This window comes from Salmo trutta, chromosome 12, assembly GCF_901001165.1.
Source record: "Salmo trutta chromosome 12, fSalTru1.1, whole genome shotgun sequence".
NCBI classification, from domain to species: Eukaryota; Metazoa; Chordata; class Actinopteri; order Salmoniformes; family Salmonidae; genus Salmo; species Salmo trutta.
In genome coordinates, this window is record NC_042968.1 from 53835420 (window position 1) to 53907508 (window position 72089).

Below are 72089 nucleotides of genomic sequence, written 5' to 3' on the forward strand. Positions count from 1 at the left end.
TTTTGTACAGCGCGACTCAGACCAGAGCTTACCGGACCTATTCTCTCTCCATATCCCCGGATTTCTACCGCAGGCTCTGGACATTTACACCTGAATCTTGCAGCTAGCTAGCTGCTACCTGAGTGACTATTGGCAACGTAGGTCCCGGAGTTAACATAAATTATCACTTCCGGATGCTGGAGTGAGTAGTCGTGCTGTTCTTCGTTCCAGGTCTCCGGCAGCCTCTGGAACTTCCGGTCTGCGGCCAACAAGGCAGAGTTCATCTCAGCCTATGCTACCCTCCAGTCCCCCGACTTCTTGGCGCTGACGGAAACATAGATTACCACAGAAAACACTGCTACTCCTACTGCTCTCTCCTCGTCTGACCACGTGTTCTCGCATACCCCGAGAGCATCTGGTCAGCAGGGTGGCGGGACTGGAATCCTCATCTCTCCCAAGTGGACATTCTCTCTTTCTCCCCTGACCCATCTGTCTATCTCCTCCTTTGAATTCCATGCTGTCACAATCACTAGCCCATTCAAGCTTAACATCCTTATCCTTTATCGCCCTCCAGGTTCCCTTGGAGAGTTCATCAATGAGCTTGACACCTTGATAAGTTCCTTTCCATACATAGGATGGCTCACCCCTCACAATTCTGGGTGACTTTAATTAACCTGTTGGGGATAGGGGGCAGTATTTGCACGGCCGGATAAAAAACATACCCGATTTAATCTGGTTACCACTCCTACCCAGTAACTAGAATATGCATATACTTATTAGATATGGATAGAAAACACCCTAAAGTTTCTAAAACTGTTTAAATGGTGTCTGTGAGTATAACAGAACTCATATGGCAGGCAAAAACCTGAGAGATTCCTTTACAGGAAGTGGCCTGTCTGACCATTTATTGTCTTTCTTTGACATCTCTTTCCAAAACAAAGGATCTCTGCGGTAACGTGACACTTCCCACGGCTCCCATAGGCTCTCAGAGCCCGGGAAAAAACAGAATGTCGTCATTCCAGCCCCAGGCTGAAGCACATTATCGCCTTTGTCAAGTGGCCGATCAGAGGACAAAGGGCTTAGGCTCGTGCACTGGCCGCCCCCGTCTTTCTTTTTTTCCCTCTATTTACCGAATCGCAGATTCTCGGTCGGAATATTATCCCTTTTTTACGAGATAAATTGCATAAAAATTGATTTAAACAGCGGTTGACATGCTTCGAAGTTCGGTAATGGAATATTTAGAATTTTTTGGTCACGAAATGCGCCATGCTCGTAACCCTGATTTACCATTTCGGATAGTGTCTAGAACGCATGAAAAAAACGCCACTGTTTGGATATAACAATGGATTATTTGGGACCAAACCAACATTTGGGACCAAACCAAACCACCTGCCCTAGAGAGGGGAATTTACTAACAATTTACTAAATTACTCACGATAAACGTTCACAAAAAGCATAACAATTATTTTAAGAATTATAGATACATTACTCCTCTATGCACTCGATATGTCCGATTTTAAAATAGCTTTTCGGTGAAAGCACATTTTGCAATATTCTAAGTAGATAGCCCGGCATCACAGGGCTAGCTATTTAGACACCCAGCAAGTTTAGCCTTCACCAAACTCCGATTTACTATTAGAAAAGTTTGATTACCTTTCCTGTTCTTCGTCAGAATGCACTCCCAGGACTTCTACTTCAATAACAAATGTTGGTTTGGTCCAAAATAATCCATAGTTATGTTCCAACAGCGGCGTTTTGTTCGTGCGTTCAGGACACTATCCGAATGGTAAATAAGGGTCATGCGCACGGCGCATTTCGTGACAAAAGATTTCTAAATATTTCATTACCGTACTTCGAAGCATGTCAACCGCTGTTTAAAATCAATTTTTATGCCATTTTTCTCGTAAAAAAGCGATAATATTCCGACCGGGAATCTGCAATTAGGTAAACAGCCGAAAGAAAATATATCACTGGGTCGACTCGGGCACGCGCCTAATTCCTTTGTCCTCTGATCGGCCACTTGGCAAAGGCGATTATGTGTTTCAGCCTGGGGCTGCCTCGACATCGTTCAGGTTTTTCCCGGGCTCTGAGAGCCTATTGGAGCCGTAAAGTGTCACGTTACAGCTAAGATCCTGACTCTTCAATAAACAGAGGCAAGAACAACAACACCTTGTCAGACAGGCCACTTCCTGCATGAAATCTTCTCAAGTTTTTGCCTGCCATATGAGTTCTGTTATACTCACAGACACCATTCAAACAGTTTTAGAAACTTTAGGGTGTTTTCTATCCAAAGCCAATAATTATATGCATATTCTAGTTACTGGGCAGGAGTAGTAACCAGATTAAATCGGGCACGTTTTTTATCCGGCCGTGTAAATACTGCCCCCTAGCCCTAACAGGTTTTAACAACCCTCCAGACGAGCTTCAATGCCATTCAACTCTCCTTCCGTGGCCTCCAACTGCTCCTAAATACAAGTAAACCCAAATGCATGCTCTTCAACCGATCGCTGCCTGCAACTGCCTGCCTGTCCTGCATCACTACTCTGGACGGTTCTGACTTAGAATATGTGGACAACTACAAATACCTAGGTATCTGGTTAGACTGTGAACTCTCCATCCAGACTCACATCAAACATCTCCAATCCAAAGTTAAATCAAGAATTGGCTTCCTATTTCGCAACAAAGCATCCTTCACTCATGCTGCCAAATATACCCTAGTAAAACTGACCATCCTACCGATCCTCGACTTCGGCGATGTCATTTACAAAATAGCCTCCAATACCCTACTCAACAAACTGGATGCAGTCTATCACAGTGCCATCCGTTTTGTCACCAAAGCCCCATATACTACCCACCACTGCGACCTGTACGCTCTCGTTGGCTGGCCTTCGCTTCATAATCGTCGCCAAACCCACTGGCTCCAGGTCATCTACAGGACCCTGCTAGGTAAAGTCCCCCCTTATCTCCGCTCACTGGTCACCGTAGCAGCACCCACCTGTAGCACGCGCTCCAGCAGGTATATCTCGCTGGTCACCCCCAAAGCCAATCCCTCCTTTGGCCGTCTCTCCTTCCAGTTCTCTGCTGCCAATGACTGGAACGAACTACAAAAATCTCTGAAACTGGAAACACTTATCTCCCTCACTAGCTTTGAGCACCAGTTGTCAGAGCAGTTCACAGATCACTGCACCTGTACATAGCCCATCTATAATTTAGCCCAAACAACTACCTCTTCCCCTACTGTATTTATTTATTTTATTTATTTTATTTTTCTCCTTTGCACCCCATTATCTCTATTTCTACTTTGCACTTCTACTACAAATCTACCATTCCAGTGTTTTACTTGCTATATTGTATTTACTTTGCCACCATGGACCTTTTTGCCTTTACCTCCCTTATCTCACCTCATTTGCTCACATCGTAAATAGACGTATTTTTCTACTGTATTATTGACTGTATATTTGTTTTACTCCATGTGTAACTCTGTGTTGTTGTATGTTGTCGAACTGCTTTGCTTTATCTTGGCCAGGTCGCAATTGTAAATGAGAACTTGTTCTCAACTTGCCTACCTGGTTAAATTAAGATGAAATAAATAAATAAAATAAAACGGTTGTGGGTTATTGGTCTGTAACTGTTCCAACTGTAATGTCTGCCACTGCCTAAATCTATGCTTTATAGATTGTAATCTTTTCAAAAAATGATATTGACAAGCTTTAAATTAATTTCTTAGTTCTTCCTTCTTTTTATTTCCTTTTCACGTTAGAAATCTTTCTTCGCACAACCTCAACTATGACCACAATGCATCTGTTTACTTAGTCCAGAAGGGTTTACTTATTATTTCTTTTTTTCTGGATGCATTTACATATTTCTCCTTAAAACTTCTTAGGGATCAGCGTCCCGTCAACGGGACAGTTGTAAATCATGCAGTGCCTTATGTCAAGTTCGCAGATTATAGAGAAACAACAAATGTCGGTACATATAATTGTCTTATATCAGCTGACAGTTTAAATTCTTGTTAATATAACTGCATTGTCTAGTTTACAGTAGCTATTACTGTGAAAAAATGCCATACTATTGTTTGAGGAGAGCTCCTAAATGTAGGTGCTAACCTTTTGCGACAGCATGCCTTTTCCTTTTGGACAAAATTATAAGAATATTCAGAGTTATGAAGTTATGAAAACTGGTTGTTTTGCAAATGTTGAACTTATAATATGGCTACTAATACTGAAAAAGCTAAATCAAAATCCAAGTATACAGATCTGTCTCCTTCACGATTTGCCAAATGGTTCTGGGTGACTTCACACTAAATGTCATGGACAATGCTCATACTTCAAGTTATCCGTCTGAAAATTTGCACATACACTGCTGCCATCTTGTGGACACCATCGGAATTACAATCAGAGTTATGGCTAAAACTGGGACCTTTCTCTTGCATTTCAAATATGGTGGTAGAAAAAAAACTTTTTTTTTCTTTGTATTTTCTTCTACCATATCTATTGTGTTATATTCTCCTACATTCAATTCACATTTCCACAAACTTCAGAGTGTTTCCTTTCAAATGGTTCAAGAATATGCATATCCTTGCTTCAGGGCCTGAGCTACAGGCAGTTAGATTTGGTATGTCATTTTAGGCGAAAATTGAAAAAAGGGGGCTTAACACAGTATTTTAACAAACCTAAACAATAGTAAATCTAAACGCTCGTGTTAGCGCTATAGGTCCGGGGGTGTGTCAGAAATATTTGTTGCTATTTTCACAGCAGGAATTATGAACGGAGTCTGGCGGTTGTGTGAAAGGGCTGGGTTTTGATGAATAAACAAGTTCTAGGTGTGCGGAGGGCTTTCCACTCACTGGCCAATCAATGCATTCCATGTCTTAATACTGTTGACCAATTTTGTCTCAAGTTCTGTAGGTTATTGACGGTCTTTGCATTGTCATCAAATCCAATTTGGCAGGAGGCAGAGAATATTCCAGTCCTGGTCCATTGTGGATTGATACTACAGCTTAATAAATAGGCTACAGTAATGAGTAATAGCAACAGTAAAAAAAAAAATCATCCAGTGTTTGCTTAATAGCCAATGTTTGCAGGTAACATTGTTGTTATTGTTTTCAACAAGCCTAGCCCACGTCTTTACACATCGCACTTCTCCTAAAATACAAAATACTAGGCTCCCGTAAATTGTATTGTTTTTGTGAGGCACGTTCTCAATAAGCAAAATATAGCCTAGGCCTACCATGATACTACATTAAATCAATCAATCAATCAATCAATCAAATGTATTTATAAAGCCCTTCATACATCAGCTGATGTCACAAAGTGCTGTACAGAAACCCAGCCTAAAACCCCAAACAGCAAGCAATGCAGATGTGGGAGCACGATGGCTAGGAAAAACTCCCTAGAAAGGCAGGAACCTAGAAGAAACCTAGAGAGGAACCAGGCTCTGAGGGGTGGCCGGTCCTCTTCTGGCTGTGCCAGGTGGAGATTAAAATAGTACATGGGCATTAAGGTCAGATAGTTCTTCAATATGTTCCAACGCTCATAGATGACTAGCAGGGTCAAATAATAATCACAGTGGTTGTAGAGGGTGTAACAGGTCAGCACCTCTGGAGTAAATGTGACTGACCGGCTCAAATCGGTCTAATGTTGCAAAATTTGAAATTGGGTTTTTTACATTGGATAAAAGTAGAGACTCAGAACTACAAAATGATATATCATACACTGCATTTTTGAGGAGCAATGGGAAAGTAATTCTGCTTTGAAAGTTGATAAACTTGTAAACTCACTTTTGAGAAAATGGCCTTTGAATGTTTTGGTATCTAGTGAAGAGCTCTTCTTTGTCTACACCCATTCAGCATTGTTCACACCCTCTCAAGCTTTAGCCCCATCCAACTTCACTCTCGGAGCGTTCAGAGTGGACACTTGACACTCTGGCCGATGATTTGTTTATGTCTGGATAACATGAAAACAGCCTAACCAGCTCTGCTGGCAGTAACTTAATTTATCTTTTTTGCCGACGTTTACTGACAAAACCCATTCATCAGTTATTCTGCGCTCTGGCATACTCAGACTGAATTTACAAATGCACCCGGAATGGTTACTTGGGGATTCGATCTTGCAACCTTTTGGTTGCTGGTCCAACGCTCTAACCACTAGGCTACGCTGAGTAGGTGGTGGAAATATTTTTGCTTTTACATAGTCATATACCATTATCCAGAGCGACAGAGCTAGCTCGGTAGACAATGTGCAAGATCATACACGTCACATAACGTTGGCTAGCGAGCCAGCCAGATAAAGTTAGCTTGTTAAACAACAATGAACATAGCGCCAAATCATGTTGTTCCTACCCTGCATGAATCTGCTGGGAGCTAACCAACCAGGTTCAATGTTAGCTAGCTAACATTAGGCTCTAACTAGCCAAACAAACGGCTCTGGGATACGAATAATAACATCATACATGTAACGTTAGCTAGGGAGCCAGTCAGCTAAAGTTATCTAGCTAGCTAACAGTACACTTTAGCTTAAGACATATAGCTAGCTAGCTAGGTAAACAATTAACCTAGCTAGGTAAACAATGTGTAAGATCATACACATCACGTAACTTTAGCTAGCGAGCCAGCCAGCTAACATTAGCTAGTTAAACAACAACGAATAGTGCCAACCCATGACGTTACTACAACTTGCATGACTTTCCTGGTAGTGGTAGCTAACCAACCAGGTTGGATACGAATAATAACATCATACACGTAACGTTAGCTAAGGAGCCAGCCAGCTAACGTCAGCTTGCTAGCTAACAGTACACTTTACCTTGAAATGAAACTACTTTCTGTCAAAATTAGAAATGTGTAATATCTGAAAATGTAGCTAGCTAGACTATCTTACCTGTATACATCATCATGCATGATGGACACATCTCCCTGTCCCGGATGAAATGCCATGGTTGCCCTTAGTTTGAAGATCTAAGGTCAATGGCGACAGGTGTTTTCTCCATCTCTTTAGCCATCATACTGTAATTCCACTGATTTCAAACTTGATCCTCCAGAAAGTGGAGATCAACACTTATGCAGCTCCACTACTAGATACATTAATAAAAGCAGTGTTTGACAGGATTACCAACACAAACTGACCAGCTCAAATATATAAACTGACCACCTTCTATATGGCAGACCAATCTGACCTCCCAACTCGGCATGTCCAGCCCACTCATTATCTAATGGCTAGTGGGAAGGTTGCTGACTTTTTCTGTGGCTTAACCAACTAGGCTCATAATTTAACAATTTTATTCGTATTTACAGATGGCATACAAGTTTGTTATTAAGGCACATGCAAGTTCACATGTTCCAGAAGGCATTTCTGCCAAAGAAACACATTTTGATTAAAAAAAAGTTTACATTCAAATGGTTCTCTTGTGAAGTAGTGACCTGCGAAATACACAGAGTTTCCTGAAAAGAGTCACAAATGTCAGTTGGCTTTTCATAGCCGGTCATTCAGAGGTTGAGACAGCAGGTCCGGGAAAAGGTAGCATGTCCGGTGAACAGGTCAGAGTTCCATAGAACAGTTGAAACTGGAGCAGCAGCACTAGCAGTTGGACCGGGGACAGCCAGGAGTCATACGGCCAGGTAGTCCTGAAGCATGGTCCTAGGGCTCAGGTCCTCCGGGAGGGGAGGGAGAGTGGGAGAGAGAGAGATTTAGAGGGAGCATACTTAAATTCACACAGGACACCAGATAAGACAGGATAATTACACCAGATATAACAGACTGACCCTAGTCCCCAGCACATAGACTATTGCAGCTTAGATACTGGAGGCTGAGACAGGGGGGGTCGGGGGACACTGTGGCCCTGTCTGAGGATACCCACTGACAGGGCCAACCAGGCAGGAATAACCCCACCCACTGCCAAAGCACCACTAGAGGGATATCAATAGACCACCAACGTACTACCCTGAGACAAGGCTGAGTTTAGTCCACAGAGATTTACTCCACTGCATGAGCCCGAGGGGTCGCAAGACTGGACAACCAACTCAAGTCGAGTATAGCGCAAAAAATCTTGGCACGACTGCACCCCTCCTAGGGATGGCATAGTAAGCCAATTTCTCAGCCCCCATCATAGGGTCAGAGGCAGAGAATCCCAGTGGAGAGAGGAGAGCCGGCTAGCAAGGGCAGTTCGTCATTCCAGTGCCTTGCTGTTCGCACCCCTGGGCCAGACTATACTCAATCATAGGACCTACTGAAGAGATGAGTCGTCAGTAAAGACTTAAAGGTCGAGACCGAGTCTGCGTCTTTCACATGGATAGGCAGACCTTTCCATAAAAATTGATCTGTATAGGAGAAAGCCCTGCCTCCAGCTGTTTGCTTAGAAATTCTAGAGACAATAAGGAGGCCTGCGTCTTTTTACCGTTCCATACGTGTAGGTGTACGGCAGGACCAAATTAGAAAGGTATGTAAGAGCAAGTCCATGAAATGCTTTGTAGTTTAGAAATAACACACTGAAATCCCGGGACGATTGAACTAACGTAGGCTAATGCGATTAGTATGAGGTTGTAAGTAACAAGAACCTTTCCTAGGACATAGACATATCTTATAATGGCAGAAAGCTTAAATTCCTGTTAATCTAACTGCACTGTCCACTTCACAAAAGGCACATCTCTCTTCCATGGGCACTGTGCGTCATGGCTGGATAGGCTCAGTCCTTTGCGTTATATTGTCACGCTGGCATAAATGGTCGGGAGACAGGCGCAGGAATGCGTAATATATTTTTTTATTTCTTGACCCAAATTACAGCGTGCCGTATACAGACACGGGGACGAAGACCAAACAAACACGTTACAAAACACAGGGTTGAGACCCAAACAAAAGAGCGAGGAGTACCTTGAATATATACACAATCGCACAATGATTATCACACGGGACGAGACCCGTAATCATCTGCACAATACACGTGGCACGAAAGCCAAAACAACACCGCACAGGTACTCACACAACCAACGGACATTGTAACAATAATGACAGCCCAATGGTGAACCAAAGGGCACATTTATACAATACAATCAGTGGGAATGGGGACCAGGTGTGCGTAATGACACAGTTCCGGAGGGATCTGTGACATATATCCCTCCTCCGCGACTCTCTGCTACCAGCATCAGGACCAGATGGAGACCGTTGCATCACTCGTCCACAGTGCTGTAGAAGTTCTTCCCGGTCGGGATCTCCTGCAGAAGAGTTCTGAAGTTCAGAGCAATGAGTCGCTCCGACTGTGACTTTGCCGATCATAGATAGACCCTGCTAAACCTTTCGTTGCTCCTTAGCCTTTGTTTCTGCCGAAGGGCAGCCACTTTCTCCTGGACAGAGCATAGTTCCATGTATGCGAATGTGTGCGTCATTTTTGTGTGCATGCATTTGTGTGTGTGTGTGTGTGTGTGTGTGTGTGTGTGTGTGTGTGTGTGTGTGCAGGTGAGAATGTATGTGTGAGTGTGTGTGTGTGTGACACAGGAGGTTGGTGGGACCTTAATTGGGGAGGGTAGGCTTGTGGTAATGGCTGGAGCGGAATGTGAAATGGTATCAAATACATCAAACACATGGTTTTCAGGTGTTTGATACCATTCAATTTGCTCCATTCCAGCCATTATTATGAGCTCCCCTCAGCAGCCTCCTGCGGTGTGTGTGTGCGTGTGTGTCAGTATGAGAAGCGTGCGTGTGTCCAATTGCCCATCCTCTGGCTTTCCATCACACTGTGTGACTCTGGAGCTGTAACAGTGTGTGTGTGAGTCACCTGGTGTCTGCACTCCCAGGGGCGATTCTAGGATTGTTTTAAAACTTCTTGGGGCTATGTGGGACGTTAGCGTGCCACCCGTGGCACACCCTATCAACAGCAGGTGCATTTCAAGAGCGGCAAATTTGAAACCAAATAAATGTCAAAATTCAAATTTCTCAAACATACAACTAACTTACAGCCTTTGAAAGATAAACATCTCCTTAATCTAACCACGTTTTCTGATTTCAAAAAGGTTTTACGGGGAAAGCATAAAGTTAGGTTATGTTAGGAGAGTACATTGACAATAGCTGTGTGTAGTGTATTGTCGATTCAAAGACAGGCGTCACCAAAATCATAAAATCAGCTAAAATTATGCACTAACCTTTTACAATCTCCATCAGATGACACTCCTAGGACATTATGTTAGACAATGCATGCATTTTTAGTTCTATCAAGTTCATATTTATATCTAAAAACAGCGTTTTACTATGGCGTTGATGTTCAGGAAATCGTTTCCCTCCAATACCGGCAGTCAAGTCATGACAACAAAATAATTAATTAATATTAGAAAACATTGGTAAAATATTATATTGTCATTCAAAGAATTATAGATTTACATCTCTTGAAAGCAATGGACTTGCCAGATTTAAAATTAACCTTACTGGGAAATCACACTTTGCAATAATCTGAGCACTGCGCCAGAAAAATACGCATTGCGATACAGACTAACCGCCATGTTGGAGAGATCTAAAATCGAAAATACTATGTAAATAATCCATTACCTTTGATTCTCTTCATCAGATGTCACTTCCAAAGAATCCCAGGTCCATAACGAATGTAGTTTTGTTCAAAAAAGCTCATCATTTATGTCCAAAAACCTCCGTGTTGTAGCACATGATCTAAGCCAGCCGGACTTCACTTCACTTCAAGAACGGAAAAAATATATTTACGTTCGTTCAAACATGTCAAACGTTGTATCGCATAAATCATTAGGGCCTTTTTTAACCAGAACATGAATAAAATTCAAGGCGGACCATTGGGTTCTCTTTTAAAACGTTTCGGAATGAGAGTACCCATCAACGCGCGCGCCAGGTGTCTAATGGGCCATCACGTTCCATGGCTCTTCTTCAGTCAGATCTCACTGTAGAAGACTCAAAACACTTTGTAAAGGCTGGGGACATCTTGTGGAAGCAATAGGAAGTGCCAAAATATTCCTCAGCCCCTTTGTTTTTCAATGGTATAGGCTTAAAGTCAATTCAACACATCAGGTATCCACTTCCTGTCAGAATCTGTCTCAGGGTTTTGCCTGCCAAATGAGTTCTGTTATACTCACAGACACCATTCAAACAGTTTTTGAAACTTTAGGGTGTTTTCTATCCATATATAATAAGTATATGCATATTGTAGTTACTGGGTAGGATTAGTAACCAGATTAAATCGGGTACATTTTTTTATCCAGCCGTGAAAATACTGCCCCCTATACCCTAACAGGTTAATGGGGTGGCCAATGGGAGACAAAAAAACAGGTGGCCATGGGAAAATAGAACACTGTATCATATATACTTTGAAAATTGGCTTGAACTATTGAATAACTATAGTATTGAATAACTGTTTCAACTGTTAATTTGTATCTGCACTAATTTATTCAAATAAATACATTTCAAGAGATTGATATTAATCCATATTCAAGTTAGATACATGTTCACTGGTAACTTCCCCTCCAAGGAATGTAAAAGCTCAAAAATGCGATTTGGACAACAGCAAAAATACTGTAACTCCAGTCATTATCTTCATGGCTGCTGTTGCTTCATTCACCTCTGTCGATAAGGGACATGCATAACATTCTAGAACAAACTCATGCCATAGCCTACAGCAATTACCTATTAGCTAGCTCAGCACCGAGATTAAAAACTGGTTTAGTTTCCTGTCAAGTCAAACAGCAGCTACCTAGACATCTTCCACCTTTGCACTGCTTTCGTCAACTCAACAGAGAGAAGTAGCGCTGTTCGATCACTGCAGCTGTATTCTTAAAGCCAGCCAGCCAATCCAACAGCATTCCCGCCGGCTCTGAGACTTCCGCATGGTGCTGAAGCAGTATTTCCTAACTCCGGTCCTCGAGTACCACCAACAGCACACATTTATGTTGTAGCCCTGGACCAAAACACCTGATTCTGGAGGCCACAGATGGGGCTTGATGATTAGTTGACAGGAATCAGGTGTGCTTGTCCAGGGCCACAACACAAATATGAACTGTTGGGGGTACTCAAGGACTGGGAAACACTGTTCTAAAGCCATCCTTCTAAAACCGCTAAAATGCGAGAACAAAATGCACCGTCTTTTCTCTAAAATCTGAGCCAGATTGACAGTGCTCTGACCCAATGAGAATGGGGGGACACTAAGGATAGCCAATCATATCTCAAAGGTACTTGTAGTTGTGAGGAAATAAGAATGTCTTGGAATAAAGTCATATCGTCCACACTAGTCTTGTTACTCCCAGGACTGTTGTATTGTAACAATTCCACTTGAAGCTGTCATGACTCATGAGTGTAATGCAAGAGATGTCGTACGAAGTCTTACTAGCTGACTTTGATAGCCTAATTCTGTCATTTCAGATTAAAATACTAACTGACTGCGGCTAGATGACAGGTTAGCGAAACAACTAATCTGTATCATGGCCTTGTTGAATAAGATATTACTGATGGTAGTATAAAGACAACGCCATATTCCTACTAGGTTTGGGGTTAATTCCATTTCAGTTTACTTCCAGAAATAATTTTGATGGAATTGACCCCAACCCTGATACCTACACACTTTTGTTCAGTGTTTTTACTACTTTCTCTTCTGAAAGATGAAGGTATATTCCTATCATGGTCTGAGGGATGCAGTGGCCATCATTTTTCACAGGAAGCCATTTTGCACTGTGACAATGCTGGTCCCAACATCAAGATTAGTCACCAAATATTAATATGCCCCCTCCCCATTATCTCTAAAGGACATCTTATTTCTCATTAAAACATCTGTGGCCACCAGCTTTTCTATTCGCCACTAGCGGGAATGTAAGGTCATGTTTTGAAGTCTCATTTTATCTCTGCTTTTGTAATTTACAGATTAAAATACCAGACAATCCTTCCAGTACTGATGCTCAAGCAGACACTGCTAGAATATTAAACACTTATCTGCATAGCTGTGATGTTTCACAGCCCAAAATGGGCTAGCTATCAAAGCAGCGAACACTCTGACTTGTGTTCCTCTTGTAGGGATGTCTTTTCAGTTTTGGACTAGTCTCGCATTGCCATACCGCCAAAATGACATTGCTGTTATGCCTCCCTTGGAGGTCTGGATAATTTTTTTATTGCAAAAAAGGTTTGAATGGTCCGTTTTTATTGGATGTTACATTTCAAGAACCCTCCCCCCACACGCCCATAGAAGGGGTGCTGTGTGTTATGTGTGTTATGTGCGTCACTGTTTGTTGTTGCCTATAGTAGTTTCAAGTGTTAGTTTTGAACTTATCAAGTGTGGCCGACAGTCTGCGATTGAAATTGATTTAAATTTAAAGTGGATTACACTGGTAAAGACAAAAGTCACAACATGTTCTAAACCGCTCTAGTGACAGACATTTTCCTTGTTTCCATTCATACACATATCTGCTGGCTGCGCTTTGCTATCATAAAATTTCATTTAGATTGCCCATTATTTTGTTTTTATAAGGTCCCAAAAAAGAGAGAACCTATTCAAGTAAGTAAGCACATTTTCGAGAAAAAAAACAAAACAATCTGTTATTAGCTAGCTAGCTAAGGTAGGGCACTTTGTAGGCTAACTCAACTGAGCTGCTAGCTCAGTTGATTTACACACTGTCAGCTAGGTAACTTCCTATTAAAGGATGTGGACAGCTGCTCGTCTAACACCTCATTCCAAAATCATGGGCATTAATATGCACTCTTCTGGGAAGGCATTCCACTAGATGTTGGAACGTTGCTGTGGGGACTTGCTTCCATTCTGCCAAAAGAGCATTAGTGAGGTCGGGCAATGATGTTGGGCAATTAGGCCTGGCTCGCAGTCGGCATTCCAATTGATCCCAAAGGTGTTCGATGGGGTAAAGTTCAGGGCTCTATGCAGGCCAGTCAAGTTCTTCCACACCGATCTCGACAAACCATTTCTATATGGAGCCCACTTTGTGCATCTGTGCGGCCGGCCCATCTGTGCAGCCGAAGTGGCTTGTGGCCAGTTCCTGATGCTGACAGTGGCGTTGTGAGGAACTGGTGGTCGGTTCGGAGCATGAACAGATGGCCATATAGGTAGAGGTGCCACCTTTCGCACGCCCAGACACAGGCCAGTGCTTCTCGTTCGCCCACAGAGTACCGTTGTTCTGTGGGGCTCAGGGCCCTTGAGGCGAAGGCGACAGTCCTCTCAATGCCCTTCTGCAGCTGTGAGCGGACAGCTCCTAGTGCTCCAGCTGAGGCGTCACATGTGACAATGGTGGGGCAGACGGGGTCAAAGTGAGCCAAGACTGGGGCTGTGATGAGCTGGCTCTTCAGTGAGCGGACCGCGTCTGAGCAGGCTGCCGTCCAGGCCCATGGCTCATCCTTCTTGAGGAGCTGGTGAAGGGGCGCTGTGGTCTGGGAGTAGTGGGGCAGAAACCGGAGGTAGTAAGCTGTCATGCCCAAGAATGAGGCCACCTGAGAGGCTGAGGTCGGTTCCGGAATCCAGTGGACAGCTTCAATGTTCGACATGAGTGGGGCAATGCCTTTGGCCGACAGGCAGAACCCCACAAACTCAACGGCTGGAGCTGCAAAGGTGCACTTTCCAGGTTGTTCTGCAGGTTGTTCTGTAGTAGAGCGCTGAATACTCTGTGGAGTCGATAATCATGGATGTGGAGGTCAGGGCCGTGGACCACGATGTCATCCAGATAGACCGCCACCCCAGTTATTCCAGCGAGGATGGCGCTCATCACCTTCTGGAAGCAGCTGGGGGCGGAGCTAAGTCCAAAAGGCATGCGTGTATATCTGAACACGCCAGCATGTGTGACAAAGGCCATGAGGTCTCTACTAGCTGCATGGAGGGGTACGGTACATGAAGATAACCCTGACGAAGGTCAAGCTTCGTGAAGATCGTGGAGCCATGGAATTGTGCGGTCAGCTCCTCAGCTGTAGGCAAGAGGTACTTATCCGGGACAACGGCCTTGTTCACAGCACAGAGATCCACACAGGTCTGGATTCCACCTGACTTTTTGGTTGCAATGACCAAGTTTGAAATCCAGGGGGCAGCGTTGACTGGCTCAATGATGCCTGCATCCAACTGTGCCTGGAGATCTTTTGTGACGTCATCACGCAGTGCAAAGGAAATGCGCCGCAGGGGCTGCATGACTGGGGTCACTTCTGGATTCACTAGGGGCCTGTGAGTAAAGGCTGTGAGGCAGCCCAGTCCATCAAACAGAGTTGGCCAGTTCTGTTGCCATGTGCAGGTAACCTGGTGGATAGCTGACCCACTGTCATCTCTCTCAGTGTGAATCCCAAGCCTGTGAAGAGGTCGAGGCCCAAGAGGTTGGCACCCCGCTTTGCAACATGAAATGTGAATGATGGCAGATGCTTGGTGCCGTAGTGTACTGGGACCTGGAGGGTGCTTACAATGTCTATCTTGCATCTACCGTACCCACACAGGGCAGTGGAGGGCTGTTGGAGTGGTCGGTGACTGAAAAACTTGTAGTAAGTGGCAAGGTTGAGCAATGACACCGCAGCGCCAGTATCCAGCAGCAAAGGCAAACCCACCTCACCCAGCTGCACAGTGCATGTCCTGAATGACACATGGTTGGTGGAGACAGTTCAGATTTCCGTGTGTTCATGTTGAGAGTGAGATGAAACTAAGGGCCTGTGCTGGGTGGAGCTAGTAGCTGGGGCAGAACGACACACTTTCGCAAAGTGATTGTATTTTGAACAGTTCTTGCATATTTTCCCACGGGCTGGGCAGTTTGAAGCCCTTGAATTGTGAGAGCTAGCCCCACAGGCTGTGCGCAGCGCGTGATCATTGTAGTGCGCCTGCTCGGGCTGAAGCTGCTGTGTGAGAATGGCTGGGGGCCGAGTGTATGCTGCAGAGCTGTCTGTTAGCATAGAAGAGCATTCCAACGCCGCTTCAACCTGGAGTGCTATTTTAATAGCTCCATCTAGTTGTAAATTATCCGATTCCAAAAGCAGTTTCTCCCTTGTCATTTCACATAACGTCCCCTCTATCAACTGATCCCTGATGATCTCGTCCTGAAGTGTCCCGTAGTTACAAGAGCTAGCCAAAGCCCTCAGATTAGCAAAGTAGCTTTGAATGGACTCACCTGGCCGTTGGTGTCGGGTACGTTTTTTATCCGGCCGTGAAAATACTGCCCCCTACCCTAGAGAGGTTAATCCGTAAAGCAGCACACTGTCGTAAACCATAACAACGTACAGTATGACGTACAGCACGTCGTACCATACATAACAGCAGGACTTTAACCTGTTTGGGATAGGGGGCAGTATTTTCACGGCCGGATAAAAATCGTACCCGATTTAATCTGGTTATTACTCCTGCCCAGAAACTAGAATATGCATATAATTAGTAGATGTTGATAGGAAACACCCTAAAGTTTCTAAAACTGTTTGAATGGTGTCTGTGAGTTTAACAGAGCTCATATGGCAGGCCAAAACCTGAGAAGATTCTATACAGGAAGTGCCCTGTCTGACCATTTCTTGGCCTTCTGTAGCCTCTTTATCGAAAATACAGGATCTCTGCTGTAACGTGACATTTTCTAAGGCTTTAATTGGCTCTCAGAAGGCGCCAGAATGTGGAATGATAACTCTGCAGTCCCTGGGCGAAAAACAGTAGGGGTTTTGGAGAGTGTCCTACTGAGAACAATGACACTGGTGCGCGCGTACATGTGACAACTCCATTTTTCTTCTTTCAGTGTTTGAACAGATACAACGTCTCCCGGTTGGAATATTATCGCTATTTTACGAGAAAAATTGCATAAAATGGATATGGATTATTTGGAAACAAGACAACATTTGTTGTTGAAGTAGAAGTCCTGGGAGTGCATTCTGATGAAGAACAGCAAAGGTAATCCAATTAATCTTATAGTAAATCTGAGTTTGGTGAGTGCCAAACTTAGTGGGTGTCAAAATAGCTAGCCATGATGGCCGGGCTATCTACTCAGAATATTGCAAAATGTGCTTTCACCGAAAAGCTATTTTAAAATCGTTTTTAATCCGGCCGTGAAAATACTGCCCCGTCGCACTAAGAAGTTAAACTCACAGACATCATTTTAACAGTTTTAGAAACTTTAGAGTGTTTTCTATCCAAACGTACCAATATGCATATCCTAGCTTCTGGGCCTGAGTAACAGGCAGTTTACTTTGGGCACGCTTTTCATCCGGACGTGAAAATACTGCCCCTTACCCAAGACAGGTTAACTTGTCATGCTTCGGGCGCGACAATATCGCTCATCTCTCAAACATTGTTCGATGATCTCAAAAGAGCTTTGAAGCCAACTAAACATTGGTTAAAAGTGGAACGATGCGAAAAACAACTCTTCCAGGACGTATCGCTCATTCACCCTGTCTATGTTACCAGCCTCAAATCTGTACTTCTGCTTCTTGGAGCAGACTTGATGGATCGGTTACTCCCACTGATGGATTGGAAAACCAACCAGATATGGTCACAGGCCACAGTGCCTTCTCCACTGACCACACTGTCTTCCCCTAACGCTAGCTGCAATGCAGTCATTCACGAGGGGTATCTGTCGAAAGCACCCCTTGGGAGGAAGACATTTAGAAACCTCTTGGTGCAGAATCCGATCCAAGGAGATATTACGATATCTCAACACATTCCATCAGCCAACCTGATTGACAATTATTTTCATGATTTCGAGCCAGCTGTCTCTGTGAATGAGCAACTTCCCTCCTCCTTGCAGTCGTACAATACGGTAGTTGAGATGAACTTCTCTTGCCTTCGGACACTTCTGCAAGCACTGCGGCCGTCTCAGCAAGAAAAACATTGATGCGCAGAGTATACTCTGCTTCCGATGATACACCTTCCGCTTTGTGGGGGACTGTCACCCCTTACAATGACACTAATGGCATCAGCCCAGCAAATGACCCGATGACTCCCACTGGTGAAACACTTTGAGATATCACAGACCAATATCCTCGTCTCAGTTCACAGGTACTGAAGAGGTTTCCTCACGCGGACGCGGTGGAGACTGACAGGCCTCGACAGCCACTGAGCGTTTTGAAGCACAAACACCAGGAGATTTGGTTGAAAGGTTACAGCCGTTCTCATAACATCTCGGCCGCTGACAACTCGTACATAGGGTCCAACCTTTTCGTTTGCGCCTCGGATACCAACACCACCCACTGGTGGGGGGGTCCCGAGACACAAAAGGGGGGAATAGTAGCCCAGACCCATGATGAGCCTCATCGAGGCCGGTGGGGGGGGGGGGGGGGGGGGGGGGGGGGGGGGGGGGGTGTCGAAACTACGGGCAACACTGTACGAGGCCTGCAGAGCATAAAACAAATCTAGTTGTAAACTCCCCTTTGAGAACAGTGAGGAGCAGACAGGCCCCAAAACGGGGATAATCTTAGAACAAATCTAAGATATTACTGAGTTGTACCACACAAACAAATGGCAAAAAAAGAAGAAAAAAAAGTCATGCCTTGCCATGTGTAGGTTCAACTACAATACAACTAGTAAAATATTCTAATCATGTGTTCTGGTATGATAAGTATTCAGAATAAATCAGTAGGATAACTGGTCCCCTTGAGTACCAGTACCAATACCAGCAACAGTCAGTCCAGCTACAATCAGTAAGAAGGTTAGAGACCTAACCAATCAAATTACCCTTGACAACAGCAACATAGGAGTCACTCAGAGTCCAACACGGGGAAGGGAATCTCCAGTGCACTCTTCCAATGGTTAACCCACATGCCACTAATAAATAGAACCCTCCATTCAGGAGGAAAGTTATGGAAGTCATGAACCATGATCACACCACGTACGACTGGTCCAATACTTAACCTGTTTAGGATAGGGGGCAGTATTTTCACGGCCGGAAAAAAAACGTACCCGATTTAATCTGGTTATTACTCCTGCCCAGAAACTAGAATATGCATATATTGTTTGATTTGGATAGAAAACACCCTAAAGTTTCTAAAACTGTTTGAATGGTGTCTGTGAGTATAACATAACTCATATGGCAGGCCAAAACCTGAGAAGATTCTATACAGGAAGTGGCCTCTCTGACCATTTCCTGGCCTTCTATAGCCTCTTTATCAAAAACAGAGGAACTCTGTTGTAAAGTGACATTTTGTAAGGCTCCCATAGGCTCTCAGAAGGCGCCAGAACGGGGAATGATGACTCTGCAGTCCCTGGGCGGAAAACAGTAGGGGATTTGGATAGTGGTCGATCTGACAACAATGACACGGGCGCGTGCGTGAAGAGTCCATTTTATATTTTCAGTCTTTGAACGAAAACAACGTCTCCCGGTCGGAATATTATCGCTATTTTACGAGAAAAATCGCATAAAAATTGATTTTAAACAGGGTTTGACATGCTTCGAAGTACGGTAATGGAATATTTTTAATTTTATTGTCACGATATGCGTCGGCGCGTCACCCTTCGGATAGTGTCTTGAACGCAAGAACAAAACGCCGCTATTTGGATATAACTATGGATTATTTGGAACCACAACAACATTGGGTGTAAAGTAGAAGTCCTGGGAGTGCATTCTGACGAAGAACAGCAAAGGTAATCCAATTTTTCTTATAGTAAATCTGAGTTTGGTGAGTGCCAAACTTGGTGGGTGTCAAAATAGCTAGCTGTGATGGCCGGGCTATCTACTCAGAATATTGCAAAATGTGCTTTCACCGAAGAGCTGTGGTTTTGGTTTTTGTGACATTATATGCTAACTTGAAAAATGGGTGTGTGATTATTTCTGGCTGGGTACTCTCCTGACATAATCTAATGTTTTGCTTTCGTTGTAAAGCCTTTTTGAAATTGGACAATGTGGTTAGATAAAGGAGAGTCTTGTCTTTAAAATGGTGTAAAATAGTCATATGTTTGAAAAATTGATGTTTTTGCATTTTTTTGGAATTTGTAATTCGCACCACGCTATACCAGTTGATATTGGTGAGGCGTTCCGCTAGTGGCACGTCTGTCCCTAACAGGTTTTAAACAAAATGTCATTTTCAATTAGTCGGAAAAGAGAAGTTGTAATCTGTATAAAGGCAAAAAGGCCATTTTTGAACAATGGATGAGCCTTTCTTAATAATCTACTGGAGAACCATTTTGGGTTTAAGGATGACTTACAATTGAAGGCAGAAGTTTACATACACTTAGGTTGGAGTCATTAAAACTTGTTTTTTCAACCACTCCACACTTTTCTTGTTTACAAACTATAGTCGGTTAGGACATCTACTTTGTGCATGACACAAGTAATTTTCCCAACAATTGTTTACAGACTATTTCACTTATACTTCACTGTATCACAATTCCAGTTGGTCAGAAGTGTACATACACTCAGTTGACTGTGCCTTTAAACAGCTTGTAAAATTCCAGAAAATAATGTCATGGCTTTAGAAGCATCTGATAGGCTAATTGACATAATTTCAGTCAATTGGAGGTGTACATGTGGATGTATTCCAAGGCCAACCTTCAAACACAGTTCCTCTGCTTGACATCATGGGAAAATCAAAAGAAATAAACCAAGACCTCAGAAAAAAAAGTCTGGTTCATCCTTGGGAGCAATTTCCAAATGCCTGAAGGTACCAGGTTCATCTGTACAAACAAGAGTACGCAAGTATAAACACCATGGGACCACGCAGCCATCATACTGCTCAGGAAGGAGACGTGTTCTGTCTCCTAGAGATGAATGTACTTTGCTTCGAAAAGTGCAAATCAATCCCAGAACAACAGCAAAGGACCTTGTGAAGATGCTGGAGGAAACAGGTACAAAAGTATCTATATCCACAGTAAAATGAGTCCAATATCAACATAACCTGAAAGGCTGCTCACCAAGGAAGAAGCCACTGCTCCAAAACCGCCATAAAAAAAGCAAGACTACGGTTTGCATCTGCACACAGGGACAAAGATCATACTTTTTTGAGAAATGTTTTGGTTTGATGAAATAAAAATAGAACTGTTTAGTCATAATTACCATCGTTATGTTTGGAGGAAAAAGGTGGAGGCTTGCAAGCTGAAGACCACCATCCCAACCGTGAAGCACGGGGCTGGCAGCATCATGTTGTGGGGGTGCTTTGCTGCAGGAGGGACTGGTGCACTTCACAAAAAAAGATGGCATTATAAGGATGGAAAATTATGTGGATATATTGAAGCAACATCTCAAGACATCGGTCAGGAACTTAAAGCTTGGTCGCAAATGGGTCTTCCAAATGGACAACGACCACAAGCATACTTCTGAAGTTGTGGCAAAATGGCTTAAGGACAACAAAGTCAAGATATTGGAGTGGCCATCACAAAGCCCTGACCTCAATCCCATAGAAAATGTGTGGGCAGAACTGAAAAAGAGTGTGCGATCAAGAACGCCTACAAACCTGACTCAGTTACACCAGCTCTGTCAGGAGGAATGGGACAAAATTCACCCAACTTATTGTGGGAAGCTTGTGGAAGGCTACCCGAAACATTTGACCCAAGTTAAACAATTTAAAGGCAGTTCTACCAAATACTAATTGAGTGTATGTAAACTTCTGACCCACTGGGAATGTGATGAAATAAATACAAGCTGAAATAAATCATTCTCTCTGCTATTAATCTTACATTTCACATTCTTAAAATAAAGTGGTGATCCTAACTGACCTGAGACAGGGACTTTTTATTAGGATTAAATGTCAGGAGTTGTGAAAAACTAAGATTAAATGTATTTGGCAAAGGTATATGTAAACTTCCGACTTCAACTGTATGTATGAGTGAAGCTTTTAGTGAGATATTTAAAGCTTTAATATTTAATCATTTTATCCCCCAAACTCATATTAATTATATAAATAGGCACGTTTAATTTTGTCTGGTTTAGCATTCCAAATAAAATGACATATTTTTTGCTCATATGATTTAAAAAACAAGTTATCTTGAGTAAAATGTGTCATTAGTAAGTAAGTAAACTGTGATAGGACCGAAGAGTTAATCAATGTGATTTTTTCATAAATAGACAAGTATTTACCTCTCCATGGTTGCAGAATCTTATACATTTTTGCTAATTTTCTATTGAAACTAATTGTGGTAAGTTCATTTATATTTTTTGAGATATGAATACCAAGTATGTCTACTTCACCATCCGCCCATTTTATTGGTAAACTACAAGGTAGTGTAAACACTATTTTTTAATGATCCAATGCGTAATATGGTACACTTGTCATAATTAGGTTTTAATCCAGAGAGGCTAGAAAAGTGATCAAGATCTTCAATGAGACTGTGCAGGGATCCAGATTGCGGACTTAAGAAAAAACTAGGAGTCATCGGTATTCATAGACACTTGTTTTTATCCCCAGGATTTTTAATCCCTTAATGTTCTCATTGGATCTAATTTTAATAGCTAGCATTTCAATGGCCATAATAAATAGATATGGATACAATGGACAGCCTTGTTTTTCTCCTCTTAAACACTCAATACTTTCTGAGAAGTAACCATTGTTTACCATTTTACATCTGGGATTCCTGTACATAACTTTAACCCATTGTATAAGAGATTCACCAAAATTAAAGTAATCCAGGCATTTATATATAAATTCTAGTCGTGCTTTTTCAAACGCTTTTTCAAAATCTGCTATGAAGACCAGGCCTGGTATCTTTGATGTTTCATAATGTTCAAATGTTTCAAGTAATTGTTGTATATTATCTCCAATATATCGTCCATGTAAACCTGTCTGATCAGGATAAACAATATCTGGTCAAACCTTTTTTATTTTATGTGCTATGCATTTCGCCATGAGATACAATTGACTGCTGTATTCGCGTAGTTAGGACAGTTTAAATTTTAAAATGCAGAGATTTTATTGTCTCAGAAATCCCAAGTCAACAAACCAGTGCAGGCATGTTGTGGACTGGGTAATAAGGAACAGTTACACTTTGTGTAAAACACAAATTTCTGAAGCTCAGGCCAATGAAAACATCATAAGATACAAATATAGACCAATCAAATATATATTTTATTTATTCCAAATGGACCCATGAATGTCTTGATTTAGTGAGACTACATAGGATAGGCAATATTTTGAGCTAAACAAAGCAGTAGATGTGAATAAATGCCCAATTGCATTGTCCAATCCATTTTGAAATTGTGTATTTTTCTCCAGTGAAACAATTGACTGCATTTAGATAACGCGTTGAAAAATCGGTTTCTCTCTTCACTTATTTCTCCCTTATTCCCACATCCCTTCATTCACTCATTCAACAGGAAGTGTGTGTGTGTACGTGTGTGTGCTAACCCTATCTATATATCTCTGTACTCTGGACTATTATAAAGGAGCCAGACCTTAGTGTCCTGAGAAGGCCTGCTGTCCCACCCCTGTATCTCTCATAGCCCCTAGAACTACACACATCTAATGTAAACCAGGCTGTACTGTAGACAGCTCTGGAGTAAGGGGGAATTGAGGGGGAGGTGGGAGGTTTTAGGCCTGATATAGACTCTATGGTGGGAGAATAATGCTGCCGTCAAAATGTCTGTGGGAGTTGGCTACATTGGGGGCTTGGAAGGTTGGGAGTCTGCATTCTCTCATTGGATAGAGTGGGTCACAGGGGATGGAGGAGTTTGGCTATCTGTGAGGGTTAGGAAAGGTACCAAACATACCTTGGGGTTTGATATTCGGAGTCTCATTTTTGATTGGATATTCATTTAGCGTCTTGAATGGATGTAACTAGCTATCGAGGGATGTCTTAAGCCTGTAGCTCGACCTATATACCAAAAAAGTAAACGAGAAAATAACTAAATATTCAATCATAATCGGCCTTTGTCTTTTTCGGTTTTTAATGACCCCCCCTAAATTAATCCACAAAAGAGGGAGACGGGGGATGGGGTGGTAGTGAGTTTGTGTGAAGCAGCAGGTTGCGTTAGCTTGGATTAAAGAGGTACTGAGGCCCCTTTGGGTGTGTGTATGTGTGTGTGTCTACCGTATGTGTGTGTACAGTGTGTATGTGTGTCCCTACCCTGTGTATACAGTGTGTGTGTGTACAGTATGTGTTTGTGTGTGTGTATGCGCACGTGTGTCTGTGTTACTAGGGCTCCGTATGGGCCTGGTTTCGATTTGGGGGCTCCCAGACAACGCCGCTGTTGCTTTCCACTGGAAATTCTTCTTCTTTTTTTTTACCTGTTAGGGACAGATGTTCCGCTAGCGGAACGCCTCACCAATATCCAATAGTATAGAGTGGCGCGAATTACAAATACCTCAAAAAAGCAAAAACGTACATTTTTCAAACATATGACTACTTTACACCTTTTTAAAGACAAGACTCTCCTTTATCTAACCACATTGTCCGATTTCAAAAAGGCTTTACAACGCAAGCAAAACATTAGATTATGTCAGGAGAGTACCCAGCCAGAAATAATCACACACCCATTTTTCAAGCTAGCATATAATGTCACAAAAACCAAAACCACAGCTAAATGCAGCACTAACCTTTGATGATCTTCATCAGATGACACTCCTAGGACATTATGTTATACAATACATGCATGTTTAGTTCAATCAAGTTCATATTTATATCAAAAAACAGCTTTTTACATTAGCATGTTTTGTTCAGAACTAGCATAACCACCGAAAACTTCCAGTGAATTTACTAAATTACTCACGATAAACGTTCACAAAAAACACAACAATTATTTTAAGAATTATAGATACAGAACTCCTTTATGCAATCGCGGTGTCCGATTTTAAAATAGCTTTCGGTGAAAGCACATTTTGCAATATTCTGAGTAGATAGCCCGGCCATCATGGCTAGATATTTTGACACCCACCAAGTTTGGCACTCACCAAACTCAGATTTACTATAAGAAAAATTGGATTACCTTTGCTGTTCTTCGTCAGAATGCACTCCCAGGACTTCTACTTCAATAACCAATGTTGTTTTGGTTTCAAATAATCCATAGTTATATCCAAATAGCTCCGTTTTGTTTGTGCGTTCAAGTCACTATCCGAAGGGTGACGCGCCGGCGCATATCGTGACAAAAAAATGCTAAATATTCCATTACCGTACTTCGAAGCATGTCAAACGCTGTTTAAAATCAATTTTTATGCAATTTTTCTCGGAAAATAGCGATAATATTCCAACCGGGAGACGTTGTATCCGTTCAAACACTGAAAGTAAAACATGGAGTCGTCACATGCACACGCGCACCAGTGCCATTGTTCTCAGAAGGACCACTCTCCAAAACCCCTGCTGTTTTTCGCCCAGAGACTGCAGATCTATCATTCAACGTTCTGGCGCCTTCTGAGAGCCAATGAAAGCCTTAGAAAATGTCACGTTACAGCAGAGATCCTGTATTTTCGATAAAGAGGCTATAGAAGGACAAGAAATGGTCAGACAGGGCACTTCCCATATAGAATCTTCTCAGGTTTTGGCCTGCCATATGAGTTATGTTATACTCACAGACACCATTCAAACAGTTTTAGAAACTTTAGGGTGTTTTCTATCCAAATCAAACAATATATGCATATTCTAGTTTCTGGGCAGGAGTAATAACCAGATTAAATCGGGTACGTTTTTTATCCGGCCGTGAAAATACTGCCCCCTATGCCTAACAGGTTTTAAAGACCAAACAAAATAAAATGTGAATGTGGTCGCGGCTACAGTGGAAAAATGTTGACTACCAGCGTGGTTACAATTTAGAACGAAACAATTACAGATTAGCTCAACATGGCTCTCGCAGGACTAACTCCAGTTAACAGGAGCAGAAATGAGCTAGAATGCAGATTCAGGGGTCATGTCGAAGTGGACTTGTTTGGGGTTAGCAGACTGACTGGCAACAACAAATAAAGGTTGCTCAAGCGGATGCTCAATTAAAAACAAATTCTGCTGCAGTAGTGGTCACATATTGGCCCGGGATATTGGTAGGAGATGCTGAACACTCAACTACAGAAGCACCAATATTTTAGACAGGGTACTGATTGCCAAATTCAATATCTGTCAATTCATTCTGTGCAAAAGAAACTACTTAACAGTTTTCTATCCTACAAATAGATCAAATTAAGGGGCCATTTGATCTCTCAGTTTCAATGTACATAGTACCGGAGTCTAACTAATTCATTGTAGTTTAAAAGGAGCCCCTTAAGAACAAGGTTATGTAGGGATTTAGAGTAGGCCTGTTTTTTCAAGCAGCAAACCCTTGACATAAGCTCACGAAGCAGTGTGGTTACTACTCCTCTGTCCCTGATTGGCTATACATTGAACCTCCCCGCTTGAGTCCTCTTCATTGATTGGTCCTCGAGGTGTTTGAACCGCAGTGTTCATTCATTGATCAGTGAGTTATATTCACATCAAACCCACCGACAGCAATGAATGTTTATCGCAGCAATCAGCTTATGAAGGGAGGAGAGAGGATCCAACTGGACTTCTGTCAAACCAGGGAGATAGGAAATATGTGCACTACCTTTCAAATGTTTGGGGTCACTTAGAAATGTCCTTGTTTTTGAAAGAAAAGCAAATTTTTTGTCCATTAAAATAACATGAAAAAAGGATCATAAATACACTGTAGACATTGTTAATGTTGTAAATTACTATTGTAGCTGGAAACGGTTGATTTTTAATGGAATATCTACATAGGTGTACAGAGGTCCATTATCAGCAACCATCACTCCTGGGTTCCAATGGCACGTTGTGTTAACTAATCCAAGTTTATCATTTTAAAGGGCTAATTGATCATTAGAAAACCCTTTTGCAATTATGTTAGCACAGCTGAAAACTGTTGTCCTGATTAAAGAAGCAATAAAACTGGCCTTCTTTAGACTAGTTGAGTATCTGGAGCATCAGCGCAAACTGATCGGCTATGAAAAGACAACTGACATTTACTCCTGAGGTGCTGACGTGTTGCACCCTCTGCAACCACTGTGATTATTATTATCTGACCCTGCTGGTAATCTATGGTCCCGTGTGGCTCAGTTGGAAGAGCATGGTGTTTGCAACGCCAGGGTTGTGGGTTTGATTCCCACGGGGGACCAGTATGGGATTTTTTTTTAATGAAATGTATGCATTCACTACTGTAAGTTGCTCTGGATAAGAGCGTCTGCTAAATGACTAAAATGTAAATGTCTGTGAACGTTTGATCATCTTGGCCATGTACTGTTATAATCTCCACCCGGCACAGCCAGAAGAGGACTGGCCACCCCTCAGAGCCTGGTTTCTTCCTTGGTTCAGGCCTTTCTAGAGTTTTTCCTAGCCACCGTGCTTCTACATCTGCATTGCTTGCTGTTTGGGGTTTTAGGCTAGGTTTCTGTACAGCACTTTGTGACATCGGCTGATGTAAAAAGGGCTTTATAAATACATTTGATTGATCAGCATTTCTGGGTTCAATTACAGGCTCAAAATGGCCAGAAACAAAGAACTTTCTTCAGAAACTTGTCAGTCTATTCTTGTTCTGAGAAATGAAGGCTATTCCATGCGACAAATTGCCAAGAAACTGAAGATCTCGTACAATGCTGTGTACTACTCCCTTCACAGAACAGTGCAAACTGGCTCTAACCAGAGTAGAAAGAGGAGTGGGAGGCCCCGGTGCACAACTGAGCAAGAGGACAAGTACATTAGAGTGTCTAGTTCGAGAAAAAGACACCTCACAAGTCCTCAACTGGCAGCTTCATTAAATAGTACCCACAAAACACCAGTCTCAATGTCAACAGTGAAGAGGCGACTCCGGGATGCTGGCCTTCTAGGCAGAGTTCCTCTGTCCAGTGTTTTTGTTATTTTTCCCATCTTAATCTTTTCTTCTTATTGGCCAGTCAGAGATATGGCTTTTTCTTTGCAACTTTGCCTAGAAGGCCAGCATCCTGGAGTCGCCTCTTCACTGTTGACGTTGAGACTGGGGCGAAGGTTCACCTTCCCACAGGACAATGACCCTAAGCATGCAGCCAAGAAAATGCAGGAGTGGCTTCAGGAAAAGTCTCTCAATGTCTTTGATTGGCCCAGCCAGTGCCCGGATTTGAACCCGATTGAACATCTCTGCGCAGCGACGCTCACCATCCAACCTGACAGCACTTGAGAGAATCTTAAGAGAAGAATGGGTGAAACTCCCCAAATACAGGTGTGGCACGCTTGTAGCGTCAAACCCAAGAAGACTCGAGGCTGTAATTGCTTTTATTTTTTTTGCAAACATTCTAAAAACCTGTTTTTGCTTTGTCATTATGGGGTATTGTGTGTAGATTGAGGACAATTATATATATTTTTAATCCATTTTAGAATAAGGCAGTAACGTAACAAAATGTGGATAAAGTCAAATGGTCTGAATACTTCCCGAATGCACTGTAACTCAGTTCTTTCTCCTTGGCTAAACTAGGCTTGTAATTAAATGTTTTTATTCATATTTACAGATCACATTTCAGTTTGTTATTAATGCACATGAAAGTTAAAATATTCAAGAAGGCTTTTGTTGTGTATTCTAGTTTTGTCCCTTTAGGGCACCTGTAACCCCCCCTTGCTTACCTATGTTGAAATGCTTGGAAGGTTCTTCCTGTGAAATGCATTAAACAATGCTCACGTTAATTTCTACTGTCTCATGTCCTGTCCTTATATTAGTTGTATAAGTAATACAGTGTGCTAAACAACAGCTTTTTTTCTCAATTGTCCCTACTGTAATGTAGGAACTAGCGGCAAACGCCCACCTTCCTGAATCCGGTCACATTTGTGTGTATCTGTTGGTGTGTGCCTTTACGATGTGTTTGTGTGTGTGTGGGTGCGTGCGTGCGTGCATGTGTATGTGCACGTATGTGCATGTGTGTGTATTTGTGTGCGTGTGCATGTGTGAATCTTTCGAATTTGTGTGTGTGCCTTTGGGATTCAACTTCACGTTTGTGTGTTTAGGATTCTCAGTGGCTTCCATGTATGAGTGTGTGTGTTCATCCACCTGGACGGGAACAGTGGCCCTCAGAGTACAGCCAACCGTCGATGGTTTCTGTCAGAGGCTCAAACTCACCGACAGCGTTGAATGTTCCCCGAAAGCACCGGAGTTATAGCTAGCTCTCTGCACACGGAATCAGAAGCTATTCTGTGTCACACCCTGATCTGTTTCACCTGTCTTGTGATTGTCTTCAACCCCCATTACCTCGTGTATTTATATCTAGTTTTTCTGTTTGTCTGTTTCCCATCAAGTCCTACCAGCGTGTTCCCGTGTTTCCTGTGCTGTAGTTTTTTACCTTTCTGCCTGTCCCTGATCCTGCCTGCTGTCCTATATCTGCCTGACTCTGATTTGGATTACAACTCTTTGCCTGCCTTGACTACCCTTTTGCCTGCCCCTTGTACTATAATAAACTCTGAGAATCGTACTATCCACCTCCTGTGTCTGCATTTGGGCCTTAGCCTGATCAGCTGTGTATTCGGTTTACTCACTGTGCTGAGGGCTGATCCTGGATCTGTTGTTCGGTCCATATGGCCTGTTTTACTGTATTTCACTTTGCTAGGGCCGTTCTTCGATCTGTTGTCTGTGACATTGATCACTCTCAGTGTCATGGTGTACAGTGCCAAACCTAAGAATAGGTTGTTGTTGGGTCTCTAGGACCTCTGTTTTACTTTATTTCACTATGCTAAGGCTGCTCATAAACCTGTTGTTGGGTCTATAGCCTCTCTTACTACGGTTTACTGTCCTGTACAGGCTTCCTTTCCATTATAACATCAGGCTCTCTGACAACAGTCACCAGGTGTTTGTGTCTATGCAAGTATGTAAGTGTGTACGTGTGTGTGTGTTCAAGACAGAACTATGAATTAGAATGGTCCTCCTTCAGGGATCTCTCTCAAGGTGTCATGGCCGACCCATTGGCACGTGCTGCATTGTAAACGTTCCCTCATGCCAACAAACACAACCAAGAGATACCATCTGGAAAGAAAGGGAAACAAAAAGAGGAGGAAATACATCAATGGAATACTTATTTTCCCCCAAACATCCTCACAATTACTGCCAAAGGACACACTGCGGCTATAATTGTGTATATCCTAATATAGAACACATAATTTAGCATGTTTTGGTTCTTAGTTAGGGTAACACTTTTCTCAGTAGGGTATCACAGTCATTTGATCTTCATTGTTGCATTGCAGTTAGATTAACGAGAGTCTTGTCTTTAAAATGGTGTAAAATAGTCATATGTTTGAGAAATTGAAGTAATAGCATTTCTAAGGTATTTGAATATCGCGCCACGGGATTACACTGGCTGTTGAGTAGGTCCTAGCCCATAGAGGTTAACCTCCCCACGTCTACCTTTGACTCATTCCTCTCTGCCTCCTTCTTTCCACTCCTCTCCTCTTTTGACCTCACCCTCTCACCTTCCCCCCCCCCCTACTCACAAGGCAGGCAATACGCTTGACCTCATCTTTACTAGATGCTGTTCTTCCACTAATCTTATTGCAACTCCCCTCCAAGTCTCCGACCACTACCTTGTATCCTTTTCCCTCTCGCTCTCATCCAACACTTCTCACTCTGCCCCTACTCGGATGGTATTGCGCCGTCCCAACCTTCGCTCTCTCTCTCCCGCTACTCTCTCCTCTTCCATCCTATCATCTCTTCCCTCTGCTCAAACCTTCTCCAACCTATCTCCTGATTCTGCCTCCTCAACCCTCCTCTCCTCCCTTTCTGCATCCTTTGACTCTCTATTTCCCCTATCCTCCAGGCCGGCTTGGTCCTCCACTCCTGCTCCGTGGCTCGACGACTCATTGCGAGCTCACAGAACAGGGCTCCGGGCAGCCGAGCGGAAATGGAGGAAAACTCGCCTCCCTGCGGACCTGGCATCCTTTCACTCCCTCCTCTCTACATTTTCCTCTTCTGTCTATGCTGCTAAAGCCACTTTCTACCACTCTAAATTCCAAGCATCTGCCTCTAACCCTAGGAAGCTCATTGCCACCTTCTCCTCCCTCCTGAATCCTCCTCCCCCTCCCCCCCTCCTCCCTCTCTGCGGATGACTTCGTCAACCATTTTGAAAAGAAGTTCGACGACATCCGATCCTCGTTTGCTAAGTCAAACGACACCGCTGGTCCTGCTCACACTGCTCTACCCTGTGCTTTGACCTCTTTCTCCCCTCTCTCTCCAGATGAAATCTTGCGGCTTGTGACGGCCGGCCGCCCAACAACCTGCCCGCTTGACCCTATCCCCTCCTCTCTTCTCCAGACCATTTCCGGAGACCTTCTCCCTTACCTCACCTCGCTCATCAACTCATCCTTGACCGCTGGCTACGTCCCTTCCGTCTTCAAGAAAGCGAGAGTTGCACCCCTTCTGAAAAGAACTACACTCGATCCCTCAGATGTCAACAACTACAGACCAGTATCCCTTCTTTCTTTTCTCTCCAAAACTCTTGAGCGTGCCGTCCTTGGCCAGCTCTCCTGCTATCTCTCTCAGAATGACCTTCTCAATCCAAATCAGTCAGGTTTCAAGACTGGTCATTCAACTGAGACTGCTCTTCTCTGTGTCACGGAGGCTCTCTGCACTGCTAAAGCTAACTCTCTCTCCTCTGCTCTCATCCTTCTAGACCTATCTTCTGCCTTTGATACTGTGAACCATCAGATCCTCCTCTCCACCCTCTCCGAGTTGGGCATCTCCGGCGCGGCCCACGCTTGGATTGCGTCCTACCTGACAGGTCGCTCTTACCAGGTGGCGTGGCGAGAATCTGTCTCCGCACCACGTGCTCTCACCACTGGTGTCCCCCAGGGCTCTGTTCTAGGTCCTCTCCTATTCTCGCTATACACCAAGTCACTTGGCTCTGTCATATCCTCACATGGTCTCTCCTATCTTTGCTATGCAGACGACACACAATTAATCTTCTCCTTTCCCCCTTCTGATAACCAGGTGGCGAATCGCATCTCTGCATGTCTGGCAGACATATCAGTGTAGATGACGGATCACCACCTCAAGCTGAACCTCGGCAAGACGGAGCTGCTCTTCCTCCCGGGGAAGGACTGCCCGTTCCATGATCTCGCCATCACGGTTGACAACTCCATCGTGTCCTCCACCCAGAGTGCTAAGAACCTTGGCGTGACCCTGGACCCTGTCGTTCTCCACTAACATCAAGGTGGTGACCCGATCCTGTAGGTTCATGCTCTACAACATTCGCAGAGTACGACCCTGCCTCACACAGGAGGCGGCGCAGGTCCTAATCCAGGCACTTGTCATCTCCCGTCTGGACTACTGCAACTCGCTGTTGGCTGGGCTCCCTGCCTGTGCCATTAAACCCCTACAACTCATCCAGAACGCTGCAGCCCATCTGGTGTTACACCTTCCCAAGTTCTCTCACGTCACCCCTCTCCTCCGCTCTCTCCACTGGCTTCCAGTTGAAGCTCGCATCCGCTACAAGACCATGGTGCTTGCCTACGAAGCTGTGAGGGGAACGGCACCTCCGTACCTTCAGGCTCTGATCAGGCCCTACACCCAAACAAGGGCACTGCATTCATCCACCGCTGGCCTGCTGGCCCCCCTACCTCTGAGGAAGCCCAGCTCCCGCTCAGCCCAGTCAAAACTGTTCGCTGCTCTGGCACCCCTATGGTGGAACAAGCTCCCTCACAGCGCCAGGACAGCGGAGTCAATCACCACCTTCCGGAGACACCTGAAACCCCACCTCTTTAAGGAATACCTAGGATAGGATAAAGTAATCCTTCTAACCCCCCCCCCCCCTAAAATGATTTAGATGCACTATTGTAAAGTGGTTGTTCCACTGGATATCATAAGGTGAATGCACAAATTTGTAAGTCGCTCTGGATAAAAGCGTCTGCTAAATGACTTAAATGTAAAATGTAAATGAGTTCTGTTATACTCACAGACACCATTCAAACAGTTTTAGAAACTTTGGAGTGTTTTCTATCCAAAGCTACTAATTATATGCATATTCTAGTTTCTGGGCAGGAGTAATAACCAGATTAAATCGGGTATGTTTTTCATCCGGCCGTGAAAATACTGCCCCCTATCCATAACAAGTTAACCTGTTATGGATAGGGGGCAGTATTTTCACGTCCGGATAAAAAACGTACCCGATTTAATCTGTTTATTACTCCTGCCGAAACGAGAATATGCATATAATTGTTTGATTTGGATAGTAAACACCCTAAAGTTTCTTAAACTGTTTGAATGGTGTCTGTGAGTATAACAGAACTCATATGGCAGTCCAAAACCTGAGAAGATTCCAAACAGGAAGTGCCCTCTCTGACCATTTCTTGGCCTTCTTTAGCCTCTTTATTGAAAACGTGACACTTTCTAAGGCTCCCATAGGCTCTCAGAAGGCGCCAGAACGTTGAATGATGACTTTGCAGTCCATGGCTGAAAAACAGTAGCACATTTGGAAAGTGGTCGATCTGAAAACAATGAAACGGGTGTGCGCATGCACGTGAAGAGTCCATTTTACATTTTCAGTCTTTGAACGAAAACGTCATCTCCCGGTCGGAATATTATCGCTATTTTAAGAGAAAAATCGCATAAAAATTGATTTTAAACAGTGTTTGACATGCTTTGAAGTACGGTAATGGACTATTTTGATTTTTTTTGTCACGACATGCGCCGGCGCGTCACCCTTCGTTACCCTTCGGATAGTGTCTTGAATGCACGAACAAAACGCCGCTATTTGGATATAAGTATGGATTATTTGGAACCAAACCAACATTTGTTGTTGAAGTAGAAGTCCCTGTAGTGCATTCTGACGAAGAACAGCAAAAGTTATCCAATTTTTCTTTTAGTAAATCTGAGTTTGGTGAGTACCAAACTTGGTGGGTGTCAAAATAGCTAGCCTGTGATGGCCGGGCTATCTACTCAGAATATTGCAAAATGTGCTTTCACCGAACAGCTATTTTAAAATCGGACACCGCGATTGCATAAAGGAGTTCTGTATCTATAATTCTTCAAATAATTGTTATGTTTTTTGTGAACGTTTATCGTGAGTAATTTAGTAAATTCACCGGAAGTGTTCGATGGGAATGCTAGTTCTGAACGTCACATGCTAATGAAAAAAGCTGGTTTTTGATATAAATATGAACTTGACTGAACAAAACATGCATGTATTGTATTACGTAATGTCCTAGGAGTGTCATCTGATGAAGATCATCAAAGGTTAGTGCTGCATTTAGCTGTGGTTTTGGTTTTTGTGACATTATATGCTAGCTTGAAAAATGGGTGTCTGATTATTTCTGGCTGGGTACTCTCCTGACATAATCTAATGTTTTGCTTTCGTTGTAAAGCCTTTTTGAAATCGGACAGTGTGGTTAGATAAAGGAGAGTCTTGTCTTTAAAATGGTGTAAAATAGTCATATGTTTGAAAAATGGAAGTTTTCGGATTTTCGAGGAGTTTGTATTTCGCGCCACGCCCTATCATTGGATATTGGAGCGGTGTTCCGCTAGCGGAACGTCTAGATGAAGTTAAACCGTTAATGTGAGAGAGTTGTATTCCCTTTAAAGTTGAACTAAGTCATTGGCCCACCCCCATGAGCACAGACATGATCTGCCTCCTGGGACAGCCCTTTTCTACCGTTACGAATAAAACCCCCACCTGAAAAAAATCCTCTTCAGACCATGCATATCTTGGTCAGCTGAGGGGCGAAGGTTTGAGCAGAGACCACAAAAACCTCAGTATAAGCTAAGGTTGTAATGGTTTCCGTACCACGTGGAGCCTTGTCTACACGGATGGAAATGGTTAAACTCTGAGACTATTGATCCCGACTGAATAAGAGCAAATCTTAGATACTAATTACTAGTCTGCAGCTAGAAATTATGTACCATGGGATGCAAAGACCCACAACCACCGAAACATCTATCCTATATGAACTTTTCTGAATGGTTCTCTGAAGTATCCATTCTAACCACAAAAGACTTCAGGGGAGCAGAGAGAGAGACGAACGTTCCAACAGAAAGACGGACGATTCCAACAGAGATCACGACGACACACTGAGCGTAAATATATACTGCTCAAAAAAATAAAGGGAACACTTAAACAACACATTCTAGATCTGAATGAAATAAATGATCTTATTAAATACTTTTTTCTTTACATAGTTGAATGTGCTGACAACAAAATCACACAAAAATAATCAATGGAAATCCAATTTATCAACCCATGGAGGTCTGGATTTGGAGTCACACTCAAAATGCAAGTGGAAAACCACACTACAGGCTGATCCAACTTTGATGTAATGTCCTTAAAACAAGTCAAAATGAGGCTCAGTAGTGTGTGTGGCCTCCACGTGCCTGCAAGACCTCCCTACAATGCCTGGGCATGCTCCTGATGAGGTGGCGGATGGTCTCCTGAGGGATCTCCTCCCAGACCTGGACTAAAGCATCCGCCAACTCCTGGACAGTCTGTGGTGCAACGTGGCATTGGTGGATGGAGTGAGACATGATGTCCCAGATGTGCTCAATTGGATTCAGGTCTGGGGAACGGGCGGGCCAGTCCATAGCATCAATGCCTTCCTCTTGCAGGAACTGCTGACACACTCCAGCCACATGAGGTCTAGCATTGTCTTGCATTAGGAGGAACCCAGGGCCAACCGCACCAGCATATGGTCTCACAAGGGGTCTGAGGATCTCATCTCGGTACCTAATGGCAGTCAAGCTACCTCTGGCGAGCACATGGAGGGCTGTGCGGCCCCCAAAGAAATGCCACCCCACACCATGACTGACCCACTGCCAAACCGGTCATGCTGGAGGATGTTGCAGGCAGCAGAACATTCTCCACGGCGTCTCCAGACTCTGTCACGTCTGTCACGTGCTCAGTGTGAACCTGCTTTCATCTGTGAAGAGCACAGGGCGCCAGTGGCGAATTTGCCAATCTTGGTGTTCTCTGGCAAATGCCAAAAGTCCTGCACGGTGTTGGGCTGTAAGCACAACCCCCACTTGTGGACGTCGGGCCCTCATACCACCCTCATGGAGTCTGTTTCTGACCGTTTGAGCAGACACATGCACATTTGTGGCCTGCTGGAGGTCATTTTGCAGGGCTCTGGCAGTGCTTCTCCTGCTCCTCCTTGCACAAAGGCGGAGGTAGCGGTTCTGCTGCTGGGTTGTTGCCCTCCTACGGCCTCCTCCACGTCTCCTGATGTACTGGCCTGTCTCCTGTGGTCTGTGGTCACCACCTGCAGAACCACTCCTTCATTGGGGGTGTCTTGCTAATTGCCTATAATTTCCACCTGTTGTCTATTCCATTTGCACAACAGCATGTGAAATTTATTGTCAATCAGTGTTGCTTCCTGAGTGGACAGTTTGATTTCACAGAAGTGTGATTGACTTGGAGTTACATTGTGTTGTTTAAGTGTTCCCTTTATTTTTTGAGCAGTGTATATTGATTGCAGTTATTCCCAAATGTTTGAACGTTCATGTGCAAAGGATTAGAATTTCAATTAAAATAATTATCAACTGTGTAGTGACTCTTTTGTCTTTCCCGCCCTTTTCAGTCCACACTCACTTCCCTTTGTCCACCAAGCCGTCATATTGGCTTAGCCCACTATGGAACCTCCCCTATCATTTCCTTGTAACCATATCCACTGTTTGTTTGTTTATGTGTTTCTGTGATTATTTAGTTAGTTAGTAAATAAATGATTAGGAAAATTGGTGTATGGATGATTCATAGTAAAGGCTGGGTTCGTGCAGATAACCAACAATTTATGAGGTTTGAAATGAGACCAATGTGAGGTAAAGAATAATTCATAAATTAGAAGACTAATTGATCAGATATTAAAATATCTGAAGAGTTATATTAGGGAAATTATAACTTTGTAATCTGAAGATTTTCCTTGGTGCCCCAACTTCCTAGTTAATTACATTTACATGATTAGTTTAATCACGTAATAATAATTACAGAGAATTGATTTCATAAAATTACAGTCTTCAATTTAATGATGCCAAAGACACGACAGTGTGATTGCTGATTATTTTTTCTATCATAATATACATTTCAAATTTTGTTAGTATCAAGACAATTATTTGTGGGAAAAAAGTTGAGATTGTCCCATCTTTCAAGAATCCATGAGCTCTAAAAGTGTAGCATTTTGTCTCAGGCTCATGGCAAAATAGCATGAGATTAGCTACGAAACTGCATATTTTTCTCTGTGCCCCATGGCTCTGGTCCTGCCATACCACCATTGCCACCACACCCGTTTACAGTCTACACATTCAAAAATGAGCTTTCTCCCTCTTTTCCTCCATCTTTCTCTGGCTTCCTCTTCTGAGAGCAGTCAGTGGCATCCCACCAACAATGCTACACTAACATGCCATGAATGAGAAGAGGGAGAACCTAGGAGGAGAGCCTCCTTGGAGACAGTTGGAGTTTGCATCAGTCCCACTCTTTGGCAACCAGCCCCCTACCTCCTAACCCCCCTTCCAAACTTGGCCCCCTGCCTCACACTAACAAGATTGTATTTTTTCTTCTTCCCCAGAAAGCACCCCCCTTCCCAAACCACTATGGCTTCTTTCCTATTTCTTGCATCTCCTCATTTGCATATATACCCGCCCTGCTTTCTCTGAGTAGTATCATGCTGGCAGAGTCTGCAGATGACTCGAGTTGTCACTGAGCTTAACTCCCAGGTAGCATTTGAACTTTGCCTATTGGCCCCTCATAAATAAAGTGAAGAATGGGCACTAAGCAGAGGGCTTTGATAGGCCTGCATCCAGCAGAGCTGCATGGAAGGCCCGACCAGCCAGCTTGGTGGAGGCCAGCTACCGCCAGCAACAAAGCCGTGAGGGTGGAATAAATAAAAAGTCTGCACCATCAGCGGATTCCGACTGGCAGACAACAGCAGACTGCAGGAAGCAACACCAGCAACCCGCAAAGTATTTTTTCCCGCTTTTTTCACATTGACCCTGTTTTTATCTGAGCACTGTGCAGTCCACTTAACACTCACAGGGAATAAGCCTGGGACTACTCTCAGCTGCAAATGGAGTCTCCCATTGCCCATTTTCTTGTACTGCCATTGAACCCACGCTGTAAGTTTTTTGTCATAGTCTTAACTAAAGAACAGGGAGGGGGGGAGAAAAGCAATGGGGAAATGTTCCTGAGAGAACAATACGGCACCTTATGGGGGGAGCGTTTTATCCTAGCTGTCCCAGTAGCTGAAAGTGTGCAACTGCAGCACTACTGCCCCAGTGACGGATCATTTGTCAAAGTGGACAGGGAGGGAGAAAAGGTAGCCCGACACTGGCTGTCCAAATAGTCAAGATGACAGCAAGCAAAAAAATGACCATCGCAGAGGAATCCATTCTAACCCCTGACCCTGGCCTCTTACATCATCCCACTAGCGACTCACTGCATTGCGCCTGTTTCTCCTGGACCACCAGCATCTAATAATGCTCATTCGCAGAGCCCATGGACTCTGAGGGGGGCATGAGATACATTCTATGATGTGAGGCGTAGAGTCTGTCCTAACCCCACGGCATGGTAAAGCCCTGTCGGGTAAGTCACACTGATTTCTGATCATGCACCTTTATCCTACAGCTTTAGAAATACCGTAACATTTTGCCAGTTATCAAGCGGAATCAGTGTGTTATGGCAATCTTATCACTTGGCACTCTTAACCCCTTCAGAAAATTATTATGTGGGAATTTGACTACCTTGGACCAAGCACTAACTAGGCCCATAACACTTTATTCCCTCACCTATTTGCGCCTTTCAACTAGTAACACATACACATTTCTGTACATTACTCAGGTCTCGAAGTTGCACCAACAACATACAGCAAAATGATTGGCCATAGCTTATACATTAAGCAGGATGATGTGATACCTCTGTAATACCTGGTGTTTTAAATTATGTTGAAATAGACCCTTATACTAAGCTTCTACCTGGCTTAGAGAGAGGGAATGAGACTCATTAGACACATTTTAAACCAGTCTACATTGCTTCTAAACACTCTGGGTAAGCCAGATTAACGTTTGAGGATTGGATATGCCGAGTACAAAGGAATGCTCGGCCATATGATGGCATCCTTTGGATCTCATATGTGGAGGCGTTTCTTTTTCCTTTACTCTTTTCCCCCTGCAGAAGAGGTCAGGTTTATAGGTTGCCCTCAATTTCCTTCAAAGCCTTGATATTGTTGGAGCTTCAGAGGCGAAATCCTCAAGAATGGTTTAATTCTCTGAATCATGTGGCATGACACACCACTTTATTCTTGTCAAAAGCTCTTAAGAGGGGGAGGGCAGCAAAAGGGACTGCCCCCTCTATTCCTGGATTTTAATAATGCAGTGGGGATCCTCAATAGTTTCAGGACATATCTCACTTTGAATTAGTTCACTGGGATATCGCAACTGCCAATGTTCACAAAAAGATCAACTCATAGTTGTTAGAGCAGGTTGCTAATGCCTCTTAATAAACTAGAACCATTTTGTTTTGTGGATGACTGCACATCATATAGGCCAAATTAGCATGAAAAAATATATATGTTATGGACTAACATCTATTTAACAAATTTGAATTGAAATTACTTATTTTTTCCAAATCCCTTTTTTAACATATTCGCCACCCTCCCACTGCGGGAGCGATATGAATAGGCCCACAAGGGCCTGCTGTATCAAGCAAAAGGTTGTACGGCACTTGTTTGCGATTTGCCTAATCCACAGGTTTTAATCTCCTCAGCAGATGATGACCTACCGTATAGCTCTACGTCCAGCTGAAAGATAATTATCTCTGGACGGCCTTCAATGGTAGTAATAACCATAATCTTAATAATTATTAGAATATTGGGGCACTAGGGCGTTCTTTCCTGACCTCGCTCCCTGATGGGAATCTGGGATGGGACTGCCCATGCGTGGGGAGTAACTATCTTTCAGCAGAAAGGAGGTAATAGACCAGTGAATTGCGGTTGTTGCAGAGCACAACAACTTGTCCTCCCTCACAGGCTAATTACAAACGCAGAGAAAGACAGAGAAAGCTGCACTATGTTCAAAAAACAAATCCCCAAATCCTTGAAAATATAGCCTGTACTCCGAGCTAGACCGAGTGCTCCATTTATCACTTCAGCTAGGTCTTGGGGCCTATGGCTGATGGAATGTAGGCAGAAGAAGAGGGAGGCGGTATAGACATGTGGGTGCATGCAGGGTGGGGTGGGACAAGGGGGTTGGGTGGGGGTAGTGTGTGGTGGTATTGTTAGTCCCCGCAGCGCTGCCTGCCCACTTCTTCATCTTCAGCTTCACTGTAAATCGCAGTGATGGCCACTGACCCGGAAGTGGTGTGTGTGAGTAAGCTGCGGGGGGCTGGAAGGGGTTGGGGTAGAAGAGTGTGAGTGTGGTGTGGAGGGCAGGGGCGGGGGGCAGCCTCCTCGTCACTCCGTGTATAAGTAAAAAAAGAAGGCGGTCATATTAGGCCGAGCTGCCACTGCAGTAGCAGCCCTCGAGCCAGCGCTTTAGTGCGTGTGTGTATATGTGTGTGGAAAGGAAGGGGCTGAGAATGGGGGGGTGGGGGGAGTTGTCATGCCCCCATATCAGAGCATGGCCAAACCAGAGTGATAGTGCAGGCTCTGACGAGAGGCTCAGCTGTCAACTCGATGTGCACGCTCCCCTGTCTCTTTCTGGGGCCATTTCGAAGATTCACAAAGTGAGGTTCATTGGGGCTATTGCTGCTGCACAGGAGCCAATCTAACTCGGACTCTGATTCGGACTTGCTCAGCATTTTGGTTCGCTTTCCCTTAACCTTTGCTCAAACTCTTAGGACTTCACCGGACTGACTACTGACAAAAAGGAATTGTGGGTGCTGTCTCATATTTGCGGTAGTTCCATCTTCATCTGTTTTGAGTAAGACTTCTCTGCGACATCAGATTGAATCAATATGAGTGCTAAGAGTTGTTTAACCCCTCACAGCATACTAGACGCCATGCACTCATTATCCCTATCACAAGGTTCCAACCTGTCAATTAGCAAATCCCTACTAGACCAATGAAGCCTGATTGTTTTCACTATTACATGTGTTTGCTTTAAACCCCCTTTTATCCAAGTCAATCTTTTTATAGCTTGCATCTAAGGGTCAGTCTCCCCAAAACTCCAGAAATGCAGCAAAAAGTGGGGCTTGAGTCTTATAACAAGACTGTTAAACATGCAGACTGCTGTTCTTTCTCTTCCCCCCTCTTCCAGAGTCCCTATTTCTCGCTCTTTCACTTTCTCTCTGTTACTCTCTCTCTCTCTCTCTCTAGCCGTCATGCGGAGCATTTCTCCTTCTAAAACTCCTGATTTATTATGTACTAATCTGTCACGTTAGCAAGATTTTCTCCCTTTGCCCTTATCGGTCATCTGGACAGCTGATTCGCTTACTGACAATTGACTGCAGCCCCAGCCTCTTGCTCCTGACTTCTCTCTCTTCACTTCAAATCTGTTTGGAATTCATAGAGACCCCTTGCTTTCCTGTGCCCTTGGTTAATTAAGGCTGGATCCCATCGCTGCCACCAAATGCGGCAAGTATTTCTGTTCTGTGTCTTCCTTCCCCTCCCTAGCATAGACGGAAAGAGGGAAAACCCTTTTGCAGCTTTCCATCAAAAGAGTGAATTGAGACAGGAGGAGCAAATTGTGACAGTGTTGAATTTCCCCAAAGCTTTCAACATCTCTTTTATGACCAGAGTCCCCCACATGGGGATTTACTATAACGGAAAGGCCCAGCTTTTCGCCCGCAGAGATTTTTTTTTGTGGCAGATGAGTGCTTAGACTAATAAATGCTCTAGGACAGATATACAATGAAGTAAGTCTCCATGCATTGAAAACATGGTTTGCACACAGATCCACCAGCCAATAGCTGACAACCGAATTCCCAACATTACTGATAGAATTCAATTTTTTATTTTTATTTCACCTTTATTTAATCAGGTAGGCTAGTTGAGAACAAGTTCTCATTTACAACTGTGACCTGGCCAAGATAAAGCAAAGCAGTGCGACACAAACAACAACACATGGAATAAACAAGTGTCTAGTCAATAACACAATAGAAAAAAAGAAAGGCTATATACAGTGTGTGCAAATGGCGTGAGGAGGTAAGGCAATTGTCACGCCCTGACCTTAGAGAGCCTTTTCATTTCTCTATTTGGTTAGGTCAGGGTGTGATTTGGGTGGGCATTCTAGTTTTTCTATTTCTTTGTTGGCCGGGTATGGTTCCCAATCAGAGGCAGCTGTCTATCGTTGTCTCTGATTGGGGATCATACTTAGGCAGCCTTTTTTCCCACCTTAGTTTGTGGGATCTTGTTTTTGGTACTGTGCTGTATGCCTTACTGAACGTTACGTTTTGTATTTATTTTGGTTTTGTTTCGGTGTTCATCTAATAAAGAAAGATATACGCCTACCACGCTGCACCTTGGACTAATTCTTCCCTCGACGAACGTAACAGCAATAAATAGGCTATAGTAGCGAAGTAACTGCAATTTAGCAAATTAACACTGGAGTGATAGATGTGCAGATGATGATGTGCAAGTAGAAATACTGGTGTGCAAAAGAGCAGAAAAGTAAATAAAAACAATTTGGGGATGAGGTAGGTAGATTGGATGGGCAATTGTAACAGTTGTCGTCGGATAAAGCGGACCAAGACGCAGCGGGGAAATGTGCACTCATCTTCTTTATTAATAGGACAAAGAAGGAAAAACCAAAATAAACACGTACACAAAAAGACACAATGACGAATAACAGTCTGGTAAGGCACAAGGCTATACACAGAACACTTGCAAAAGAAAACACGAAAATGACAGCCAAACAGTTCTGTCAGGAATAACAAAACACTAGACAGAAAACATTCACCCACAAACCCCAAAGGAAAAACAGGCTGCCTGTGTATGACTCTCAATCAGCAACAACGATCTACACCTGTTCCTGATTGAGAGCCATACACTGCCGAAACAAAGAAAACCACCAACATAGAAAAAGAAACCTAGAACGCCCACCCATGTCACACCCTGGCCTAACCAAAAATAGAGAACAAAAAACCCTCTCTATGGCCAGGGCGTTACAGTAATTTACAGATGGGCTATGTATAGCTGCAGTGATCGGTTAGCTGCTCAGATAGCTGATGTTTAAAGAATTGATGCCCCCCACCAAAAAAAGTGTGAGGACAGTTGATAAGTGTACACGAAGCAACCCCCCTCTATCCCTTCCTCCCTTTCTATATGCCTTTCCCTCGCTCGCCTTTTATCTGTGTTTCGATTCCATGCCTTCTCCACGTTCTCATTCCGGAGACAAAAGGAGAAACAGGAATTGGCCCAAGTAGAGGCTCTAGTTCCCCAGTCTGCAGATCAGAGAGACAGGCCTCTCTCTTTTTCTTTCAGCCCCTCATTCTCCCTCTTTATTCCCAGTCTCCTCTCTTATATGAGGTGCTTTGCGCACTAACTGGAGAGAGCCTTTGATCCTCCACAGAAGCAAAGGTGCACGGGAAATGAGCCTTTGATTCAGAAATGAAGGGGCTCGGCCCTGACAGAGCATTTTTCAGTGCTCACCTGCAACAAAACAGATTGCTGCCAAACTATAATTGTTTGCGGTGACATTTAGCGAGCATTATTATTCTGGTGTCCAATTTGAAAGTTAGTCAAAATCAAGTTGATTGCCAGATTGTAACATTTTGAGAAGACACTGTCGTTCTATAAATGGCAAAGTTAATTTAGCCTTAACCAAAAATAATGATTTATTTAGTGGACATTATTGATGAATCATTTATCATTTTTCTTAGATTTATTGAAAACCCTAAAAGCTTGGGGGGAGTGTCTGTTGGGGGCTACCACTTTACTCTTTCAGAGTGTTTGTGTTTAGCCTGTGTGTACTTCACCGTGTTATGCTTGGGTGTATGTTTCGCTGGGGGTGTGTGGGCGAATAAGATGGTGAGTGAGGAGTGCCTGGGAGATATGTGGGTCACCCAGGCAGATGACCATGGGCTAGGTCCCCTCCTACTGCACTGTCAGCCTGCTTGCCTAATATGCACTAATGCACAGAGAATGGCTGCCAGACGGGACTCCATAATTGACCCTGATATTCAGTGAACAGAAAAAAGCCTGTCTAATGGCTCGTAGCCGCTGTGGTAAAAATGTGCTCACATTTTAGTTTTTGTCATATATGTAAAGTGAAATGTACATATACTGTGCCTTCAAAAATATTCAGACCCCTTGACTTTTACCACATTTTCTTAGGTTACAGCCTTATTCTAAAATTGATTAAATCATTTTTCCCCTCATCAATCTACACACAATAATGACAATGCAAAAACAGGTTCAGAAATTTTTGCTAATTTATAAAACATTTAAAACTGAAATATCATTTTTACATTTTAGTCATTTAGCTGACACTCTTATCCAGAGCGACTTACAGTAGTGAATGCATACATTTCATACATTTATTTTTTCCGTATTCATAAGTATTCAGACCATGTACTCAGTACTTTGTTGAGGCACCTTTGGCAGCGATTACAGCATTGAGTGTTCTTGGGAATGATGCTACAAACGTGGCACAACTGTATTTGGGGAGTTTCTCCCATTCTTCTCTGCAGATCCTCTCAAGCTCTTTCTGGTTGGATGGGGAGCATTGCTGCACAGATATTTTCTGGTCTCTCCAGAGATGTTCGATTGGGTTCAAGTCCGGGCTTTGGCTGGGCCACTCAAGGACATTCAGAGACTTGTCCCGAAGCCATTCCTGCATTGTCTTGGCTGCGTGCTTAGGGTCGTTGTCCTGTTGGAAGGTGAACCTTCACCCCAGTCTGAGGTCCTCTCTGTACTTTGCTCCGTTCATCTTTCCCTCGATCCAAACTAGTCTCCCAGTCCCTGCCTCGGAAAAACATCCACACAGACTGATGCTACCACCACCATGCTTAACCATAGGGATAGTGCCAGGTTTCCTCCAGACGTGAAGCTTGGCATTCAGGCCAAAGAGTTCAATCTTGGTTTCATCAGACAAGAGAATCTTGTTTTTCATGGTCTGAGAGTCTTTAGGTGCCTTTTGGCAAACTCCAAGCGGGCTGTCATGTGCCTTTTACTGAGGAGAGGCTTCCGTCTGGCCACTCTACCATAAAGGCCTGATTGGTGGAACGCTGCAGAGATGGTTGTCCTTCTGGAAGGTTCTCCCATCGCCACAGATGATCTCTATCAGAGTGACCATCTGGTTCCTGGTCACCTCCCTGAACAAGGCCCTTCTCCCCCAATTTCTCAGCTTGGCTGGGCGGCCAGCTCTAGGAAGTGTCTTGGTGGTTCTAAATTTCTTCCATTTAAGAATGATGGATGGAGGCCACCATGCTCTTGGGGACCTTCAATGCTGCAGAATTCTTTTGGTACCCTTTCCCAGATCTGTGCCTCGACACAATCCTGTCTTGAAGCTTTACGGACAATTCCTTCAACCTCATACTTTGGTTTTTGCTCTGATATGCACTGTCAACTGTGGGACCTTATACAGACAGGTTGTGTGCCTTTCCAAATCATGTCCAATCAATTTGAATGTACCACAGGTGGACTCCAATTAAGTTGTAGAAACATCTCAAGAATGATCAATGGAAACAGGGTGCACCTGAGCTCAATTTCAAGTCTCATAGCAGTGTCTGAATATTGATGTATAAGGTATTTCCGTTTCTTTTTTTTAATACATTTGCTAACATTTTTTAAATCCTGTTTTAACTTTGTCATTATGCAGTATTTTGTGTAGATTGCTGAGGATCTTTATTTATTTTATTTAATTTTAGAATAAGGCTGTATTGTAACAAAATGTGGAAAAAGTCAAGGGGTCTGAATACTTTCTGAAGTGTTAGGTTCTAAATATCTAGTAAGAAATGTATGGACACTATAAAAGCTCCAACAAAGTTTATTCACCCAAAGGATCGAACAGCTGAACAGACAAAGACATATTTCCACCAGTGGTAATATATGTACCCCATTTTTGGTGGAATCTCCTCAGGCTGTAATGTAACAAAATTTGGAAAAAGTCAAGGGGTCTGAATACTGTATGTGGTGGTTGAAGTATATATAACAGCAATGATTTAAATTAACACATTTGAACAGTAGTCCTGGAAGATCAATATGTATTGATTTAAATATTTATTGATAATTAATTAATTCGGGGTTTGATTATATTGCAGCGATTAAATAATCATCTTTAGAAAAACCAACATTGAGAACACTGTCTGTTCATTTCTCATGTCTGTATGAAAATGCTCAATTGAACTAGGTGTCGCAGAGATTCGCCATGCTACAACAAAATGGTTGCACATAATTACATGGACAACACAATGGTGACAATGAGCCAGATGCCCATCTGTTCCAGAGAGACAGAAAAAAATGTGGATTTGACATGCTGTCAACATCTCCCAAATTCATATTTAACTTCATCAAATCCAGAAGAGGGTTCGCTACTGCGACCAAAAGTCGCACTTGCGACCTTTTGACTTGGCATTGTGTTTTTTTATGCAATTTGAACCAAAAACTATTATGATTTATTCAAACAGTAATGTGCAATTGACCAAAAATATACCAACTTTCTGAAGAGGCAACAACGGCACGGGAGTGCCCCTGTCTGTGTGTGTCAGGGCTCGACATACAGGGCTGCCCACCCTCAGGGCCAGTCGATCATCCCAGTCAGTGGCTCGATTGGGCCAGTGAAAACAGTATTGTAATAATGCCATTTTTAATCTAGGCTATATAATTGATTAAAAAAAATATTAATTCCCGAAGCTGTTTGTCCGTTATGTCGATTATCTATCACACGCACACTGTACACAGATAATCTGTCAGAAAAGCCTGCAGCTCTCAAACATCTGGTTGTTGCGTGGAGCAGCTCGCCCGAAAACCAAAAGATGATCTAAGTTATGATATCTACTTGTAAATGTTAAGGCAAGAATGAGTATGCAAAGCAGGTATTTAAAAAGTTAAAAGTCTTGGTTAAATAGTTGCGATGAGCAATTCAGTCATCATGGAATAGCCTTCCGTGAAAATTTCCTCTAGGCTATTTGGTCCTTGAAAAGCCATTGTAGTTATGGTAGCCGATTTATACGTTCTACAGCTCCAATATAATTATTCTGTGATGTCATTTCTGATCAGATTTTATGAGAGATGTAGCAGCTTTCGTTTGTTTCCCGCCATTTCAATTGAAGAGTGATGCGCTAGTTGCCATATAAATAACAATGAATAGATCGGGCTTGGAAGCTCTAACCCTGGCGATTCACTGGTAAACTCATGGGTACACTCGCAATGGCTGCCTGGTATTGTGATTCAACAATTTCCATGGTATTTTGGAATGTTCTATCAACTGATGCTGGATTGCCATGGTAATGTAGAATGTTCATTCAAATGATGCTAACTGATGCAGCTAATTTAGTGGAATGTATTTTTTGTAATGTCAGCTGAGTTGACTCAACAAATCACAGCACAGATTTAAGGGTACAATTCCTGCTTTTACTTCATGACATGGGTACACTCAAAATGGCTGCTAGTCCACCCATTATGCCATCATTGCCCTTTCTATTCATTCTCATTTCTATGCCAGTTATTATGAGCAAGACAACATCGAATGTTGGCTTCAACTTGGTTATCCAACTTGGTTTTCCATACGTTCCATTTTTAGTCGCTTTCTCATTTTTAAAACATGATGCAATATTCCCTTAATAACTCTTCATCTCTAATGGCGAGACTGACTACTACCAATGACCACATTTACAGGTGCACAGTATTCCGGATAGTAACTCATATCCCACTTAAGGTCTTATTCAGAATAAGCTGTTTACGTGCACCTTTGATATCCTTCTCACCTTTGATATCCCGCCTGTATCCATGAATAAACAAAATATTCCTAATTTAAGTATGGGTTGAATTGAATAGTAACTGAAATATGGACACTGAATGTAGGCCTATAACCTCCCATATGTAGCATAATATAATATTAACTCCTGCAGAATTAGGCTTTTTTTACCCCTTTTTCTCCCCAATTTCGTGGTATCCAATTGGTAGTTACAGTCTTGTCTCATCGCTGCAACTCCAGTACGAACTCAGGAGAGGCGAAGGTCGAGATCCGTGCGTCCTCCGAAACACCACCCAACCAAGCCGCACTGGTTCTTGACACAATGTGGAAGCCAGACACACCAATGTGTCGGAGGAAATACTGTACATCTGTCGACCGTGTCAGCGTGCACTGCGCCCTAGCCTGACACAGGAGTCGTTAGCGCGCGATGGGACAAGAATATCCCTGCCGGCCAAAAACTCCCCTAACCCGGACGACGCTGGTCCAATCGTGCGCCGCCCCATGGGTTTCCCGGATCTCGGCCGGCTGCGACAGAGCCTGGACTCAAACCCAGAATCTCTAGTCACACAGCTAGCACTGCGATGCAGTGCCTTAGACCACTGCACTGGCTGTGCATTTCTTGCAGTGAAATTATACAACAAACGTTAATTTTGTCTCAGTAACAGGAGTGGAGAAATATTATATTTATTTCAGTATCTCTGGAGAAAATGCGACTGCACATGTTGTGTGTTCTCTTTGACACTTGTGCAAGCAGACAGTATTTCAATCACATAAAATATGCACCCAAGACGAATTGAAGTCTTATCAGAAATGTGTTTAGTTATATTCTCATTTCCTTAAAACCGATGAAACTGATGACAAACTGTTTGGCTGGTGAACACCTAAATTTAAAGGTAACTACACAAAAAATAAAAATTCTCAGATTTTTCCCAGATCTCAAAAATGGTCCCCTGATGTGGTTTAAACATCAAATGTTGTTGTTTTTCTATTAAAATGTATGATTTTAAGAGCGAAAACATGAGAAAACTGGGAGAAATCATAGTCCTTTTTGCTGTGTTGGTATCAAGTATTGTATTTTTCAAATTCTGCTCTCTAGAGGACTTCACAGAACAAAACACATGGCACTATGATATCTGCAAAAAGTACATTTTGCACTTTATTTTAATAGTCTCTTTTCTTTGCTGTTACAGTAAATCAATTCAAATCAATGTAAGAATACAAGGGTATGCTAATTTAAAACATGGCTAGTCAATATTAGCCTGGTTCTGTATGGAATGCAGGCACATTATGGGAAACATGCCTCGTCATTATAAATGTAATTGTTTTTTATATTTAAAAAAACGGTGCTACCAATTCATGTGTTGGTGCCACCAACTGAAAAAGTTGGTGCCTCCTTTGGAAAAAGTTATTGTAGAATCCTGCCAAAACTGTAATCCGTGAGCAAGTGTTAACTGCATGTTGCTTTTCAAAAAAAATTCCAGTACAGGACAAGAGCACAGCCTTTTCTTTTATGTCAAAATAATTTCCACCCTTATGAAAAACAAGATTCGCCACCCCTCCATCTTTGCTTCATTGTGTTAATCATTTTCATGCTGCAATTTTTCCTTATTTATTCAAATACATTGTTACTGAAGAGGTATATCACTTTCACTTTAGAACTCAACAGCCTATATTTTGTCCAGACATCCATTTCCCCTGCAAATTTGCTAAAAACTCAATTTAATCTTCTGAGAACCTGTCGCCTTTCTTAATCAGGAGTATTCCCTTCTGGGCCCTATTTTTTGTTTTTGTATTTAGCGTTTTGTTTGCTTTGCAGTGCGGCTGTAGTTATTATAGTGCTCAGGAATGCTTTGAGTCACTGAGCGAGACTAGAAGGGGCTTCTCTCTGGGCATGTGGAAACAGCCTTGCATACTACAGCCTCTCCTGCCATGTCACCTAGCCCACATCCCCTCCAAACATAAACACACACACTCATACATACACACACACACACAATATGTTACTCTTAAATCACACACACACGCCACTGACATTGTCAATCTGTTACTCTTAATCATAAAAAACACACATGAAACGGCAGCTATCGTAACAGCCAAAATGACTTAATGTAATACATTTTAAGGGGAGCATAAGGGTTTGGAAAGCTGTGAGGTTGCTAAAAACAAACAGTTGGTTGTCAGCTATAATGGACGCTCCTGACTATATAGTATGTTCGCAGATTGACACACACATGCTCAATCCCTCTCCCTTCCCATTCACACGCATACCCTCTAACACACACGTGCACTCTTTCACACACATACAAGCATTTACCCAAAGTCACACTCCGCCCCACAGTATATCACACAACACTCTGTATTAGTCAATGCTAGCTAACTGTATATCCATCCTCTCAGGTAGTAGGCCTTAAAGTGAAAAACTGACAACACAATGCTTCCCTGCCTTGCCAAGGAGGCCTCCAAGACAGACACACACACATTTTCCACGTCTTCTGTGTGGAAGTCCAAGCTGGTGGAAGTCCAAGCAGGTGACCGTCCACGCAATACTTCAAACCTGCCTTGCCCAAAGGCACCATGGGAGGTAAAGGGGGTCACAAAGCAAAGGGCAGAACGGCACAGGTGACCACAGCGAACCCGAAACACACACACACACACACACACACACACGTATGTCTTTGTCTATAAGCAGTGACGCAGAACTGAGCTGACAGGCAGCAGTTTTAATGTTGGTGCCTTGGCCAGGCGGCTCCATTCTCTCCACTGCAGAAGATAGTTACAATTAAGGGCTTTGACAAGGAGACAAGGTTGAGCCCTTGTCTCGAAAACGTAAACAACGTCTACTTTTACTCGCTCACTTCATTCCCGACCTCGCAAAGAGTATCGGAAATTCTTAACCTAGCGGGTTAGAGTGTAGCTGCTAGCTAGATGAAGGGGGTCGATAGTGCGAGATAAGATGTTGCAGATTTTTGGGGGGTTGTTTTTTTTAACCTTATTTACTCTCTTGTGGTTGTTATTTTCCTTTTTTATTGATGTATGTTCTAGAGATTACGACTCAAGAGATCTCCCTAAAGTTTGTGACAAGCATGTCTGTGGTTCCTCTCTAAAAGAGGGGAGAGATGGAGGGATAAAAAAAGATGAAAAGAGGAACTGCCGGGAGGAATGCAGATGCATGGCGAGACATAGGAGAGAGAGAGGGAGGAACTTGGAAAGAAGGAGGGGTAGCATAAATTAACCCCCTTCACCTCCCCTCCTTTTGAGTGTTTGTTTTTGCAGCACCTGAGTTCTTTAACGACCGTCTCATTGGCAGAGGAAGTGGCAGGTAGGTTCTGGGGCTTTACGTTGTTTCTCTCTTCCCTCTATCCCTCGTTCTCTCGCTCTCTCTCCTCACACATTTTTTACTGCACCAAAATGGCTGAGAAAGGGCCCCCATGTGGAAGGTTCAGACGGAATGTTGCCATGGCCCGTTCCTTTCTCCCCTCCTCTCGCTCTTTTAGGGGAGTGCCAATCTGTAAGTGGTTTATCAAAGGCAGACATTTCCTGTCCACTGCTACCACCCTCTCCGAATCCTGACCCCCCTTCCTCCAAAAAACACCCACCCTCTGTACACTAACCCTCTAATCACAACCCCTCTTTTCTCCCTCCCTCTTTTTCTCCTGCTCGGCGCAGCTCCGCTCTTGGTTGGGGGAAGGGGGTTGGTTTGGGGACTGGGTGCTAACAGATCCCCATTGTCCGGCCAGCGTACTTGAATGGCGACTGAGCCCAGTGAATTGCCTGTCTGGTTTCTATTCAAATCCAGGTAGAGGCTGGGAGAGGCAGGAGGACGGACAGACACCAGAGGTAGAAGGGGTAGAGGGGTAGACGATAGCTAAGGCATGGCTAAGGCACTAGGACATTTTAATGGCTGCATGTGAACAAAGTGAAGGTGTCCCTCAGTCCGTAAGGGCAGCTTAAACAAACAGTTGCCCTCCTACCTCCCTCATAAAGTAGAGAGAAGAAAAAGCCAAATTCTTGCTCCTAGTTTGCTGTCTGGAAACTAGAAAAAAAAAAACGAAAATACTACATTTACATAACTATTCAGACAATTTACTCAGTACTTTGTTGAAGCACCTTTGGCAGCGATTACAGATTTGAGTCTTCTTGGGTATGATGCTACAAACCTGTATTTGGGGAGTTTCTCCCATTTTTCTCTGCAGATCCTCTCAAGCTCTGTCAGGTTGGATGGGGAGTGTCACTGCACAGCTATTTTCAGGTCTCTCCAGAGAGAGAGTTCAGGTTCAAGTCTGGGCTGGGCCACTCAAGGATATTCAGAGACTTGTCCCGAAGCCACTCCTGTGTTGTCTTGGCTGCGTGCTTAGGGTCATTGTACTGTTGGAAGGTGAACCTTCGCTCCAGTCTGAGGCCGTCAGCGCTCTGGAAAAGGTTTTCATCAAGGATCTTTCTGTAATTTGCGCCATTCATCTTTCCCTTGATCCTGACTAGTCTCCCAGTCCCTGCCACTGAAAAACATCCCCACAGCGTGATGCTGCCACCACCATGCTTCACCGTAGGGATAGTGCCAGGGTTCCTCCAGACGTGAAGCTTGGCATTTAGGACAAAGAGTTCAATCTTGGTTTCATCAGACAAGAGAATCTTGCTTCTCATGATCTGAGAGTTCTTTAGGTGCCTTTTGGCAAACTCCAAGCATGCTGTCATGTGCCTTTTACTGGGGAGTGGCTTCCATCTGGCCAGTCTACCATAAAGGCCTGATTGGTGGAGTGCTGCAGAGACGGGTGCCCTTCTCCCCCGATTGCTCAGTTTGGCCGGGCGGCCAGCTCTAGGAAGAGTCTTGGTGGTTCCAAACTTCTTCCATTTAAGAATGATGGAGGCCACTGTGTTCTTGAAGACCTTCAATGCTGCAGAAATGTTTTGGTACCCTTCCCCAGGTCTGTGCCTTGACACAATCCTGTCTCGGAGCTCTACGGACAATTCCATCGACCTCATGGCTCGGTTTTTGCTCTAACATGCACTATCAACTTTGGGACCTTACTGTGCATTCAGAAAGTATTCATTCCCCTTGACTTTTTCCACATTTTGTTACGTTACACCCTTATTCATGCACTGTCAACTGTGGGACCTTATATAGACAGGTGTGTGCCTTTCCAAATCATGTCCAATCAATTGAATTTACCACAGGAATTTACCATCTCAAGGATGATCTATGGAAACAGGATGCACACGAGCTCAATTCTGAGTCTCATAGCAACAGGTCTGAATACTTACGTAAAAAAGGTATTTCATTTTTTTTTTTAAATGTCTAAAAACCTGTTTTCGCTTTGTCATTATGGGGTATTGTGTGTAGATTTATGAAGGAAAAATATATTTAATCCATTTTAGAATAAGGCTGTAAAGTAACAAAATGTGGGAAAAATCAAGGGGTCTGAATACTTTCTGAATGCACTGTATCTGATGCTGTCTGGACCAAAAGAGTATAACATGTTGCCGCCATAGCATTTGATTGATTGACAAAAACCATTAGAAATAATTAGCCAATCAGCGTTGAGCTGAGCTCAACTGTGGGTTGTCCCGGTGCAGCAAAACACCCCCCAAGAGAGGCCAGTTTGGATTTGGCTTCAGACCAATCAAATATCTTCTTTGCAAAATATAATATTCTGAAAAAGGTGTCTGTTTCTGGTCGGCTTGTGTTGATGTCCTGCAGTAGCTAGCTTGCTAAATCGACCCTTTCCTAAACAATGGATGGAGATGGGGATTTGGACTTGAGGTTTTTACTTAATTCTCTGTACAAGGCCAATGATTTTGACACCGATTCTGATCTTACAATAAATGAATATGTTGTGCCAATGGCCTGAGACGATTGAAATATGTAGCCTAGATGTAGTCTAGTAGGCTCACATTAGGTAGCTAACTTAGCTGGTTCATTGTTGCCCATGCGAGGAAGTCAGGCTAGCAAGCATTTTAGCTAGGTTGCCTATGACAACAAAAACCTGAAAGTGTACTGTATGACAGAGCCATAGACCTCAAAGACAGGAGGATGGCATTGGCATTCAACTAGACTTCAAGTAGGGTGAGTCAACATTTTTTGTTTTACTTGCACACACACACAGAAATCAGTACTATGGACAGCCACATGACATTTAGCAACATTGATTGGACTAAATTGTTTTTACCATCTTTAACCTCTCTAGGGTAGGGGGCAGCATTTTCACGGCCGGATGAAAAACGTACCCAAATTAAACGGCCTACTACTCGGGCCCAGGAACTAGAATATGCATATTATTAGTATATTTGGATAGAAAACACTCTGAAGTTTCTAAAACTGTTTGAACGATGTCTGTGAGTATAACAGAACTCATATGGCAGGCAAAAACCTGAGAATAATCTAACCAGGAAGTGAGAATTCTGGTGCTTGTAGTCCTTTCAAGTCATTGTCTATCGAACACACAGTAATTTAGGGTTAATTTTGCACTTCCTAAGGCTTCCACTAGATGTCAACAGTCTTTAGAAAGTTGTTTGAGGCGTCTATGATGAACAGAGAGCGAACAGAGGAAGTTGGAATTTGTTGACTCAGGAATGTGCTGGTGTTCATTGGGGGACGTTCACGTGAGAGTTAGCTGTATTCCAAAATGTTTTCAAGACATTGCAATCGTCCGGTTGGAATATTATTGAATTTCTAAGTGATAAAGGCCCTAAAGATTGATGCTATACAACGTTTGACATGTTTGAACGAACGTAAATATAACTTTTTTTGACTTTTCGTCGTGACATTTTCCGCTCGCTTCCTACATTTGGAGTAGCTAACTGAACGCGCTAACAACAAGGAGCTATTTGGACATACATTATGGACTTTATCGAACAAAGCAACATTTATTGTGGACCTGGGATCCCTGGAAGTGCCTTCTGATGAAGCTCAAAGGTAAGTGAATATTTCTAATGCTATTTATGATTTTAGATGACTCCAAAATGGCGGGTATCTGTATTGCCTAGTGTATTTTTCTGAGCGCAGTACTCAGATTATTGCAAAGTGTGCTTTCCTCGTGAAGCTTTTTTGAAATCTGTCACAGCGTTTGCATAAAGGAGATGTTCATCTATAATTCTTTGAATAACAGTTTAATATTTTATCAACGTTTATGGTGAGTATTTTTGTAAATTGTTGTGCTGATTCACCGGCAGTATTGGAGGCAAACTATTTTCTGAACATCACGCGCCAATGTAAAATGGGGTTTATGGATATAAATATGAACTTTATCGAACAAAAAATGCATGTATTGTGTAACATTATGTCCTAGGAGTCTCATCTGATGAAGATCGTCAAAGGTTAGTGCATCATTTTAGCTGGTTTTCTGGTTTTTGTGACGCCTGTCCTTGCTAGGAAAATGGCTGTGTGCTTTTTCTTGTGTTGGAACTGTCCTAACATAATCTAACTTTATGCTTTCGCCATAAAGCCTTTTTGAAATCGGACAATATGGTTACATTAAGGAGACGTGTACCTTTAAAATGGTGTAAAATAGTCCTTTGTTTGAGAACTTTGAATTATGACATTTTGTGGTTTTGAATTTGGCGCTAGCGTCCCACCTGCCCAAGAGAGGTTTTAAGTTTGTTTTCAGTGTTTTAAACTAAGCATATATAGCCTTGTTGATTTGATTATTTTTAAGTTGAAATTGTGCTGGAATAGTGGAAGCAGAGCTCCTATTGTCTTTGTGCTGACTTGCGGTAACTCCATGGATCTAAATCAGTAGTTGTTTAGTAAACTGTTAAACACTAACATGCTTGACCATGCTGTAGGTGAAATAACTGTTTTCTTTGTGGACTTCACTGGACAAATGTTGCTTTCCTATTTTGTGATGAAACAAATTTATTCTGCCACTATGTGACTTGTCTTTTTGTTGGCACAGCCTTACTGTATATCACGGTGGCGTATGAACTAATGGTTATAGAGCAAACAACACAATTATCACAACATAGGTTGTAATATGGCTTTTTTACTGGCTTGGCTTCCTCAGTGATTTTACCCACGCACTGCTACTGGTCCTACTGGTCATCAACTAGTTTATCACAAATATCAGCAGGTACTTGACAACATCACTTAACTGAACGTTTGTGAGAAAATAAAACCTTGAGCAGTGGTAGCACTAACTGAGTTTCTCTGCAACTGCAACATTGTCTGACTCTGACTGTTCTGATTTATCCTATACTATCCTTCACTTCGCCCCAGGCAATGTTTCTATTTTAGCTACCGGCGTCCAGACTTTAATCACATTTGAGCAGAAACCGCAACAGATTTATGTCACATTGACAGTTTTTTCTGCTTCCCAGCTTCCTCTTAACCTAAGTTGACCGATACAGTTATTTAAAGAATTGTTCAACAATTTAGATTTTTGAGATATGAGATATGTGAATGTTGGATTTGACTTCCGTCTTATGGATAAGTGCGGTTTGATCTCCCACTTAAAAATCACTTGAATGGGGATAGTAGCTTGTTTAAAGTTGACACTCGCTGCCCTGAAGGTTTATATTTAGAAGCAAGTATTGTTGTCATTGCCTCTTTCAGCTTTGGAGAAAAAACACACAAGGTCAGACAAAGCATTTCCTGTCACTCAACACATTCCAACACCCCCTCCTACCCCCACCTCCCTGAATAAAACCTCAACCCGCTCTCCGTCCTTTCATAATTGCTGCATTTCTTTCCCCTCGTCTTTTTTTGGGACAAAATCTCTCCTTGTATTTTGCCATGTTGTAGTTTCTCCCCACTGTTCCTCACAAAGTTGCCATCCGGCCACTTTCTTTTCCAAGGTGGAAAAAATTGAGAGAGAGTGGATAAAAATACAATTTAAAAGGGAAAAGAGAAGTATACTACCACCACCTTTTTGCATTTTGCAAAGCCGGTCAGTCAAAAGCTGCATATATAAGCACCTCTGCAACCAGGGCCTCTCTTCCCTCACCCCAGCTCCCACGACCCTTGGTCTCTCTCCGCCAGCAGTTAGCTTTCCTGTCTTATCCAGTCCCTAGCAGTGGGGCCGGGCCCTCTGATTTTGTCCAATGTGTAGCCCAGGTCCTCCCTACACAATCACGACCCCTTCTTTTTCCCCAAGGCCGGGCTCTCCTCTCCATCCCTGTCGTCGTCAGGCACGTCGCAACTCCCCTAGTCTCACCCCGACAACCCCCTTCTCCACACATTCTCCGTGGAAAGAAAAACAGCTTTTCTCTCCCGGAAAATCCCCCTCCCTCCACCCACCCACCTGTGCTAATGGATTTGCCGGTGACAATGTCGGTAGCGATGACAATAAACGGCCTCACCCTGTCGCCAGTGGCAGTGACTAGCGACTAATTACGAAGTAGACCCTCTCTGTTCGAATGGAATCTTAACCCCAAACGATCTTTGAACTGACAAGCACACCTGGACATGAAGCTGGTCTAAAATGAAACAGCAACCACTGCAGAAGTGGAAGTGAACAGAACGGTGAGAGAAAAAAAGGAAAGTGAAACATGCTCAGGGGAGTAAGTTAGTCACAGCACAGCACATCACCATTGCACACAGTGGGCAGGAGGAAAAAATGTTTATTTTGCTTACCTAAACAAAGAGAGAAGTATGTCCTGTGAGCTTCTCCCCGCGTCACAATTGGGGGGGCATGCTTGAGAAAGGAGGGTAATCTGTCCAGAAATCAAATAAACGGGGGAGGAAATACACAAAAAGGGGGAAAATGGAACAAAAAAAGACGGCGCAGCGAGCAACATTGAGCAGAGGATTATTTCCATTAAATGTGCTCTTGTGAAAAGTTGGACTGGAAATGAGAGGAATGGGAGTGTTTGTTCTCTCTCTCTCGCGCCTGCTCACTCACCAGGCTAGACAAGGTCTGCCCCACTTGAAATGAACTATATATGACCCAGTTGATGGACAGGAGCAAATTCAGTCATGTGAACAAAAAGAACACTCCCCATTGGCTGAGCCCCCAGATTCCAAGGGCTGGGGCTATGCAATTGGCAGAGACGGGGATCATTGAAGCATGAGTCCCATTCACAGGCTGCAGAGCTGGGCAGGGTCACTGTTTGGGTGTCTGGCACTAATCCCAGCCCATTGAGAGGAGGTGAATTAGCTTCTACTCAGGGCTTTGTTTCACACACTCCTCTCCGTTTACCCCCGCAATCAAAAATCCCACAGCTGACACCAAGACATAAGACTCCTGAACAGCAAATCAAAGGGCTACCCAGACCCCTCTTTTATGCTGCTGCTACACTCTGGATATTATCTACGCAGGGTCACTTCAACTCTACCTACATGTACACTACCATTAAAAAGTTTGGGATCACTTAGAAATGTCCTATAATTCAAATAATAATTGTGTCCTTCAAACTTTGTTTTCGTCAAAGTATTCCTCCATTTGCAGCAATTACAGCCTTGCAGACCTTTGGCATTCTAATTGTCAATTTGTTGAGGTAATCTGAAGAGATTTCACCCCATGCTTCCTGAAGCACCTCCCACAAATTGGATGGGTTTTACTGGCACTTAATACGTACAATACGATCAAGCTCTCATAATCAACGTGCCATTGGAACACAGGAGTGAAGGTTGCTGATTATGGGCCTCTGTACATCTATGTAGATATTCCATAAAAATATCTGCCATTTCCAGCTACAATAGTCATTTACAACATTAACAATGTCTACACTGTATTTCTGATAAATTTTATGTTATTTTAATGGAGAAAAAATTAGCTTTTCTTTCAAAAACAAGGACATTTCTAAGTGACCCCAAACCTTTGGACAGTAGTGTACATATTACCTCAATTACCTTGACTAACCGCACATTGATTCTGTACCGGTACCCCTTGTATATAGCCTCGCTATTGTTATTGTTATTTTACTGCTGCTCTTTAATTATTTGTTACTTGTATTTTCAATTTTTTACTAAACACTTATCTTTTCTTAAAGCTTCTTAAAGCATTATTAGTTAAGGGATTGTAAGTAAGCAATTCACTGTAATGTCTGCAACTGTTGTATTCAGCGCATGTGACAAATCAAATTTGATTTGATTTTGTTTGGAGGATATATTGGCACTGGTGTTGTTAGGCCCGAGATGAAGTCAAGGGCAGGCAAACCATGCCAATATATCCTCCAAACACCGGCTTCGAAGGCATTATCACTTTTATACAACAGGTTACCAACATATTCAAATAATGATTGACATATTTTAATTAAAAACGTTATATTGATGAATTTATTCTTATTATTTCATTCTTCCACAAGATATAGTCCCGACACAAATCAAGGGTTGCTAACCAAGCCAGCTGGTTGTTCGTTCTATTAGTTCCATTGCTAGAGCCGTACTAGTCATTCAGTAATTTTGTTCCATTGCCATACTGGCTGGCAATGTTCTTATCCCTTGCTTGTTAGCTAGCCAACTACGGCTAACTTACAGTCACGTCAAAAAGTGAAGCCAGAATAACAGCAAAGTAGCCTCATTTGCATTTGTTTAAGCTGTTTTCTAGTGACATTTATATCAAATTTTATTGGTCACATACACATGGTTAGCAGATGCTATTGTGAGTGTAGCGAAATACTTGTGCTTCTAGTTCCGACAGTGCAGTAATATCTAACAAGTAATATCTAACAATTCCACAACAAATACCAAATACACACAAATCTAAGTAAGGAATGGAATAAGATTTTATAAATATAAATATATGGATGAGCAATGACAGAGTGGCATAGGCTAAGATGCATTAGATAGTACAGAATACAGTATATACTGTACATATGCAAGAGAAATGGTAATGACTGGTTATAGTTGGGAAAAGTAGGTAGATGGAAAGACTCTTTAAGGAATACCTGGGATAGGATAAGTAATCCTTCTAACCCCCCCCCCCCTTAAAAGATTTAGATGCACTATTGTAAAGTGGTTGTTCCACTGGATATCATAAGGTGAATGCACCAATTTGTAAGTCGCTCTGGATAAGAGCGTCTGCTAAATGACTTAAATGTAATGTTAATGATTGAATGAATTATTGATTGGTTTATTGATTGATTGGTTGATCGATTGGATATGATAAGATAGGCTAGCCTGAACATGTTAAACTTGTTTTGGTGTCTCTAGTTTTAATGGTTCAAGAGTTACTGTTGGTTAGTAATGTTATGCTATGTAATGCTAATTTATATAGTTATAGTTTATACAAGTGTTTAAGAATTTGAAGTAAGGATAGCCTGAACATGTGAAAGAAAGTTGGTTTGGTGTCTCTAGCTTGAACAGTTCAAGAGTTACTGTTGGTGAGTTATTTTATGCTATGTTATGCAAATTTAAATAGTTATAGTTAATAAAAGTTTTTCTGAATATGATGTTAGGATAACCAGAACATGAGAAAGTTGGTTTGGTGTTTCTAGCTTTTAAAGGTTCAAGAGTTACTGTTGGTGATAAATGTTATGCTAAATTATGCACATTTATATAGTTATAGTTTATAAAAGTTTTTAAGAATTTGACGTTAGGATAGCCTGAACATGTGAAAGAAATTTGGTTTGGTGTCTCTAGCTTGAACGGTTCAAGAGTTACTGTTGGCGAGTTATTTTATGCAAATGTATATAGTTACTTCTATATAACATTTTTGGGATAGCTTGAATGTTTTAAAGTTGGTCTTGTAGCTTTATTGGCCATGGAGCAGGACCATTTTAAAAAGCTACCTCTGTATTCATATGGTTCTCATTCAAAACCATGTTAATTTATGCACATTTTAAATGAATATATTTCAAGAAGTAATAATTGTATAAAAAATCTGTATAATCTAAATTGGGTCAGTCTGAAGCCTATGGAGCTTTTATAAACATTTAAAATGGTTGTAGTTCAAAAAAGTATAAATGGTATAAAAATTCTGAATGCAAGCAACCTAAGTTGGGTCAGTCTGAACATCTTAGCATTGGGATAAAGTTGAACAGTGAGACAAGATACAGGTAACTGACAATATAAAGGAAACACTTGAGTAATGAGGTATACAAAGTATATTGAAAGCAGGTGCTTCCACACAGGTGAGGTTCCTGAGTTAATTAAGCAATTAAAACATGTATACAAATTCCCAGTTGCCCATTTAATTTGTCTAGCATGGCCAAATCAAAGGAGCATAGGGTGTTTAAGTCACCAGATCTCAACCCAATTTATCACAGCCACCATCAACAAAACACCAAATGATGGAATTTATCATGGAAGAATGGTGTTGCATCCCTCCAGAGACTTGTAGTGCCTTCAGAAAGTATTCACACCCCTTGACTTTTCCACATTTTGTTGTGTTACAGCCTCACCACAGCTTAATGAGAAGGGTGTGCTTGAAAGGATGCACATAACTCTGCAATGTTGGGTTGTATTGGAGAGAGTCTTAAATCATTTTCCACACACAGTCTGTGCCTGTATTCAGTTTCATGCTAGTGAGGGCCGAGAATCCACTCTCACATATGTATGTGGTTGCAAAGGGCATCAGTGTCTTAACAGCACGATTTGCCAAGGCAGGATATTCTGAGCGAGAAATATGGCAGTGGCCTCTGATTAAATTACATTTTCACAGTACTGCTTGTTGCAATTTCGATGAGGCTCTCTTGTTCAGATATCGATAAGTGGACTGGAGGCAGGGCATGAAAGGGATAACGAATCCAGTTGTTTGTGTCATCCATTTCAGGTAAGTACGTGGGTAATTGCACACCCAACTCACTCAGGTGCTTCGCTATATCACATTTGACATTGTCCATAAGCTTGAGTTCATTTGCACACAAAAAATCATACAATGATTGAAAGACCTGTGTGTTGTCCTTGTTAATTCAGACAGAGAAGAGCTCCAACTTCTTAATCATAGCCTCAATTCCATCCCGCACATTGAATATAGTTGCGGAGAGTCCCTGTAATCCTAGATTCAGATCATTCAGGTGAGAAAAAACATCCCCCAGACAGGCCAGTTGTGTGAGAAACTCGTCATCATGTAAGCGGTCAGACAAGTGAAAATCATGGTCAGTAAAGAAAACTTTAAGCTCGTCTCTCAATTTAAAAAAAAAACGTGTCAATACTTTGCCCCTTGATAACCAGCGCACTTCTGTATGTTGTAAAAGCATTACTTGGTCACTGCCCATATCATTGCATAGTGCAGAAAATTCTGAGTTCAGGGGCCTTGCTTTAACAAAGTTAACCCTTTTCACTGTAGTGTCCAAAACGTCTTTCAAGCTGTCAGGCATTCCTTTGGCAGCAAGAGCCTCTCGGTGGATGCTGCAGTGTACCCAAGTGCCATCGGGAGCAACTGCTTGCACCCGCGTTACCACTCCACTATGTCTCCCTGTCATGGCTTTTGCGCCATCAGTACAGATACCAACACATCTTGACCACCAAAGTCCATTTGATGTCACAAAGCTGTCCAGTACTTTAAAAATATCCTCTCATGTTGTCCTGGTTTCCAGTGGTTTGCAGAAGAGGATGTCTTCCTTAATTGACCTCCCCATAAACGTAACGAACATATACAGGGAGCTGTGCCAGGACCACCACGTTTGTTGCCTCATCCAGCTGTAATGCATAGAATTCACTGGCTTGTATGCGAAGCAGTAATTGTTTCGAAACATCTCCTGCCATGTCACTGATGAAACAGTGTTGTTTGATGAAGAAATTGTCTGTATAGTTTTTTTGGTCCTTTTCCCCCAGCATTGTCCCAGCCATATCTGCTGCAGCAGGAAGAATTAAGTCCTCCACAATAGTATGGGGCTTGCCTGTCCTAGCCACTTGGTAGCTCACCATATAAGATGCTTGTAGCCCCTTCTTATTAATGGTATCTGTTGCTTTTATACACGTCTTACTTCTCGAAAGTCGTCTTAATTCTCGCTCAAAAACTTCCTGTGGCTTATTTTTCAAATTGGCATGTTTTGTTTCTAAATGTCTGCACAAGAGTGAAGGTTTCATCGAGTTGTGAGATAGTAATTTATGTAGCCATACGTTTGGCTACATACGGACCATTAGTGGAATTCCCAAGAGAGTAACGGTTAATGTGATTGGATGTTAATTATTTGACAGGCTACCTGTATTTGACATTGTGTTGTTATTTCGCTGAACACTAGATGGTTTAATTTTTGGCAGTGAAACGAGGCTACTCAGGCGAGAAAAAAGTCTCACCCTGTTGGAAAATATAAATGGACTGTTTGAAAATGTGAATTATTTTTAATTAAAAAAAAATGTGAATCACATTTTTATTTGGCGTACCCCCGATGGCATTGCTGTTTAGGAATACCTGCTGTAGAATATTATCCACACAAAAAACATTGTAAATACTACAGAAATGTCAACAAAAACACTACAGTCTGCAAAAACACTACATTTACTGTATAAAACTATAGTAAATACTACAGTATTTAAATTGCATATACTCTGCCCATTCCCCTCCCCCTATCCCAATTTGTGCCACCCGTAAGTGAGAAACCTGCACATTAAAAAAAGCAGAAGCCTTAAACTCTACATAGAAAAGAGCAGAAACTCTGAATACTCTGTATACTACTGTTTGCAAAAACACTACAGTAAATACTACAGTATACTACTGTTTGCCAAACACTACATTAAATACTACAATATACTACAGTAGAGTCCACAAAAACACTACAGTAAATACTATAGTATTCCTTCTGTAGTATACACTATATTTATTTTATGTGGGTTCCCTTTCCTTCATCTTTCTCCTTCAATCTACCACTCTTTCTCTCTCTTTCATTTCGATTTCTCTCATTCTCTTCCTTTACAACTCTTTTTCTCATTCTCTTTCTCACTCTCTCCCTCTTTTTGTCAACCTCTGTCTCTCACCCTGTCTTTCATTGACCATGTCCTATCCATAGTCCAATTTTAATTACACCATCACTCTTATTTCTTTAGGATGCCATTGAGTTTGCACAGGCTCAGAGGCTTCATTCAATGGCCAAAAACCATTCAGGAATGACAGCTACAGTTTTATCGCTTGTATATCATTTAATGCTTACTGAACGCAAACCACAGATCTGTCTCACGGGTTAGCAGGGTGCAGAGGTTAGACACTGGCGAGCTCCCCTTCTGAGTTTTGGCTTGACAAATTGCCCCGGCCCTGCAAAACAACATCTGCCCACCTTGCAACAATCTCTCCAAGCTGCAGCACACCCCAGAAATTGGCATATTTTCCATGTATATGTAGTCTCCATTTTCCATGTATTCCACCCATTCTCCATTTTTGCCTGGAGGCATATCTGTAAAATTGTATCTAATTTTATAACTTCTTAACTTTTCTGTAACTTATGGGCCCGAGTGGATTCATACAATGCTGCACTACCAATATGAACGGTTGTGGACGGCATTGTGAGAGGTGATGAGAGAGGCCTGGTAGAAAGGCGGTGAGGGGAGACAGGAAGATGGATTGAGAGGGAGAGAGAGTAAGTAGGAGAGTGGAAGAACCTCACGTGACCCCCATTGAACCTGTTGAACCCAGGGGTCGCTATGAAAAGTCTCTCAGTTAGACTTCCTTCTCCATTATCATTGGCTGGTGGCTGGGCAGTGGGGGCCTGCTCTGCCTGGTTTCCAATATTACACACACACACACACACACACACACACACACACACACACACACACACACACACACACACACACACACACACACACACACACACACACACACACAGACTCGCAAACATAACAACACACACAAACACACACAAATACACACACAGACACAGTCCGTCAGACAGAACACCCTGTTCCTCTGGCTTGGTTTGACCTTCCCAGGCTAACTCTATTGCCACTCGCCACAGGACTGCCGTCTTGTCCTTAATTACCAATGAAAAGAATATGGCCTTCCCTTCTTTCCAGAGCTGTCCACAAGTCCAGAACTCTTGCCAGCTGCTTCAATTTAACTCTCTCTTCTCTTCAGCAACACTTGCTTCTGTCACAGGCCTGGGTTATAGAACTGCTCTGCTTGTCCTGCCTGCTCAACAGCCATTAAATCATGGGCGGAGGAAGCGACACATTAGGGTTAGGAGGGAAATAAAAAGGACCTGGTATATGTAAAAGGAACCTACTGTACTAGGGGTGAGAAGGAGAGTGTTGTGTAAGGGCAGATCTGAGATCAGATGATAGGTTAGTGGGTGATATATGTCTCAGTGGTTGGCGGGAGGGTGGTGGAGAGGGTGTATCAGAAGCTTGGGACTCGAAGCAGCTCAAGGGCTCTTGAATTCAGACTTGAGGATTTTGCTGGGTTGGAGGGTATTTGCTAGGCGTTCTTTTATCGTTCTGTCTTTTTTCTTGAGGGGAGCAAGTTTAGTAGGCTGTAGGAGGTGGCCGATGTTTATGCGAGGGGGCGAGAGTGCAGACGGGACAAGTCACTCTTCCTCTCTTTTCTCTCTCTTTCTTTTTCTCCTTTCCTCGCTCGTCGCAGCAGCCACTCCCAGCCCGAAATGAAAGCCAAATGTTCCCAGTTAGCGGCATGGCTGTGGCCATCTCCCTCCCTGGACCTCCCTCCTTCCCTTCATCCCTCCATCCATCCCTTCCCTCATTCCGTCTCTCCACCCGCTGAGGCCACAGCCAACCATGAGTGACAGGGTGTTTTCACACATAGTTTTGAGTTATAGTTTGAATCAGAGTTTTATTATTTGTTACATTGCATTTTTTTTTACATTGTCAAATGTCAAACAAACAAAAATTCCTAAACAAATAAAATCAAGTATTATTTGTCTCATGCTTCCTAAACAACAGGTGTGGAGTAACAGTGAATTGCTTACCTACCTTCCCAACAATGCAGAGAAAGAAAATAGAGAAATAATGGAAAAGTAAAACAAGTAAAAAAGGTAATAATAGATACACAATGAGTAACGAAAACTTGGCTATACTGTATTCAATAGGTACCAGTACCAAGTCGATGTGCAGTGGTACGAGGTAACTGAGGTAGATACACTACATGACCAAAAGTATGTGGACACCTGCTCGTCGAACATCTCATTCCAAAATAGGCATTAATATGGAGTTGGTCCCCCCTTTGCTGCTATAACAGCCTCCACTCGTTTGGAAAGGCTTCCTGCTAGATGTTGGAACATTGCTGCAGGGACTTGCTTACATTCAGCCACAAGAGCATTAGTCGGGCACAGATGTTGGGCGATTAGGCCTGGCTCGCAGTCAGCATTCCAATTCATCCCAAAGGTGTTCGATAAGGTTGAGGTCAAGGCTTTGTGCAGTCCAGTCAAGTTCTTCCACACCGCTCTCGACAAACCATTTCTGTACGGACCTCGCTTTGTGCACGGTGGCATTGTCATGCAGAAACAGGCCTTCTCCAAACTGTTGCCTCAAAGTTGGAAGCACAGAATCGTCTAGAATATCATTGTATGCTATAGCATTAAGAATTTCCTTCCACTTGACCTAAGGGGCCTAGCTCGAACCATGAAAAACAACCCCAGACCATTATTCCTCCTCCGCCAAACTTTACAGTTGGCACTATGCATTGGGGCAGGTAGCATTCTCCTGGCATCCGCCAAACCCAGATTAGTCCATCAGACTGCCAGATTGTGAAGCGTGATTCATCACTCCATAGAACGCGTTTCCACTGCTGTAGAGTCCAATGGTGGCAAGCGTTACATCACTCCAGCTGAATCTTGGCATAGCGCATGGTGATCTTAGGCTTGTGTGCGGATGCTCGGCCATGGAAACACATTTCATGAAGCTTCTGACGAGGCAGTTTGGAACTCGGTAGTAAGTGTTGCAACCGAGGACAGACGTTTTTTGTGTGGTCACGTTCTATGAGCTTGTGTGGCCTACCACTTTGTGGCTGAGCCGTTGTTGCTCCTAAACATTTCCACATTACAATAACAGCATTTACAGTTGACCGGGGCAGCTCAGGCAGGGCAGACATTTGATGAACTGACCTTTTGGAAAGGTGGCATCCTATGACGGTGCCACCTTGAAGGTCACTGAGCTCTTCCGTAAGGCCATTCTACTGCCAATGTTTGTCTATGGCAGTAGAATGGCTGTGTGCTTGATTTTATGTACCTGTCAGCAACGGGTGTGGCTGAAATTGTCGAATCCACTCATTTGAAGGGGTGTCCACATACTTTTGCATATATAGTGTACTTTTGCATGTACACGTTTGCATGTACACGTTGAAGTAACAGACTTCTCTCTGATCACTCCTATGGCCTCCGGGTTAAGATGCAGTTGCTGCACAAGCACATCTTCCTGGGCACAGACAACAAAATCACACCACTGCTTATCGGGGTTTTCAACAATTCAGATTTTATTTCGATTGATCAGGTTCACCATAACAAAAGTTTTGTTTTAAACAGTCTGTGTATTTTGTCATTTTTACATGAACAGGGTAGGACCCTAATTTCATAAAAGACAGAAATAATTTAACATTCATCTTTTTATTTTTTTATTGAATATCCGAAACATACAATACACTTGCTCATCCAACAGACTCCCATTCAGAGCGACACAGAAGCATCCAGGGTCAATGCCCTGCTCAAGGGCACATTAACAGATCTCCCACCAGGCCAAAAACCGTGAACTCGAACCCTCCAAGATCCCCCCACAGTTCCCCAATAGCTGTCCCTCAACCATTCGAGACCCTCCCACAGTCCCCTCCAAGAAGAAAAATCTAAATACAATTAATTCCATTCCCCACTCCCAAGAACCCCCCAATGCACCAACAACCAAGAGAATGAACTGAAGAGTAAAAAAAAAGTCAGAAGAAAACAGCAAACAACAATGCAAAAATAAAATAAAACTAACAACAAATAAAATCATAACAGCAATGCCAAATGTATGTTTGTGTGCATGTCTGACACTATTACATGCATGTGTGTGTTCTTGTATACGTTTATTTGAATGAGTGTGTATATATGCATGTGTACAAACACCTGCACTGCATCAGCCTAACTGATTGACAGCCTAACTCATTAACTGTAAAAACAATGCCCCTCAGTGTCATTCAAACTTACTTTTTATTATGTTTTATTTTGACTTTATTTTTTACTTTTATCTTTGACCATCATTCTATCTCCCGCACAGCAACTCCACTCCCTCATCCCAACCCTCAGCTTCCCTCAGCCCATCCCACCTATTTCTGCTGCTGGCCACCCTCTTCGGATTTCTACGAAACATATATCTTTCAAATATGCTGTGATGTTTAACGTACAATTTCAATCTATCAAATCGAATAAAATCCACAGATTGCGAGTTGAAGATAAATACTTTTACTAAGAGTGTTAGTATATTAGTAATTGACTGACCCGGTCTCTCCAGATATCCTGACAGTACTATTTCTAGGGTCAATTTTAGATTAATGCTATGCATTTTCAGCCATTCCTGAACCTGAGACCAGAAACAGGCTACCTGAGGGCAATACTAAAATATATGGTCTATTGATTATGCATCCTCACAACAAAATCTGCAGAGATGATTTTATGCCCCAAATATTCAACATTTTGTTGGTGGCAAGAATTCTATATAATAATTTTAGCTGAAAGCATAGTCTTGAATCTTGAGTTGTTTTATATATTAACTCCATACACCATGTACCATGGAATCGGACGTGCTTTGTGGGCTATACTCGGCCTTGTCTCAGGATGGTAAGTTGGTGGTTGACGATATCCCTCTAGTGGTGTGGGGGCTGTGCTTTGGCAAAGTGGGTGGGGTTATAGCCCGCCTGTTTGGCCCTGTCCGGGGGTATCATCGGATGGGGTCACAGTGTCTCCTGACCCCTCCTGTCTCAGCCTCCAGTATTTATGCTACAGTAGTTTATGTGTCGGGGGGCTAGAGTCAGTCTGTTATATCTGGAGTATTTCTCCTGTCTTATCCGGTGTGAATTATGTATGCTCTCTCTAATTCTCTCTTTCTCTCTTTCTCTCTTTCTTTCTCTCTCTCGGAGGACATGAGCCCTAGGACCATGCCTCAGGACTACCTGGCATGATGACTCCTTGCTGTCCCCAGTCCATCTGGCCGTGCAGCTGTTCCAGTTTCAACTGTTCTGCCTGCAGCTATGGAACCCTGTCCTGTTCACCGGACGTGCTAGCAGTCCCAGACCTGCTGTTTTCAACTCTCTAGAGAAAGCAGGAGCGGTAGAGATACTCTCAATGATCGGCTATGAAAGGCCAACTGACATTTACTCTTGAGGTGCTGACTTGTTGCACCCTCGACAACTACTGTGATTATTATTATTTGACCATGCTGGTCATTTATGAACATTTGAACATCTTGGCCATGTGCTGTTATAATCTCCACCCGGCACAGCCAGAGGAGGACTGGCCACCCCTCATAGCCTGGTTCCTCTCTAGGTTTCTTCCTAGGTTTTGGCCTTTCTAGGGAGTTTTTCCTAGCCACCGTGCTTCTACACCTGCATTACTTGCTGTTTGGGGTTTTAGGCTGGGTTTCTGTACAGCACTTTGAGATATCAGCTGATGTAAGAAGGGTTATATAAATAAATTTGATACATCAAAAGTCTCTTCCCAAATATTTTGCAATCTGTATGGCACAGTTGTCAACATCCTGGTCCTCAAATGAAACTGGCATACTTTCCTAGTTATGCTATTTTTATTCCTCTGCCAGTTTTGATCCTTTATATTGGACAGACAGACCAGTTCCCAACTCCTCCCGCTGCCACCTGCCTCCTCCATTTTTGGGGTAATGCTGTAATCAATTAATTGTTCTCTTGGATAGAGCAGACCTTCCGTACAATTCTGATTCTGAACTCCATGAAGGGCATAACTCTACCGTTCCAATTTACAATATCATTTAACAATAAAATACCCTTTTCAAACATCTTTCCCATAAATACAGGTATTTTATCAACCAGCACATCTGAGTTAAGCCATAATATTTGTTCTATCTTTTCAGGGGGATGACATTGAAATTGTAGCCAGCTCTGCAATCCTTGTTTGAAAAAGAGAGATACTTTGAAAAAAGTATAATTTTCAATTATGCGAAAATGAGACATGGCAATGTGCACAAAGGCAAAAATGCAATTTTTAAACAATGGATGAGCTTTTCTTTGTAATCTACTTAAGAACCATTCAGGGTTCAATTAAAACTTTTGAATAAGTGAAGCTTTTGGAGAGAGGTGTAATGCTTTTATATTTAATAATCTCATCCCACCCAATTCATATTCATTATATAGATAGGCATGCTTCATTTTGTCTGGTTTATATATATATAAACTATTCAATTACAATATCTATAGAATGAACAATACACAAACTCTAGGACTAACATAGGCAGGTGAACCATTCACCCCCTATCAAGTCAAAGAACTCAAATAAATAAATAATTTAAAAAAAAGAATAGATAAATACAGTCAAGACTAAGACAAACTCCACTCACAAAAAGAAACAAAAAAGAAACAGGTTAACAGCAACCCCCTATCAACTATAAAAACCAAATAAAATACCAAAACAATGCTTACAAAAATCATATGTGATTCCTCCACCATCCACCCTTGCAGTTAACCCACTCCCATCAACAAAAGCTTCATCAATATCAAAATGTTCCGTTCTATAACAATAAAACATATCTATGTGCTTATTAAACAATGCTATAAAATACTCCACACCCTTACCCTCTTCCTCTCAAAATATGCATCATTTCTCCCACAAAAAATAGCATAACTAACAACATTCAACAAATACACATTAACCCCATCCCATTCATCACACACACCAAATAAAACCAATTCCTCCCACACATACTTTCCCCAAAAAACACTCCCCAATTTTTACTTGTCATTTCCTTTACTTTCCTAAAAAAATTGTAGTTCCTCACATTCTACAAACAAGTGTAATACATTTTCCGGTACCCTACCACATATATCGCATTCTCTTTTTATTTCTTTATTAATTTTATGCAAAACTACTTTAGTGAATATACAATTTTGTCTTATTTTAAAATCATTATTTTCACATTACAATTTATTTCCAGGTAAGTATAAATTTTTCCTTAATACATTAACATCCAACTTCGGGAAACAGTTCTACCCACATCTTCTCATTAGCAGGCCTGTCAGTAACCAGTAACATTTTATAAAAAACATTTGTTCTGACACTAGACAATGATTTCCATTTATCCCCATTGCAAATATATAGATTCGGTAATACATACAAATCTTCCCTAATTTCATCTCCATTTATGACTGAAACACAGTCTGCTGGAATGCTACTTTTCACCTGTTCAAAAGCATGCAATATAGTACCTTTCCAAACTGAATCATCCACATCAGTCACAGTGTCATAAATGGCCTGGTCGCTTAGAAAACCAGGAATAACTTAATATTCAAAGTCTTCAATAAATCTCAGTCCAGCCTTCATAAAAAGAGGGATTATACAACACTTTATCATTAAACAGAATTTTGGGATTTAAAAACAGAGGTTGATTCAGTACTATATTCTCATGCTCACACACATATTGAACGTGAGGAAGAAGTTCTCCCCATGCAAGAAACACTTCCTTATAAAACAAATGAACATGTTCATACATAGGCTTCTTCCAAACCATTAATAGCCCACTCTCTTCACATCCACCATAATCATACAAATAATTCCAAAAGAAACTCTTCCACCCATATTCTTCCTCACCATATAAGTACTTCTGCATAATTTTAATTCTTAATACTTTTCATTTAGCCACAACGTCCACTAATTTAAGACCCCCATCTTTATAATCTGCAGCAAGAGTAGACCTAGATATCCTCGCACCTTTGCCATCCCACAAGAAGTTGGAAACAATAGAATTCAGTTATTTTAAAACCCACTCAGGCATCTGAAGCACACCCATGACATATAAACATTTAGATAACAGTAAAGAATTTGTTACCACCTACTTTCCCTTTCAATTTTACATTTCTCAATCTCCAAAATGCCAGTTTGTTTGATTTTATTTAAGACACCTGTCCAAGTCATGTCACACGCCTCCTTTTCATCAATAACCAAAATAACTCCAAGTGCTTTAATATAGCCATTAGCTCTTTTAAATTGATACCTACACCCATTATCATTAAGTAGATCCACAAGACCTCAGTCTTTTCAACATTAATCTTGGCACCCGATGCTTTCCCAAAGAGCTCAAAACATTCCATCACTCTATTTACACTGTCAAGATCTCTTACAGTAATTGTAGTGTCATCCACATATTGCTGGACAATGCTAACACCACCTCCTGAAATCGAAACGCCTCGGATTTGAGCATCTGCTTTAAGGAGAGCCACCAGAGGCTCAACCGACAAACAATACAAGGCCGCAGAAAACGGGCACCCTTGCCTCACCAACCTCTCCAAGGGGAAAGCATCAGTAATTAACCCGTTACATTTAACTCTACTAACAGCAGCACCATATAGCAACTGTATCCAGGCCACCAGTCTAAATGACAGTCGCAACTTCTCTGTCGTGCGCCTGGTGATTGAACGGGTTACCAGGCGTAGATTTTGATAATGCTTTTTAATGCATTTAGAGGGGTTCAAGGGCTCCATGCCTGGGTAGGGAGCACTCCACACCCGGGCCAAGTCAATAGGGGAGCGCACCTGTCCAGCCTGTGCGCCTGGTGATT

General features: G+C 42.6%; 1 long non-coding RNA gene across 1 annotated transcript; it reads right to left on the reverse strand.

Annotated features, from left to right (window-relative positions):
* Positions 1-28702: 28702 nt before the first annotated feature.
* LOC115203787 (uncharacterized) lies at positions 28703-57378 on the reverse strand. The gene is made up of 2 exons (XR_003880253.1): positions 57123-57378; positions 28703-29764 (listed from the first exon to the last, which is right to left on the reverse strand). It is a non-coding gene; the product is annotated as an uncharacterized LOC115203787 (long non-coding RNA).
* Positions 57379-72089: the final 14711 nt, after the last annotated feature.